Source organism: Tursiops truncatus, chromosome 18 (genome assembly GCF_011762595.2).
Source record: "Tursiops truncatus isolate mTurTru1 chromosome 18, mTurTru1.mat.Y, whole genome shotgun sequence".
In the NCBI taxonomy this organism is placed as follows: domain Eukaryota; kingdom Metazoa; phylum Chordata; class Mammalia; order Artiodactyla; family Delphinidae; genus Tursiops; species Tursiops truncatus.
Window position 1 is genome coordinate 44226758 of NC_047051.1, and position 72089 is coordinate 44298846.

General features: G+C 35.3%; 1 protein-coding gene and 1 pseudogene across 1 annotated transcript; both read left to right on the forward strand.

Moving 5' to 3' along the window:
* Positions 1-36211: 36211 nt before the first annotated feature.
* Positions 36212-36791, forward strand: LOC101324346 (heterogeneous nuclear ribonucleoprotein H3 pseudogene; annotated as a pseudogene).
* A 537-nt stretch (positions 36792-37328) lies between these two features.
* LOC101324040 (transcription factor TFIIIB component B'' homolog) lies at positions 37329-44712 on the forward strand. Its single transcript, XM_073795045.1, is given in 4 exon segments — positions 37329-37485; positions 37488-38260; positions 38262-38366; positions 44620-44712. Coding segments are annotated over 4 exon segments (1128 nt in total).
* The last annotated feature ends 27377 nt before the right edge of the window (positions 44713-72089 follow it).

The following is a 72089-nucleotide window of genomic DNA, read 5'->3' on the forward strand; positions in this document are numbered from 1 at the left end:
ATTCTTTTGTCTCTGTTTTTTCTTTTTTCTTTTGCCCTACCCAGGTACGTGGGGATTTTCTTGCCTTTTGGGAGGTCTGAGGTCTTCTGTCAGTGTTCAGTAGGTGTTCTGTAGGAGTTGTTCCACATGTAGATGTATTTCTGGTGTATCTGTGGGGAGGAATGTGATGTCCACGTCTTACTCTTCCACCATCTTGAAGCTCCTCCCCTATCATTACATTTAAATAATCAAATAAATAGTAATGATGAAAATAACATTTTAGACATGTTAGTTTGTTAGATTCTTGAATATTTTTGGAAATGTTGCTTATGATGACTAGGCTCAAATTTTAGCTACTCTCTTTTCTCAAGAATGAGCCATTTCTTTACCCATCTCTTGCCTGGGCCCCTACCAGTCTTTCCCTAAAAGAATCCCAGTTTTGACTTGCTCCCGGCGTGACTTAATTTCTTATGTCTCATTCCCCCAAATTAAGAGCAACAGAATTGCTTCAAGGAAGCATAAGTTAATCTCCTGTATATAATATTAATATTGGGGGCTCTATTTAAACATTAAAAATAGTAACAAATTGAAATACAAGCTTAAAAATGAAACCTTAATGTAAGTTGTAATCTTTGGTGAAGAAAGACAAAGAACAATGCAAAAATTATGTCTAGATTTCAAGTCAACTGAGTATACAGTTTTCTTGGTTCCAAGCCCCCTATGGATATCAAAATCCAAGAATCCTCAACCCCTTATGTAAAATGGTATAGTATTTGCATATAAACTACACACATTCTCCTGTATTCTTTGTCATCTCTAGATTACTTATAATAACTAATACAATGTAAGTGACATGTAAATAGTTACTGGCTGGTGCATGCCAAATTCAAGTTTTGCTTTTTGGAACTTTCAGGAATTTTTTTTCCAAATATTTTCCATCAGTGGTCAATCAGTGAATTCAGAACCCACAGATACGGAGGGCCAACTCTACATGTTTTCTTTGAGGCGCTAGAGTTTTCATGGCCAGTTTAGTAATCATGCAAAGTACTTAATTTGAAGAAATGATTATTAAATCATCATAAGGATGTTAATAGTACAAACAGCAAATTATAGCTCTCTGTAATTATATGTACAGTCCCTATTAAAAATTTACATGCCTTAGTCTGATTATGCTCAGGATAAAATCTCTTTTCCTACTACCAAAGGAAAATGCAATCAAAGCTAAAATTAGTCTTACTAAATTAAACAGAAATACTTTGACTATACCATGCTATATTTCATATTTCAGGCTATATTATATATTCAACATGCTTCACCATCTAGGTATGCAATAAGAGAAACAATTCAGCAGCTATGAGAGAAACAGATGGTGAAAGGTACCTGCTGACCAAACAGGAGCAGCAGGGTGGAATCAGGGTGGGTCAGTTCATCTGGAAAGGATGTTCACAATTGTCATTACACACATCAATTATTTCTGATACTACTGTATGTCATGCAGTGCCCAGGGGCCGTATGGCTTTCCTTGAAACATTTAACATAAAACTGCTGAAATATAATTTTGGCCTCACATCATGAAATGAGTTGCTAAATCCCCACAATAAGAAATTAATATTGCCAGCATTATATTATTTTAATTAAATATCCCTCCCATCTGTAAAGATACAGGAGCATTATTTGATATATTTCCAATTTGTCAGCTAATTTATAAAAGTAAAATTATACTACATTATTGTTATGAAGTTAATCAAGACTTTAATGGGACAGTTATGTTACTATCAAGGATTTTTTATTATTTTTTCTTACTATAATGTATGTGTTCAATGAGCTGATTATGCAGTGTGACAATGATTCCACTAATTACAAAGTTATTATTTTATCTCTGATGGGAAGAAATTCCAGCTTCCTAAGTTGCAGATTTAAACATGGACATCTAATTCCTAGGGAAAATTAGCAAACCAAAATATATTTTAAAAACCCAATAAAATATTAATTTAGATTGTATATCTATATCTATATACCATTTTGTTCTCAGTCTTTTTGTCACGCAATGCAAATTTTATTTTGCAATTATAAAATTTCAAATGATCTATACAATTATAACTATAAATAAGCAGTTTCCTATAAAATGTAACAATTAGCATTGGGCTGCTATACCTAAAAATACATAAAACATCTAAGAGACAATATAGAACATATGTTATGTCTACTATGTGTTTTATATATATATGTATATATATATATAAATTTCCATTAAAATAGAATAAGTTCACAAGTTTATATTTTAGTGTTTAAATTTTACTTGTCACATATTTCATTAAATCATTACAAAATGCATTTTCTAAGAAATCTTATTAAAGAAAAAGCATTTGACAAGAGATTGTGTTGTGTGAGATTTTTGTTATTTGAATATTCTAGAGTGTTCACAAAATCACAGCAGTCATAGTTCAATGTTATGACAAGGGTTTGCTGTGTACTTACAACTGCTACCACAGCAAAGATAAACTGCTTTGTCCATCCTGGTGGTCCATAATATAGCAGGGTGTTGATGTGCATTTTGAAAAGCATCAAAATGCTTAAAATATATCTGCTTCACCTGTCCTGATACTTAAAATACTGACCTTTGAAGTCACTCTTTTGCTTTCAGTCACAGAAAAGTATCCTGTGGAAAACAAAGTGGAAATCCAAATCCAAATAATTAAAGCATCAGGAAAAATCTTGGAATTTGGAATATCCCTCTAAAATCCATTCAAAATGTCTCCTAAAGTTATCTGAAATAATTATAATTTATACCAATTGTCAGGGTTCAATTGAAATAAAATATATAAAAAGTAAGAGTGAGAAAGAAGGAAAGAAAGAGGAGGTGATCTAAAAACTACAAATATATGGTTAATATAAAAACTTTGAGGCAAACCAATTTCAGGAAATTTATTTCCCAGTAGTAACAAAGATTTCATAAGTTGGGTAAAATTTATTAATGAAGATTCAATAGGTAAAAATAAATAAAATATAATTAAAATAGTATAGGAAATAATTCATGTTAATTTAAAGAAAAATACATACTTATTCAATATGTGTTTCAAATTTGATATTTATTACTTTTCATCCCCTCATCCTCACCAAATTTTGAGTATAATTCCCAGAAATGCAGGGCTTTGGTCTGTTTTATATACCATCTGGTATTTGGAAAACACTCAATATTTTTTGAATGATAATTCTTATTTTAAGCATCACACCCTAAATGTAATACTGACAAATAAAATACATAATTTACTGAATGTTTTTCCCTGTTAACATATTACTAAACCTTCTATTAATAAATTGTCACTTGGTGATATGTTCAAGAGACGCTATAGACATTTCTGTGGAAAGTTCTTAGTATATATTACACAACCATTTTCTAAGTCTATATTATAGACACAGTATTAAAAAAGTCAAAGACACAGTTTCTTACTTTAAAAAAAATTAAGCATCATTTATTATACACCTGCATGGCACTAGTTTTATGGTGTTTTACATGTCTCAAATTATTAAGTAACACAAACAACTAAGAAATTATTCTACAAAAAGTGGAGGTTTTTGGTGAGTCATCATTTCTAGTTGCATGGCTATATCATTTAGATCCTCCTCACCATTATTTATTTTTTATCCACTTATTGTCTCGTGGGCTTACATTGTGAAGTAAGATTATTAATGCCTATTAATAATACCCTATTTCTGTCCATACATTTTGCATGTTTTATGTTTGATATTTGTGCATTTATGTTGTTTGTTTAAACATAATTAAGCCAGTTTTACTTCTTTCTTTGTTTTCGAGTTCACTTTTGGTTTTAGTTTTATTATGGTCCTGATGTTAGTGTTAAGAGTATAAAGCACTCATTGAACACCTAAAAAGTTGATCAGATAACAATTTAGATAGTAAATCAATGCAACAAAATTAGAAATCATAGTAAATATTAGAAGCAAATAAAAACCTTTCTACTTAGAAATGAATAAAAAAGTAAGACTACTTCTAGATTAAAAAAATCAAAGCTTAAAGAAAGGGATATTTATCAAATAACCAATCATATCATTATATATTATCATTTATCAAATATAAGCAAAATACTGCTCAGAAGAAAAATTATTATAATTTATCAGAAGCTAAAAAACATTTAACAAAACTGTTTAGGATCATAAAAGCTTGGAGTTCATCTAACTTCAAATGCCTATTTTAAATTATAGATAAGATAATGTTTAAATATAAAAATAAAACCTTTTGGGTATTATGATCTTTTGGTAATATTTTTGATAATGTTTTAAATGCATTTTATTGTCATATATCTATAAAAAATTTTTGTAGTTGAAGTCAGCGAGATGGAGAAGTAGGCAATTCCAGCCTTTCTCCCCTTAAGAAAACCATCCACAAACAGCCATCCACAAACAAAAAAATACCCTTGGGAGAGCTCAAGAGTCCATTTAGACTCTGCAGCAACACGGGAGTAAAAAACAAAGAACAACTTCATGCAAATTATTGTTGGGAGACTGGTGTAGCTGAGATGTCTGGAGACAGCTAAAAATAAAGAAAAAGGGCAGGGGCTATCAGTATCAGCCATGCAGAAGATGCCACCATGGTTTCCTGTAGCCTGCTGTGTAGAGGACCCTCACAGCCTTTACCTCTGAGGACCTCAACAGCCCTCATGACAGATGGCAGCCGTGGACTACCCACAGCTTTCATAGCAGAGGACCCTATAGTGTTCATCAGTGTGAACACTATCAGCTCATTTGTAGAGGGCACCAACAGCTTTTACCACTGAAATAATCAATATTCATCATCACTACCCACCCCCAAAGAGGGAGACATTGCCACACCACACTTCTCCCAAAGGAGAAGCTGCTGTTGTGACATCCAAGGACCAGGGTCACTACCTCCACAACCCTGAACATGGCTCAGACCTCCATGACTGCTCTGTGAACACCCATGCCTAGTACACTCACCAGAGCCACTGTTGCAGTGAGAATGCTCATGGACCCTGGTGTGTAGCTCTGTGTGTGCCCACATTCTAAACCCCAGCTCCATGGCTGCACCAAGGGCATTCACACTCCAGATATCAGCTCCATGGCCACTCCACAGGTGCCTGAGCATCAAACACTGATACCACTGCCACTGAAAGTGCACTTGCAAGCTCGACCCAGCTCCAAGAGGAAGCTTCTCAGCCATGACAGCTTCCATGGAAGAAAAAGGCATCAGGAGGACTCCAGCAATCTTTGCCACTGAAGACCTAATAGCATTTGCCACTGCTGCAGACACTTGCAGTCTTAACTGTCAAGGACCCCTGCAATCTTCACTGATGCTGAGCTCACATCAAATGCACCGAGCTATAGCTGCACAAAGACTACACTGCTGCACTATCCCTGGAGCCAGAATTGCCACACCCCACCCAGCTGTTGCTTCACACCCACCTGTAGATAAAGATCTTTTCCCACTGAAACCAGTCTGTAAAGTTGGATTTGGCATCAAAAATACAGATAACAGAAGCAAAAGAGGTGACTTCTGCATCAAATGTGCAGACATTAAAGCAAATCTACGGATATATGAAAATCAAGGAAGCATGGCACCATCAAAGGAATACAATAATTTTCCAGTCCAACCAAAAAAAGTTGGAGATCTATGAATTGCTGGAGAAAGCTCAGAGAGCTACTAGAGAACATAGATAGACAACTCAACAATGTTAGGAAAACAATACAGGAACAAAATGAGAATTTCAACAGCTAGATAAAAATTATAAAAAAGAACCAAAAAGAAATTCTGGAGCTAAAGAATACAATGAAAGTAAAGAAAAATGCAATAGAGATTGTCAGCGTCAGAGTATTGATCAACCTGTAGAAAAATTCTGCATACTCAAAGATAGGTCATTTGAAATTATCCAGTTAGAGGAACAAATAGAAAAAAGAGAATGAAAAAGAGTTGGATACCATCAAGTGAGAAATACATGCATTATGGGAGTTCTAGAAGGAGAAAGAGAGATTCAGGAAAATTATTAAAAGAAATAATGACTGAAAACTTCCCAAAACTGGGCAGAGATACAGACATTAAGTTATATGAAACTCGTAAATCTTCAAACAGATTCAACCCAAAGAGAACTTCACCAAGACACATTATAACACAATTGTTAAAATCAGAGACAGAGAAAGAAATTTGAAAGCAGCAAGAGAAAAGAAGCTCATCACATACAAGAGAACCCCCATAAGGATATCCGCAGATTTCTCAGCACTATAAGATAAGAAAATTACAGGCTAATATTTTTCATGAAGATAGATGCAAAAATCTTCAACATAACATTAGCAAACTGATTTCAGCAGCACACTAAAATCATCTTACATCACAATCAAGTTGTACTTATTCCTGGGATGCAAGGCTGGTTTAACATATGCAAATCAATAAACATGATACACCATTTTAACAAAATGAAGAATAAAAATCATATGATCATCACAATAGACACAGAAAAAATAATTGACAAATTCAACTTTTTTCATGATAAATATTCTCAACAAATTAAGTATAGAAGGAATGTACCTCCATGTTAAAAAGGCCATTTGTGATAAGCCTACAGCTAACATCATACTCAACGGTGAAAAGTGAAAAGTGTAAAGCTTTTCCTCTAAGATTAGGAAGAAGAGAGGATGTTTACTCTCACCACTTTTATTTAATATAGTACTGGAAGCCCTAGCCAGAGCAGTTAGGCAAAGAAAAGGCATAAAGTCCATCTTAAATGGAGAATTAAATTGTCTGCTTGAAGAAAATTTGATCTTATAACAGAAAACCCTAAAGACTCTACCAAAATACTGTTAATACTAATAAACAGATTCAGTAAAATGTCGGGATACAAAATCAACATACAAAAATAGTTGCATTTCTATACATTAACAACAATTAATAAAAATAAAGTATTTAGTTACTTAGTAATAAATTTAACCAAGGATGTGAAAGATCTGTACACTAAAAACTATATAACATTGATTAAAGAAATTAAAGAGTGCACAAATAAATGGAAGACATCTTGTGGACTAGAAAAATAAATATTGCTAAAAGGTCTGCACTATGCAAAGTGATCTACAGATTCAATGTAATCCCCATTTAAATTCCAACGGCATTTTTCACAGAAATAGAAAAAAAACTTGAAACTCTAACACCATAAGACTCTTGGAGGAAAACTCCTTGACACTGTCCTGACAAAAATTTTTTGGATTTGGCATCAGAAACACAGATAACAGAAGCAAAAATGAGCAAGTGGGACTACACCAAATTAAACGCCTTCTGCACAGCAAAAGATAAAATAAAAAAAACTAAAAAGGCAACCTCTAAAATGGGAGAAAATATTTGCAAATTGTATCTCTTATAAAGGGTTGATATCCATAATATATAAAGAATACATATAATATAATTGCAAAAATCAAATACCTAATTAATAATTGAGTAAAGTACCTGAATAGACATTTTTCCAAAGAAGACATACCAATGGCCAAAAGGTTCTTGAAGAGATGATCAACACCACTGATTTTCAGGGAAATGCAAATAAAACCACATGAGATATCACCTCACAACTCTCAAAATTGCTGTTATCAAAAAGTCAAAAGATCATAAGTGTAGGCAAGGATGTGGAGAAAAGGGAACCCTTGTGCACTGTTGGTGGGAATGTAAATTAGTACAGTCATTATGAAAAACAATTTGGAGGTTCCTCAAAAACTTAAAAATAGAACTACCATATGATTCAGCAACCCCTTCTGGGTATATATCCAAAAGAAATAACATGTTTATCTGGAAGAGATATTTGCACTCCCATGTTCATCACAGCATTATTCATGATATCTAAGTGTCCACCAACAGATAAATCAACTAAGAAGGTGTGGTGTATATATAATGAAGTAAGCCAGACATAGAAAGACAAATACTGTATAATCTCACTTATACGTAGAATCAAAAAATAAAGAAGTTGAACTCATTAACAGAAGGTAGAATGGTAGTTGCCAGGGTCTAGGCCATAGGGGTAGAGGGATAATGTTGGTCATTAGGTACAAATTTCAGTTATATGATTAATAAATTCTGGAGACCTAATGTACAGCATGATGACTATAGTTAAAAATAATGTGTTATATATTTGAAATTTGCTAACAGTAGATCTTAAGTGTTCTCATCACAAAAAGAAAGGGGGAGTAACTATTTGAGGTAATAAATGTGTTATTAAGTTGATTTTAGTAATCATTTCACAATATATACTATATCAACCATATATTGTACAACCTAAATATATACAATTCTTGTTTATAAAAAAGAAAATCAATGAAATGAGTGGGTGAGAACCCACAAAAAGTATAGAATGACAGAAAATATCAATAAGTAAAACTGTGAATTTGTTTTACATCCTACTTGTGACAAAATTCAACATTCCCTAATATAATAAAAACAAAATTTTAAATTAATAAGAATTTTCTAGGTGACAATATATTATATACACTAGTGTTGTATGTAACATAAATATTTATATCCTGTTGATAGCTTTATATATACAGATGTTCCTCAACTTACTATGGGATTACATCTGATAAACCCATCATAAGTTGAAAATATCATAATCAAAATGCATTTAATACACCTAACCCACTGGACATCATAGCTTAGCCTAGCCCACCTTAAAGGTGCTCAGGACACTTACGTTAGCCTACACTTGGTCAAAATCACCTAACACAAAGCCTATTGTATAATAAAGTGTTGAATATCTCAGGTAATTTATTGAATGCTGTACGGAAAGTGAAAAACAGAATGGTTGTATGAATACAGAATGGTTGTAAGTGTATTGGTTGTTTACCCTCATGATCACCTGGCTGACTTGGAGAGCTAAGTCTTGCTGCAGCTGCCAGACATCACAAGAGAGTATATATAGTACTGCACATCACTACCCCAGGAAAATATCAAAATTCAGAATGGGAAATATGGTTTCCACTGGAGGCCTATTGCCTTCACACAGTTGTAAAGAGAAAATCTTATGTTAAACCATTATCAGTTGGGACCATCTCTAATTACACAATCATAAAATATAACAGTTTTTAGAAGGTAATTATTCATGCTTAAAACTTTTCACCTATTAATTCCATTTATTGGATTATATATGTATACATGCTTATTGTCAATTTTTTAACTTAAAATTTTTAATTAACATTTTTCAAAATTATGTTATTTTTACTATTTATAATAAACTATAATTGTGATAAAACTATCTAATGTGAGTTATTATGATATAATGTTGAGTGGAATACTTATAAGTCATCTGTAATAACATAACAATGTAAATTGCCAAGAAATCTGACAATTTCATAAAAATATGTCAGTATGGACCAAGATTAAAAAGCCAGAGGGGAGTGAACATGAAAATAAAAGGGTGTGTACAGTTTTAATTTTTAAGGCTTTCCATATGATTATAGTATTGTTCTTTAATGATGATAGTATTGTTCTTTATGAATAGATGGTTAAACAAATGGTACTGTATCAGTCAAAGTTCTCCAGAGAAACAGAAAAATTTGGATATGCATGGATGTGGAAAAAAGATTTATTAAGTAAATGGCTTACATGACTGTGGAGACTGGAAAGTCCAAAACCTCAAGCAGGTTGGAGACCCAGGAGAGCTGATGTTCCAGTTTGAGTCTGAAGGCCGTAAATGAAGAACTGATGTTGCAGATGAAGGAAGTTCAAAGGCAGTCAGCTGAAGAATTCTCTTTCTTAGGGGAGGTCTTAGTTTTGTTCTATTGAGGCCTTCAACCAATTGGATGAGGCCCACCCACATTGTAAGTACAGTCTGCTTTACTAAAAGTCCACTAATTTAAATGATAATCTCATCCAAAACACCCTTATAGAAATACCCAGAATAATTTTTGACCAAATATCTAGGCATCTTGTGGCCCAGTCAAGTTGACACAGAAAATTAACCATCACATGTACTATTTTACCTGGCAAGGAAAATACATCCATTCATCACCTGGATAATAGGGGATCAGAAATAAGGCTTATCTAGAGGGGTCACCCTGTGGAAGATCAGGACTGGGAAGAAAACCAAATCTCTGGGAATATGTCAATATCAGGTCACAGGAGGTCAGTTATAGGTGTAAAAATTAGGGGATAATTTGAATGTAGTTTGAAAAATGGAATTTGGGTAGAAACAGTTTTCAAAAACCTAAACTGTGTCCAAATGCAAGATATGTTATTGTGGAGAAGGAGGATAGATGGTCAGAGGCACACATCAGCGATCTCACAGCAGGGCTAATTTGAAGGGTAAAAATTCAGGAAAATATCAGTCACTGGGGAACAAGAGAGGATGGTGGCTCTGAGGAAAGAGAGGGCAGATCCAAGAGCAAACTGTCACCAGTGATGTTATGAGTTACTAACCTAAATCTCCTTATCTTGCTTTTCCAGGAAATAATTGGCTAAAGGTAAGACAGGACTCCACCAACATATGAAAATTATGTGACCAATGTTGAAAAATCAGAGGATGCTGAATTGAGAGCCTATCAAGTCATTAGTGAGAATTCTCATCACACATTAATTCACAATAGTTTCTACCTTATTGCTTTGAAGAATGAAGAAAATAACTGAATCATAAATCAATGAAATGATGATCCATTTCACTCTTGGTCTTTGAATGTGATTAAATTCAATGATTAAACTTATTTTGATCTGAGATAGTCTTCTTCCTTTTACCCATCTTCTAATAATGAATTATTTTTTCTCTTAGAAGTTTTGATTCCCCATAGTTGCTCAGTTAGAGATTGTCACAAGAGTCATTTTCTTCCTTCTGTTTTTCTCGCTCTCGTATACAACAATGACACTGTGCTATTTTCCCAAAGATGTTATTTTAATGGACATTACACTGGTGAATTTGGCAACAACAAGGCAAACAGCAGAGTTGGGAGAGATGTAGCTGTTTCTATTGCATCTTTTGGCAGAGTTCCAGACTTTAGATTTACTGTCCTCAGATGCCTCATCTGACTCGTTTTTATTATTTTTACAACCCAGGAAGATGCTTTGGTGTCCATAGGCCAAACTTCAACTTGCCATAAGCCCTATCCCAAAGGCCTCTATGCTTGGGTTTGTCCTGATCTGTGAAGCTACTGAAAACACTGATAAAATTATAATAAAAAAGGCCTTAAAATACAAGTGGTACACTGAAAACGCATCCTTTTCCTTGCTCCTGATCCAATCTGTGCTTTAGGGATGCTCCCAGTGCCAAATCCGGTGCCTTTGGAGTGGGTCCCCAAAGATTTCTGAGCTTTCTATTCTATGTCTTTGAATAAATGGGACAGTTAGAACTGGCAGGACTTAGTCTTCATCCTCGAAGCCTCAGGGAATGAGAGTACCAGTCTCTTCCTGGTGTTAGCTTTCGAAGTTCTTTGTTTGTTTTATTTTGTTTAAATATTGACGCCTTGGAATCAGAGGATGTGAGTTTGATTCCTTATACTACAATTTACTCTATAATTTAAAAAAATCATTTAGAGTCCTTAAATATATGTTTCCTCAGCCACAAGGAGAAAATATTTCTTGCCTGGCTGCTGAGATGACTAAATAGCATAATAAAGGGTAAAATATGTTGAAAAATGCAAAGAAGAACATAAACGTTAAGAACTATCAACATCAATTCCATTGTGATTTATGTGTAACAGAAAAATAAGCTTAGTTTTTCTGAGGAAAGATTATTCATTAAATAATTGATTTTTGATTAATTGATTTAACAATCACCTGGTTTCCCTTTACACGTTTAATGTCATATTTAAAAACAAATCTAAAGGAAATATAGTCATTGAGGACCTCTGGTTCAAATGGGTTATTTCAAAGGATTTTATTGGGAACACTGTATATATTTGAAAAGAATAAACCATAGTTATTCACAGGTGATTGTATTCTTAATACAGAAATGTTATTCAATAGCTGAATTTGTGTCTATAGCATGCCCTCAGAAAGAAATGAGAAAAAAAAAAGAAACTTTGTTGTGATTTATTTGTATATTATCGTCATGCATATTGACACAGAAAAAACTGCAAGTCAAAGAACACTTATTGATGAGCAATTTCTCATTCAGAGGGAGAACTAGAAATACGTGAACAAGAATTTTGTTATTTAATATTCATTCATTCATCCATTTAGCATCTAATTCATGTTAATTCCAAGAAGGAATTGCAGTGACTGTCAACTTTCAAAAATCTCTAACGTTGTTGGGATATATGCATAGCACTTTTATATAGTTTCTCATTTATTGAAATTCAGTCACTGTTCATTGAATCTTCAAGATATACATTGATATAATAGAGGTTCAGAGATTCATTCCCTCAGACACTACATAGTTGGCTAAGGAAAGTCAGGCCCCTCGAATTCAGAGTGTACCTTTCTTCTATCATCTACCATCAGACACTGGGCACTTCAGAGACAAGGACCACAGTGTTGACCACAGATCCTTTCAGTGTTTGTCTTGATTTTACTGGCACTAATTTGAGGATAAAAACCAAGAAGCTCAATCACAGAATGATGGTTTTAAAGGAAAATCTTTGCTACACGGCATCCAAGTAATTAATGAAAATCCAGGTAATTAACATTCTAGAGGTAGAAAATTGAAAGCATGAGTCACAGAAAGTCATCTCTGGAAATACCAAAGACAAAGGCCACTCATGTTCCATAAGCCTCTAATCTAACACTGTCTCTACTATAGCTGCGTGAAGGCAGGAGACGATATGCCTGGGCGATTTCATCCCTCTAAAAGTCTAACATAGCTTTTATACATAGGAGAAGCCAGGTCAATGTATTTCTAAAATCAAATGAAATTCAAATACAACCAAATCTCAGTGACCCAGCCCTATTCTGAACTTGAATTTACTTGTCTGAAGCAAGCAGAAAGGAAAAGTGCTTCAAAATCATGTTAAAATATACCACATATACAAATATCTATTATAACATCAACAGGTTTAAATTTTACAATTTATCAGAAAAATGAAAGAAAATTGCAACAAGAAAACAAAGAAGCCTCTTTATTCAGAAAAATAAACCAAGAAAGGGGCATTGAATTCTAAAAAAAATTACCATGGGGTCAGATAAAATACAAATGGTCTTTTATTTCTATTTATAAACCTAAGTATTCTGAATCATAGTCATTTTAATTCATAGGTCTTAAAAATATTAAAACTTTTATGGCTTCCCTGGTGGCGCAGTGGTTGAGAGTCTGCCTGCCGATGCAGGGGACACGGGTTCATGCCGCGGTCTGGGAGGATCCCACATGCCGCGGAGCCGCTGAGCCTGCGCGTTCGGAGCCTACGCGTCTGGAGCCCGTACTCCGCAATAAGAGAGGCCACAACAGTGAGAGGCCTGCGTACCACCAAAAAAAAAAAAAAAAACAAACAAACAAGAAAAACCTTTTAGTGCAGAATGAGCCACTGTTCCTATAATGTGTCTCAGAAAGTGCTAAGCATGTAATATATTTCAATAATTATCTTTCTGGCCTCTTTCACTATACTCACTATGCTAGGTATTGAGGTAAACATAAGAATAAAAACATATTATAAAAAGGTATAGAGAAGAGCTAACACCTATCCTTCTCAAACTCTTCCAAAATATAGCAAAGGGAGGAACACTCCCAAACTCATTCTACGAGGCCACGATCACTTTGATACCAAAACCAGACAAGGATGTCTCAAAGAAAAGAAACTACAGGCCAATATCACTGGTGAACATAGATGCAAAAATCCTCAACAAAATGCTAGCAAACAGAATCCAACAGCACATCAAACGGATCATACGCCATGACCAAGTGGAGTTTATTCCAGGAATTCAAGGATTCTTCAATATACACAAATCAATCAATGTGATATACCATATTAACAAATTGAAAAACCATATGATCATCTCAATAGATGCAGAGAAAGCTTTCGACAATATTCAACACCAATTTATGATAAAAACCCTGCAGAAAGTAGGCATAGAGGGAACTTTCCTCAACATAATAAAGGCCATATGTGACAAACTCACAGCCAACATCGTCCTCAATGGTGAAAAACTGAAAAAATTTCCACTAAGATCAGAACAAGACAAGGTTGCCCACTCTCACCACTCTTATTCAACACAGTTTTGGACGTTTTAGCCACAGCAATCAGAGAAGAAAAGGAAATAAAAGGAATCCAAATCAGAAAAGAAGAAGTAAAGCTGTCACTGTTTGCAGATGACATGATACTATACATAAAGAATCCTAAAGATGCTACCAGAAAGCTACTAGAGCTAATCAATGAATTTGGTAAAGTAGCAGGATACAAAATTAATGCACAGAAATCTCTGGCATTCTTATACACTAATGATGAAACATCTGAAAGTGAAATCAAGAAAACACTCCCATTTACCATTGCAACAAAAAGAATAAAATATCTAGGAATAAACCTACCTAAGGAGACAAAAGACCTGTATGCAGAAAATTATAAGAAACTGATGAAAGAAATTAAAGATGATACAAATAGATGGAGAGATATATCATGTTCTTGGATTGGAAGAATCAATATTGTGAAAATGACTCTACTACCCCAAGCAATCTACAAATACAATGCAATCCCTATCAAACTACCACTGTCATTTTTCACAGAAGTAGAACAAAAATTTCACAATTTGTATGGAAACACAAAAGACCCCAAATAGCCAAAGCAATCTTGAGAATGAAAAACGGAGCTGGAGGAATCAGGCTCCCTGACTTCAGACTATACTACAAAGCTACAGTAAACAAGACAGTATGGTACTGGCACAAAAACAGAAATATAGATCAATGGAACAGGATAGAAAGCCCAGAGATAAACCCACCCACATATGATCACCTTATCTTTGATAAAGGAGGCAGGAATGTACAGTGGAGAAAGGACAGCCTCTTTTATAAGTGGTGCTGGGAAAACTGGACAGGTACATGTAAAATTATGAGATTAGATCACTCTCTAACACCATACACAAAAATAAGCTCAAAATGGATTAAAGACCTAAATGTAAGGCCAGAAGCTATCAAACTCTTAGAGGAAAACATAGGCAGAACACTCTATGACATAAATCACAGCAAGATCCTTTTTGACCTACCTCCTAGAAAAATGGAAATAAAACCAAAAATAAACAAATGGAACCTAATGAAACTTCAAAGCTTTTGCTTTGAAGGAAACCGTAAACAAGACCAAAAGACTACCCTCAGAATGAGAGAATATTTGCAAATGAAGCAACTGACAAAGGATTAATCTCCAACATTTATAAGCAGCTCATGCAGCTCAATAACAAAAAAACAAACAACCCAATCCAAAAATGGGCAGAAGACCTAAATAGACATTTCTCCAAAGAAGATATGCAGACTGCCAACAAACACATGAAAGAATGCTCAACATCATTAATCATTAGAGAAATGTAAATCAAAACTACAATGAGATATCATCTCGCACCAGTCAGAATGGCCATCGTCATAAAATCTAGAAACAATAAATGCTGGAGAGAGTGTGGAGAAAAGGGAACCCTCTTGCACTGTTGGTGGGAATGTAAATTGATACAACCACTTTGGAGAACAGTATGGAGGTTCCTTAAAAAACTACAAATAGAACTACCATATGACCCAGCAATCCCACTCCCGGGCATATACCCTGAGAAAACCATAATTCAAAAAGTATCATGTACCAAAATGTTCATTGCAGCTCCATTTACAATAGCCCGGAGATTTAAACAACTTAAGTGTCCATCATCGGATGAATGGATAAAGAAGATGTGGCACATATATACAATGGAATATTACTCAGCCATAAAAAGAAACGAAATTGAGCTATTTGTAATGAGGTGGATAGACCTAGAGTCTGTCATACAGAGTGAAGTAAGTCAGAAAGAGAAAGACAAATACCATATGCTAACACATATATATGGAATTTAAGGGAAAAAAAAGTCATGAAGAACCTAAGGGTAATACAGGAATAAAGACACAGACCTACTAGAGAATGGACTTGAGAATGTGGGGAGGGGAAAGGGTAAGCTGTGACAAAGCGAGAGAGAATCATGGACATATATACACTACTAAATGTAAGGTAGATAGCTAGTGGGAAGCAGCCACATAGCACAGGGAGATCAGCTCGGTGCTTTGTGACCGCCTGGAGGGGTGGAATAGGGAGGGTGGGAGGGAGGGATACGCATGAGGGAAGAGATATGGGAACATATGTATATGTACAACTGATTCACTTTGTTATAAAGCAGAAACCAACACACCATTGTAAAGCAATTATACTCCAATAAAGATGTAAAAAAAAAAACAAAAAAACCTTAAACGTATAGAATGGTTCATTTTAAATGTAAACTCAAAACCAATTTCAATACGTTGCACAAAGAAGAATTGATTAGAACCTGTTTATGTGGATTTTGAAGATGTAATCAAGAGGAGATGACATGTGAGTTGAATTCTGTACGATGAATATGATGGTGCCTGGTAGTAATGGAGGAGAAGAGCATCCCCAAAGAGGAAATATTATATGATAAGGAAAAAAGATTGAAAATGCAGGTTCATTTAGGCAGCTCAGTACTCCTGGGTATTAATATACTCCATATATTTTGTGTGATAGGTAGAAGAATTCAAAAGAATGAAATCTTTGTATGTCATGTGAAGGAGCTTGGATTTTATTCTCAGTGTAATAAGGGATTCATAGTAAGGATTTCAACCGGGAAAATGATATGATTAGATTTGCATTTCAGAAAGAAAACTGGCAGGGACAGTTTAATTGTTTGCCAAATATGATGAAGCTGTCAGATTCTGCCAGTCTCTGTCCCTATAAATGAATGGAGTTTTCTCCACTGCATACTATGGACTTATTGTGAGCATATGTGAAACTTTTATTATATTAAGCCACTGAAATTTAGGAATTCATCTATTTCAGTAGCTAGTACTACCTTCATTAAATAATAAACATTGGTACCTTAAAGTTGGGTCATACTGAAATAAGAATTTGAACACATGACATTGGTTTGGTTAGCCAGTAGTTATTAGAAGGAAAAGAAAAACTTGTATGAGAATTGTTTAATTTGGAAACAAAGTAGTAAAGGAATGATGGAGATCAGATTCTTGCAGTTTTTCAGGATTTGGAAAAAAGAATGCTTCTAGATCCCAAACTGTAAAAGATGATGTATCTTAGTCCTTTCAGGGTATTATAACAGAATACCACAAACTGGGTGTCTTATAAAGAACAGAAATATATCTCTCACAGTTCTGGAGACTGGGAAGTCCAAGACCAAGGTGCCAGCAGATTCAGTGTCTGGTGAGGCCCTACTTCCTGGTTTACAGATGGTTGTGTTCTCACTGTGGCCTTACATGGCAGGAGTGAGGGAGCTCTCTGAGATCTCTCTTATAGAGGCAATAATCCCATCCATGGGGGCTCCATCCTCATGATCTAATCACCTCCTGAAGGCCTTGCCTCTTAATATTATTACATTGAGATTAGGATTTCAACACATGAATTTTGGGGAGACACAAAGATTTCATCCACCTCACAAATTTATGTTATTCTCACATGCAAAACACATTAAATACATCTCAATAGCCCCCCAAATCTTAACTCATTCCAGCATCAACTTTAAAGCCTAAAATCCAAAGTCTCATCTAAATATCATCCAAATTAGATATGGGTGAGACTCAAGGTAGGGTTCATCCTGAAGCAATTTGCTCTCCAGATGTGAACCTATGAAATAAAATGTTATGTGCTTTGAAAATACAATTGTTGGACAGGCATAGGATAGACATTCTTATTCCAAAAGAGAGATATAGGAAAGAAATAAGGGATAACATGTCCCAAGTAAGTCCAACTACAAGGCAAATGCCATATGAGATCTTAGGGCTCCAGAATAATCCTCTTTGGCATTATGCTCCGCCTTTCCATCCAGGTCAAGGTCCTGCCTTCTGGACACACTAGAGGAGATGCTGTCACCATCTGGACCCACTGAGTTAAGTGTCCTACTCCTTCAGCTTTCTGGGCAGCGATTGGGCACCAAGACTCTGAACAGCCTCACCCCTATGGCTTAGGGCAGAAGTCACCTAGCCTGTTGAAAACAAGGCAATCAATTGTCCTCCCTTTTTAAACTGAAAGTGGTAGACCCAGTGACCTCTGAATCACCTTCTGGGTCATTATTCCCTTATCTGGAAGAATGGAACCTGGCTTCTGTTGAGATGGCTGTTTAGGACCATGATTCACACCCACACTAATCTCCTTAACAAATGGTTGCCTGGCCACACCCTTAGCTCTTCAGGCTGTTATAATAGAATACCATAGACTGGGTGACTTATAAACAACAGAAATTTATTTCTTATACTTCTGAAGGCTGGGTAGTTCAAGACCAAGTTACCAGCAGATTTGGTGTCTTGTGAGAGTCCACTTCCAGGTTCATAGATAGCTGTCGTCTTGTTGTGTCCTCAAATGGTGGAAGGAGAGAGAAAACTCTCTGTGGCCTCTTTTATAAATGGACTAATCCCATCATGTAAGATTTTTAACTACTAATTTAATTTCTTTACTTGTTACAGATGTATTCAGATTTTCTATTTCTTCTTGAGTCAGTTTTGGTAATTTGATTCTTTCTAGTAATTTTAAACTTGTTTATATTATTTCCTTATAATTATTTTCATTTCTTTAGAGTTTCTTCTTTCTTTCTTGATTTTCAAATTTTGTGTCTTCAGTTTAGATATTTCTGGTGCATTTTTCATTTCAATATTTGCACTTTTAACACTAGAATTCCCACTGGCTTCTTTTCTATAATTTCTATCTCTTTATTGGTATTCACTCTTTGATGAGTGATTGCCATACTTCCCTTTAATTCTTTAAACATGATTTTCTTTAGTTCCCTGAACATATTATAACAGCTTCTTTAACATCTTTGTGAAGTTCAACATCTGGACTTGTATAAATAATAGTTTATATTGATTTTTTTCTTATATATGTGTCACATATTCCTGTTTCTTTACATGTTTTACAATATGTTGTTGAAAACTCAACATTTTAAGTAATATGTTGTAGCAACTCTGGATTCTGGTGCTCATCCCTACTGAATCTGCAAGTTCTTGTTGTTTATTAGTTAATATTTGTATCCACTTACCTGAACTAATTCTGCAGAGTTCACCTGTTCTGCAGTATGTAACCAGTGATCTCTTTTTAATTTATCTATTTATTTGTTTATTTTTCTTATTAAGCTTGAGATCCTAGTGGTCACATGTGGGCTAGTATAACTTAATAGTCAAGAAATGTCTAGCCAGAGATAGTACTTTAAACACCTTGATTCAGTAAAGTTTCCACTCTTTGTGACACATGTGGGTAAAGATTGAGCTGTAATTCATATTTCAGACAGTTTACAAATCTGTCCCAGTTTTTACCTTTTTTGGGTCTTGTCATGTCTTCTATGCACATGCACATGGCCTCATGTTCATCCAGGAACATGGAGATAACTAGAGCCCTCTCCAGTTTCTCCTAAGTTTTTGTACATCCTTGTGAATACATACGCACAGCCTTTGAAACCACCTAGGATATGTGGTAGCTTATCAAGCCCACTATGGCTGTCTCATTCTCCAGATCTTCTTGATAAATTCCTAGCATGTCTGCTCATCTGTTGCTTAACCCCACCAGTATCCCATCTTCAAGTAGCTGCAAGGTTGGTTGCCATCAAGATCAATAAAGTTTTCAGTAATGATCTTGGTCATGGAGATTTTGTGTGCTCTGCTATTAATCAGGTTGATGTTGTCTAGCAATAAAATTGATAGTTTTTATGGCTTTCTCAGCTCCTAGAACACTATTTCTGATAGTTTGGGAGCAGGGTTAGGGAATTTGGGGAGAGAGGAGTGGGATCTGTCTTATGGCAAAACCCCATAGATCGCCACTGTTTTTACATAAGTTTTGGTAATTTTTCTTAATTTAAATACATGTTTCACAATTTTTTTGTATTTTTTTAAATTTCAGAGAACCAAAATGGTTATTTTTGAGAAATTTGTTCTGTTTATTGTTTTTGTGGGGAGATATTTTGCAGATCTCCTCATTCTACCATTCTGCAAGTGTTATTTCTCATTGACATGGTATATCACATCATGTCACCTTGCACCAAGGGACTTATTTTACAGTGAAGTTAATATGGCAGTACACTCACAAGCATGGGATCCGCTACACACCACCTTATCCTGAAGATCCTTGCCTGAAAGAACAGTAGACTAAACTCCTAAAAAATGAAGAAATAATACCCTGCAAAGAAAGGGTGCTAATCTTTAGAATGAGGTATAGTCCTTAAAATATAAGCATTATGTGTCATTGTAACCCCAAGAGATAGAATGTGTGTCTGGAACAAAAGTTGTGAAAGCAAAATTGGGCCCACGATAGGGCTGTGGTAAAGAATATTACAGACTGGGTGACTTAAAAAATAGACATTTATTTTTCACTGTTCTGGATGGTAGAAGTCTAAGATCAAGTTATGAGCAGGTCTGGTTTCTTCTAAGGACTCTGTCCTTGGCTTGTAGGTGGCCACATTCTTGCTATGTCCTCACATAGTTTTTTCATAGGGCACACACATCCTTGTTATCCCTTTTTGTGTCCAAATCTCCTCTTTTTTATAAAACTGCTAGTCAGATTAGATTAGGGCCCCCCCTTACCAGCCTCAAAATTGCCTTATTAAAGTCCTTATGCCCCAAACAGCAACATTCTGAAGTACTGGGGCTTAGGGCTTCTGGGGGACCACAATTCAGCCCATAACACCACATTTACCTATCCCTCTAGGTATCCACTTGATAATTCATGAGTCTTTTCCCTAAAACTCTAGGATCTGTGAGTCCAGACATTTTCATTCTCAGAGGAATGATCCTTCTAACAAGGGATATAGTAAGACTAAATCTAGGACTAATATAGGGTAACTTTGGGCTTCTTATGTCAGCATACAGTCTGGCAGAGATAATTGACCCTGATTATTAGGTAGGATTGTTGTTTTATAATTAGGAGAGGAAGAAATGTATTTGATATTCAGTTGCCATTGAGGCAACTGGTGGTATTCACATGGCCAATTTTAACTGTAAGTGAGTAATTACAGCATCTACATCTGATAAGTGCATGGTAACCTGAGGCCCAGGTACCAAAAATCTGCAAGACTGGGGTCTGAGTCATCCTATTTTGCCAGTCTCTAGTCCAGCAAAAGTTTTATCCAAGAGTGAGGGGAATCTGGAAGGAGGAGTAAAAAAGGGAAGCGATAGTGCTAGTTACAGCCCTGGTACTAACTGCAGGATCCATGTCAGTGGACTGTAGTTTTCCCAGTAACTCTACTATTGTAAGTTGTCGCAGGAATTTTGACCAGAGAATTCTAGGTAAGCTATGCCTGAATGATGCCCCATCCAGATTTCCTTTCTGAGTTTTGTGTTCATTGTTCATTTCTAGCTGCTGTATTAACTGCTACAAAATAGTAGATACCATTCCTTCTATGGAAAATTGTTCTTGTCTGATTGGAGCTACCTTACACCAGAAGTTATACACACCTGCCCAAACCTGAGGGAAGCTCACAGTGAGTGACTTCCTAATATGGGAACTTAAATGCTGAACCTCTTGCTTCAAATGTAGATAGTGTAGCAGAACAGTTTGTTCTCCTAGCTTCCCTCCTTCCACCAAGTAGTTCAGGCAAAGACTAGGCTTGACCCAAACCCACATTTTTACGTGGCACCTTCCCCTTCCTTATCTTAGTCCACTACAGTTTTCTTGAAAAGTTCTCCCTCAATAAATTATGTGCACTCAGACCCCTGATTCAGGCTTTGCTTCTCAGGAACTTGATCTAAGACATTACATCTGGGATGGAGGCAACAGATCTGGGGAAATAAAGGATTTGTGTTTTTAATGATAAGAGGAACATCAAGTTGCATATGAGCTCAGGTGAAGGAAACAGGCACACATTGAAACTCAGTCAGGAGATGAGACACTTTTCACCTTGATTTGAGATAAGACATTTACCTGCAATTTGAGGAAAAATAAAGTTGGAAGAGTTATTCTTTATCTTCATGATAAAAGATTATGTTAATAGTATAATGAAATGTTTTTATATAGAAAAATGATTTGTAAGTTGAGCAGCATTATGCAATCTAACCAATGATTAGACATTAGAGATACTGTCACTTTTGAGATACATACATAAGTGTGTAGATTTCCTATGCTTAAATGTCACAGGTAGACAATCTCTCTAATTTGCTTTTCAATCTGTAATTTTGAGGAAATTTTCTAAGACTTTTCATTACCTACTTTTCCATTAAACCCTGTTTAAACAACATTGTAGCCTGTCTATAAATACTTTCTACTTATTATATCAAATTTAGTGCTTATCAGAAAGTATTAAAGCCACTGTTTGGCTGAAAATACAACTGCTATTAAGGCAAAATTCCTAATACTTCTTGCTAGTTCTTATGACTGCATATCTTATCACATCGTCTACATGGGCATTGATGGAAACTGTCTAATACATACATCAAAGCAGCTAAGAGTGAGTCATAGATCTTTATTAGGCAATGTAAAAAGACCAGAGTAGTAGAATGCAGAGCAACAAAATGCGGAGTTGTTAAAGTCCATGAACAATCAGGAAATTAGTAGATGAGCAAATGTTGACACTTCAGTTCTTAATTATCCTAATTAGAGACCATCAGAACAGCAAAATAATGTTTATTGAGCCTGGCAAAGTGAAACATTTTCATTGTGTTTATTGCTTGTTTTGGCAGCCATGTTATTTTGTTGACTCACATGCTGTGTAGTTAACAAAATCTCATAAGCTATTTTATATGAACTGTGGTTAAGTCAGGCCTCTCTCTTCCTGCCCTTGTAATATTGCTATTTTGAGCCCAAACATAAGAATTTACATTTTCCATCTACCCTTTATCTTATTAATTTTGGCTAGCTGCACATGGTCAAGTCCATCTCTTAGTCGATATAATTATAAATAGTATTTCTTCATTAAATAACAGCACAGGACACATTTCTTGTATTCAACATTTTCACAGCCTAGAGGGAGAAGGTAATATTTAGATAGATTATCATAAAATCATGTGCTATATAAGTTATAATGAAGTCTGGACAGAATTTTGTGGAAGGTGATATTTGAATTGAGTCTTGTAGCATGAGAAAAATATACATAGAACAAAAAGAAAAAGAAGGAAAAGTCATTTCAAGCTGACAGATTGAGGGAACAGTCTATACAAAGTATCCTAGGGCAACCCCGCCCCCCAGCATTCTGAAAATTATTGATTTTTTTGGCTATTTTCTCTTTTTTTAATAACCAATTCAGCTAAATTATTTGACTCAACATCCCATACTGAATTATGGCTTTTTCAGTTTCTTCTACAATCAATATTATGATTGGGAAAAAAAAAGAACTAAAAAATAACTCATCGTTACAACATTAGAGAGGTATATTAAGAAGTGAAAGTTACTCTTTCTTCCCTTGAAATACTTGATTAGGTAAACGTTATAGGAAAGGTAAATGGGTAATGCATTGTTTTGGAGGAAGGGTATACTTTACAATGGGAAAGATTCTCAAAATATAGTGGCCAAAATACTAAAAGTTTTATTGTTTTATTACTTTCTCCTTAGATTTCAGAAATATACCTAGATATGCACCCATATGTGTTTCTCTTCCTTGATCTTGCCTGGAACTAGATCTGCCCATTTAAGCTAAGAAGCAAGAACCCCTCCTTTGGGGGCAGGTTTATTCTTTACTGCATTGATGTGAACTTTCTGGGTTTGTAAGGCATCTCTGCTCTGCAAATTTGATCAGTGACCCAATTTCTTTTTAAATACGCCTGGGCATTGAGTTTTCTAGGTGGTAGAAACTGAGAAAGGAAGAGAGTGTGGTGAATAAAGCACATCCAAGCATCTTAAGCCGCGTACCTAGTACATTTCACATCTGTTCCTATCTCACTGTCAAGAACCTAGTCACAGGCTTCAGCTAACCCGAGTGGTAGGGAAGTGTCCTGGGCCCAGATATAAATGCAGTGACATGGAAGAAGTCAGCAGTCTCCACCACAAGTGGGGGACTCCCTCAGATGCTTTTTGTTTCCCTCACAAAAACATGCACAGTCTTCTAGAAATACAACCATTTCTATTATAAGTCCATAAACATTGGTCCATGTAATTTAAATTTCAGTTTAAAAGCAATGGCTGTCTGGTTCTCATTCTTGGTAGGTAACCTATTTTGTCTGACAACAAACTTCTAGAATTTTCTCTTTATTGTTAGTTTATACATTCATTTATAGTGCAGTATTTATATATCTATTGATTACTTTTTCTATAGTCTTTTCATTTCCATTGAACTTTTATTATTCAGTTGTAAGACTCTCTGGATTTTTCTTTCATACATATTTTTTATTCTCACTGATAATGCCCAATCCTTTGGATTTTTGTTTTGAACTGTCAAGTACTCCCACAGGTTTTAGGCCTACAGCAGCAATGAACAAAAAAGTTCCATCCCACCAAAAAAGTTCTTTCTTACAGCTTATATTACATTATGATACTGTAGGTAAGAAATAAGAAAAATATATTTCATGTCAGATAATATTAAGTGCTATGAAGAAATATAAATTAAGGGAGGGAAACAAGTACGGAGAGAGAGGTAGTTACTACTATAGGGCAGTCAATAAAGGTCTGATTGTAAAAGTGATATTGGATCAGAGGCCTGAATTAGGTGAGGGAGCAACCCTTGTGGATTTTTTGGAGAAGCAAGTAAAGGAAACACCAAAGACCTAAGGCCAGGAGCATGGCTAACTGCTTTGAGGACCAGAATGAGCACGAGGGAAGGGTAGAAGGGTGGTGGTTAGATAAGTAACAGGGTGCCAGGTGGTAGGGAGTCTTGTGGGACTTAATAAGAAGTCAGTTTACTGAGTGTGGTAAAGAGCCACTGACATTTTTTGAACAGAGCAGTGATGTGATCTGTCTGATGTTTTAAATGGATCACTCTGAGGTGATATTGAGAATAGACTGTGGAGAGACATAGGGGAAAGCAAAGAGGCATGTTAGCAGGTATGGTAACATCAGATTAAAGAATGTGTTGTCTAGTTCAAGGTATTAGCAGTGGAGATGGTAGGAAGTGGTTAAACTCTGTATATATTTGGAATGCAGTGCCAAGTGGATTTGTGAATAATTGTGTATAAAATGTGAAAGACAGAGAGAAGTATTCAGGAGCCAATTGGCAGTTGCAGAAGAATATAGCCATTTTCCGCCAAGATGGAATCTACTTTATTTTCTTTTTCCTCTTGATTTGTTTACATTTCATAAATCACACTTTGGACCACCTGGACAACAGATGAGTCAATAAGTGGTGAGGTGTAGGGAGAAGATTTTGTTTTGTTTTTTTCTCCAACCTGCCAAATAGGCTAGAACTCTGGTACTTTTCCATTTTGGAGTGGTTGTGTTAGAATTCTGGGTCAGTGTTTTTCAAATTGTGGTTCCCAGATCATCAGCCCTAACATAACCGGGGAATTTGTCAGAAATTCAAATTCAAAGGACCCTTCTCAGACCTAATGAATCAGTCTGGGGATGAAGCCCAAGACTCTTTATATTAACAAGTCATTTTGTATATGCTCAAGTTTGAGAAAAATTTCTCTAGCTCTCTGCTACTCAAAGTGTGGTTCATAGAATAGCAGTAGCATTACTTGAGAACTTGTTAGAGATGCAAAAGCATGGTCCACTCCAGACATATTGAATTAGAATACTCTTTTCAACAATATCTTTTGGTGATTTGTATGTACCTTAATATTGAAATGCACTGCCTAGGTTTTCAAGCTTCTCCAGGTGTAAGCAAGTAGCACTCAACAGCTACAGAAAAAGACAATACTTCAGTGAACAATGCAGCCTCTGTCAGCAGAAGCAGGACTCTTCACTAAAAAGGCTTGCACCATGGTACTTTCTATTTTTTTCTTATCTAAGACATCAACTGTGGGAGAGGGAAGCCACTCCTTCCTTATTCCTAGAAGGCAGAAGTTTCCATGTCCTATAGCTGAGTCACTCAGACAAGGAATTACATATTAGCCACAGAGAGAGAGCAAGGTCAAGAACTTGTCCTTTTAGTTCTTATTGCTGAAATTTTCAACAAATCCTATCATGTACTTGGGAAAATTTACCTGATTCTACAATTCATCCCGGAAAACAAAATACTTAGACTAGCCAATATAATACTGAAAAACAAAAATGTTGGAGGACTTACACAAGCTGATTTCAAGACTTACTTTAAAGGTATCACAATCAAGAGACCATGGCATCGGCGAAAGAATAGACACAAAGATCAATGGAACAGAGTAGAGGGTCCAGAGAAACACCCACAACATCCACACAAATATATTCAACTAAATTTTGACAAAGGAGACAAGGTAATTCAATGAAGAATGTGTAATCTTTTCAACAAGTGGTGCTGTAATAATTGGAAGCCCACATGCAAAAATAAATAAATGTTACAATTTTCAAAAAAGTTATTAAAAATGTATCATGGACCTAAATGTTAAATGAAATACTACCAAACTTCTGGAGGAAAACATAGGAGAAGTTCTAGGTGACCATGAGACTGGCGATGAGTTTCAGAGACTGTTATGGGTTATATTGAGTCCCCCCGAATTCATGTTAAAGTCCTATTCCCCAGCACCTCAGAATATGGTCTTATTTAAAAATAGGGGTGTGGGGCTTCCCTGGTGCGTAGTGGTTGAGAGTCCGGCTGCCGATGCAGGGGACGAGGGTTCGTGCCCCGGTCAGGAAGATCCCACGTGCCGTGGAGCGGCTGGGCCCGTGAGCCATGGCCGCTGAGCCTGCGCATCCGGAGCCTGTGCTCCGCAACGGGAGAGGCCACAACAGTGAGAGGCCCGCGTACTGGAAAAAAAAAAAAATAGGGGTGTGGAAAATACAATTGTTTAAGTAAAGATGCGGTCATTCTGGAGTAAGGTGAGCCCCTAATTCAGTAGGATTGGTGTCCTTATATAAAGAGAAAATTTGGACACAGGGAGAATGCCAAGTGAAGATGGGAGTTAAGCCACCACAAGCCGAAGAACTACCAGAAACCAGGAGAGAGGACTGGAGCACATCCTTCCGCAGCACTTTCTGAGGAACTGTGGCCCTTCTGACCCCTTGATCTTGGATTTCTAGACTCTAGAACTGTGAGACAATACATTTTGTTGTTAAAGCCACTCAGGTTGTGGTACATTGTTAGAACACGCCTAGCAAAATAATACAGATGCAACACCAAAGTCACCATCTGTGAAAGAAAAAGTTGATCACTTACATTTATTTAAGTTAAAAACTCCTTTGCAGCAAAAGCCTGTTAAGAAAAACAAAATGCAACCACAGATTGTGAGAAAATATTTCAAAATCACACGTTAGATAAAAGAATGTATAAAAATTATATAAGCAACTCTTAAAACACAACAAGAAGATAAACAACTTAATTTAAAAATGCACAACTGATCTAACACATATGTTACCAAAGAAGGCATATAGATGGGAAGTAAGAATATGAAAAGATGTGCAATATAATTTGTTATTAATAATTGCAAATTAAAACAACAATGAAATACCACTGTATATTGATTACAATGACAAAATCCAAGAAAATACAATTCCAATGGCTGACAGCAATGTGGTGCAAGAGGAACCCACATTCATTACTGGTGCCAATATAAAATATACAGCCACTTTGGAAGACAGCTTGTCAGTTTCTTAAAAAACTAATTATAGGGCTTCCCTGGTGGCTCAGTGGTTGAGAGTCCACCTGCCGATGGAGGGGACACGGGTTCATGCCCCGGTCCGGGAAGATCCCACATGCCACGGAGCAGCTGGGCCCGTGAGCCATGGCCGCTGAGCCTGCGCGTCCAGAGCCTGTGCTCCACAATGGGAGAGGCCACAACAGTTAGAAGCCCGCGTACCGCAAAAGAAAGAAAGAAAAAAAGAACTAATTATAGTTAGTCCAGCAATCACTGTTCTAGATATTTACCCAACAGATCTGATAACTAATGTCCACATAAAAATCTGCATACAAATGCATATAGCAACTTTATACATAATTGCTTGTAACTTTCACAATATCCAGTATGTCAAAGGAACCCAGGAGCTAATTGTGAGAGCTTCCAAGGGCCAAAGTTGGAAGAATTTGAGCAATAAAATAATGCATTGTTAGATTATAACCCAAAGTATAAAAGAAATATGCATGAGTCCATACTGATGTAAATAAATGATTGAATAAATAACTAAGTGGAGGAGAATGGATATATCTACCATGCAGAAGAATTTCAGATAATTTGTGTAGATATTCTGCCTTTAAAGAAGTAGAGCATAGCTTCCCTATGCTTAATCGTGAGTTGTGCATAGTGAATTTCTTCCAACAGTAGAAATTCATGGAAAGGAGAAAAGTTGATAAAGTTTTGGTTGATAAAGGGCTGTCTCTTCATAGCTGAGAACTCTGACATATACAGCCTCAACCAGGCGATCAAGGTTAACACAAACAATGATAAATCACGCTTGTATTATGTACTCTTTTTGCGGTATGCGGGCCTCTCACTGTTGTGGCCTCTCCCGTTGCGGAGCACAGGCTCTGGACGCGCAGGCTCAGCGGCCATGGCTCATGGGCCCAGCCACTCTGAGGCCTGTGAAATCTTCCCGGACCGGGGCACGAACCCACGTCCCCTGCATTGGCAGGCGGACTCTCAACCACTGCGCCACCAGGGAAGCCCTGTATTATGTACTTTTGATATGATGTGATGGTATTAGCACTTTGCCCTGTGGTCTTCCTTCCAAACACACATAGTTACTGTCTAATCATGAGAAAAACATTAAACAAATCCCAATTGTGGGATATTCTACAAATACCTAATGAACACTCCTCCAAACTGTCAATGTCATCAAAAACAAGGAAAATCTGAGAAACTTGTTTAGCCAAGAGAAGCCTAAAAGTCATGACTACTGAATGTAATGTGGTGTCATGAATGAGATCCTAGAACAGAAAAAGAACATTTGGTACAAACTAAGGAAATCAGAATAAATTATGAACTTTAGCTCATAATAGTGTATCACTATTAGTTCATTTATTGTAAAAAATGCACCAAAATAACACAAAATGTTAATAATAGTGGAAACTGGGTATGTAGGGCATGTAGAAACTCTGTACTATTTCCTCAACTTTCCTGTAACACTAATACTGCTTTAATATAAAATACTTATGTTTTATAATGTTATAAAATGTATGTCATGAATTTTTTAAAGTCATAATATGTTTTATTATGATATGTATGGGTGTTTTTAGGTATTATATTCACTTTTACATCTTGAGCTTCTCCTCATATTGGCCAATTAAGATTTTCTTGAAATATTTAAAAAATCAACCAGAAAGTCAAAGCTTCAATTAAAAATGCACAATCACAATAGTTAAACAGAATGGTGTACACAATAATCAGCTGTTTTAGAGATATCAGACTGTGCACTGTATTCATGTTTAACTCCTCAAGTGCAACACCAGTTTTTAATTGATAAACTTCATTTTTTAGAACGTTTTTAGGTTCACTGCAATAACTTTTAGATGTAATTTTGCAACTGAAAAGAGTCAATAACAGTTGCTTGCTTGGTTGATTATATGATAAATATTTTGTTCCCTACTATGTAACACTTACCAATAAATGCCAATAGTAATTGCAACAAAAACTTTTGCTTTTAAAGCTGGGTAAAAGGCAGAAGTAATCATGTAATCATCTTGTAATTATATGGTACTTACTATGCAATTACATAGTAAATACATTGTAAATTCAAAATAATTACATGGTTATTTGCATTATGCATAGTATCTAATCCAATTTTGACACATAAAACAGTGGTAGCATCCAAAGGGTTACCCAAATTTCTCCCACCTACACCACAGGATCAGGAATAATGGAAGTAATTAAAGGAAGTCCTTTAACAAATGCATGATAGTATATGATTGGAAACTATCCATTCATATTTATGACATAGGTAGAATTATAAATTAGTGCAGAATGGGATTAGCAATTAGACTATAAATTATCAATTAAAGTTTATGCTAACAGTGATTTTGGTGTTGGTGATAGCAAATGATATTTTATCAAAAACAATTAAATGAAGATTCTTTAGAAAAAAAATTGCTATAATGACATCATGTGTCTTATAATGGCTGATAAAGGGCCGTCATTTTGCAATTTTAATCATCATGATAGTAATTTTAACAGAAACATTTGAATGTATTTAGGAATATTTACAGAAGCTTGTAATATGAGTCCCTAAAGTGTTTATGCCCCTAAATGAATATTTTGGCTTTTGAAAATAGAAACAATGTAGTTATCTTTAGAAGTAAGTTGCTTGAGAGACTGACTTCTTCTGGAATTGCGGAATAAGAAGCACAATAGACTCTCTACCCAACAAAACAACCATTTATATACAGAAAATTTTATTTAAAAAAAAAAAACTAATTTAAGTCTCTGTAAATTATCCTAAGGGCATACAGCAAGTGGAAAAATATTCATTCAATAAAATCTACTAAATTTTAAGTAATAACAATGAGGGTCTGTGGCATTTGAGCCACAACCCATTGCCTCCCCACACTCCAAAACCTTCATCGTACAGGCTGCCTCTCCTTCTGGTTTCCAGTCTAAGAAATTATATTGTCACGAGATGGCTAGACTCCTGGTATTTCTCATTTTCCTCAACTCTACATTGCTGAAGCTGTATCTTGGGCCCACATGGCCAAGAGGGCCAAGGCTCCCTTCTATCCCCAAGTTCCCACTCTCTCAGCAAAAGCACAGGCACCAGAAAACCAGAATACTGGGCCCCATTCACCCCCACTTCACCTTGCTTCTAGGGTGGAGGTTCCAGGGAAGGGAAAAGCCAAGAAGACTAGGGAACACTCTCCACCCTCTGCCCAGCACCTGGTCTTAGAGCAAGGGTGTAACTCCAGGAGAAATGGGTCATTGTCCCTGGTCCCAGATCTTGTGCAATTATGCAAAGGTTATACCCTATAGGGTATAAGACACACTATAGGACAAAAAAACTTCCCAGTCCTGCCTGAGGAATTGATTTTATTTGGAAGAATGTGAAGAATCCTGTGCCTGTGAGAGAAAGGGGAGATGTCACAAACAACAGTGATCTTGGCTCAGAGCAGCTAGAAGGGTGCACATAGCTTTACCAGTAGCAAAAAGTTGAGATCATGGAGCAGTCACAAGTTTAACAGAGAGAACCAGGGATCACATCTAACCCCAGAGTACAGCAACACTCTGCACACACTTCAGGTTGAACCAACCAAGGAGCAATCAGAGCAGAAGACAGAAATTAAAACATTCCCCAAGTCACACACATAGCTAAGGGCAGAAGCCTCACTGAAACTAAGGGCTTAAGCATGACTTCTAACCAAACATTGGCTGGACAGTAAACTACTATGACAAAAAGTAATTATTAATAAGCCAGGTTTAAAAATAAAATCACACCCATCCTAGGCAGACTGGAAAACTGTGAATTCCCAAGTGGTCTAAAAAGTGATCATACAGGGAAAATCCATGCTACTCCTTCTGGAATGAATGAGGTCAGGTCGGGGTGCAAACATGTAATACACTCTTTGAACTGTGGAAGCAGCCTCTAACCATACATGCATTGAATTGCAAAAGGCAAATGTCTAACAGGCCAAGGGGACTTAAGCACATCTTTTGACCAATAAGTGACTTATGCTGACCCGGGACAATTTCTGGGTAATCAGGTAAAAAAGATAAAGACCACCTGAGCTGGGTTGTCAGAGACAGCACATTGCAATGGAAATAGACTTCATAGAGTTAGTTCCGCCAACTTACTAAGCAAATAAATAGTAATTAAACAAACAATAGCAACCCTCAGGATCAGGGAGAGTTAAGATCCTGAAGTGTTACAATATATTATCTAAAATGTCCAATTTTCAAGAGAAGTTATGAGGCATGCCCCAAAAGAGGAAAATGTGACATGTACACGTGGAAAAAAAGGCAATTCAATGAGGAAACAATAGTGTTTTCAACAAATGGTGCTGAGACAATATCTACATGCAAAAGAATGAATTTGGACTCCTACCTCCTACACACCATAAAAGAAAAAAATTCACTCAAAATGGATTGTAGATCTAAAGGTAAAAGATAACAGTATAAAACCTTTAGAGGAATACATAAGTTCTTGTGACCTTGGATTAGATAATGATTTCTTAGTTAGACAATGATTTCTTAGATATAATACCAAGCACACAAAAAGACAGATAGTGCAATTTAAACCCAGGCAGATGATTTGAATAGTCATTTCTCAACAAGGACGTGCAATGGTTAATAAGCTCATGAAAAGATGCACAACGATGTTAGCTATTAGGGAAATGCAAATCAAAACCACAGTGATTTAACATTTCACATCTACTAGGATAGCTACAGTCAAAACGACAGATAAAACATATTGTCGGGCTTCCCTGGTGGCGCAGTGGTTGAGAGTCCGCCTGCCGATGCAGGGGACACGGGTTTGTGCCCCAGTCCGCGAGGATCCCACATGCCGCGGAGCGGCTGGGCCCGTGAGCCATGGCCGCTGAGCCTGTGCGTCCGGAGCCTGTGCTCCGCAACGGGAGAGGCCACAGCAGTGAGAGGCCCACGTACCACAAAAAAACAACAACAACATATTGTTGTAACAAAATTAGAACTTTCATACATTGTCAGTAAGAATGTAAAATGGTGCAGCCACTTGGAAAATAGTTTGGCAGTTTCATAAAAGTTTAGCATAAATTTACCATATGATCCAGTAATTCCACACCTAGACTACATAAGAGAAATGAAAAAGTATGTCCATATAAAGATTTTTACATGAATGATCATAGTAACAATATTTGTAATAGCCCAAAAGTGGAAACAATGCAAACATGCCTCAGCTGATGAATGTATAAAAAGTTGTGGTTATCCCTACAATGGAATAGTATTTGGCAATAAAGAATGAATAAAATGTTGATACATGTTGCAGCATGGATGAACCTTTAAAATAAAGTACTAAATGAAAGAAGCCCGATGCAAAAGACCCCGTTTTGTATGATTTTATTTATGTGAAATGTCCAGAAAAAGTAAATCTTTAGAGACAGTAAGTATATTAGTAATACCAACTCTGGGACTGGAGTTGGAAACAGGAAGTGACTGCAGTGGGCACCAGGTATCTTTTGGAGGTAATGGAAGTCTTCTAAAGTTAGAACATGGTAATATTTGCACAACTCTATAAGTAAAAAAAAATATTTATGGTACATATATGATACTTCAATAATTTTTTTAAAGTAGTTTCCTTGGTAAATAACTATAGTTATTATATATCATATCTCAAGTCAGAGATAGATACTCATGCTAAATATAGGATGACATATATATATAGACCCCCTCTTTGCTTCCCACTTCATCACACCTTCTTTCAATTATTTGGGAAATATTGGGTATCAGTCACCATAGCAAACTGAAACTAAGAATTGTAATCCTATATTCTGATCTATTCTAAGCAATAGGAACAAATCCATTTTAAGTATAGTAAAAGGATAGGCAAATTTTATATTTTTGTTTGATTTTTCTCATAGAAGTTAGATAAATTTCCATGTGTCATGAGAATTGTTACCTCAAATTAAAATTTTTTTTTTATTCTTAGAGAGAATTCTGCACTTAATTCTAGTAAGCAATGTGATCTAATATCAACTTTTAGTGAATTTTTGCTGCTATCTTAAAAATACATCTTGCATAATGTATTATAATATGGATTAAATCAAAAGGCGTAATGTTAACATCCAACCCTGTTGTTTATTCAAGTCAATCTACTTATATATACAAATCTGATATTTACTTCTTAAAATATTTAACAGGCATAAGTGCCCATAAATCAGCTATGACAATCACTGTTAAAGCAATCAATAGTAAGGAATATGCATTAATTCAAATAATATTGACAGGCTCATGAACCTGCATCAGTCTTCCGTGAAGTAAGAGAAATGAGACATCTTCCAAAAAATCAATATTTTCCTTTTTATGTCATTTACTCGAAGATTATCAATAATACATTACTTTTTTACCTTATGTGTCAGGGTTCTAATTTTTAAATACAGGCATCTTTACATTTCAATGTAAAATGATAATCTACAAGAAACTGAGAGACTAAAAATCATTTGATGGAAATATTTCTGGAAGTTTAATCATTGCTTAAAAACAAGTATATGTATATATACTTACACTTACATATATATATATATATATATATATATATACAGTTAAACATACATATACATGTACTGTTGATGTATTTTTGTGTACAGTAGCATAAGAAAGCTTTGTGTTTTTTTTAAATGCTCCTTCGTTTCATTCTAAAGGTAAATTGTGTGAAAGAAATAGCAGAAATATCAACACACATCTTTTTTAACCCTTGTGAACTGAGATGTTACACAGGTACATACTTAGGTAAAATACAAAATGTGAAATTACCACAGTCATTCATCAAAAAAGAAACATTTTAATTGGTTATAGGTGGAAAATATCTACTTGACAGTCAGTTTCTCACTTTTCATGTAAGTGCTTTGCTGCTTGGATGCCTAATCTTGTTTAGTGTAAGAAAAGTAATTTGACATGAAAGTACCTAGATGGCTGCCGAAAATTAATTGCCAATTAAAAAAGAAAAATGTTTGTGCTACTCTATAAACAAGCCAACATATAAACCTTTCAGTCTTGTTGCTTTATTTATGTCTTTATAGATCTGGTTTCAAGCTATTTGCATACAATTTACAAATTCATATTATAATTCCCCAGTATATTTATGATTTTATAGTTGTATATATTTTACCTCCATGAGAAATATTTATTTCTGTCTGCTTCTGTTGCTTATTATTTTAACAAAAACATCACATTGCATTTGATAGTTTATTTATCTTCTTTAGAATAAGACATTTTTATTTGTAAAGGAGAAAGAAAATATTTTACCACCCCAAAGAGGCACAAATGAGTACATGCGTGTATGCACACACAACACAACACACACACCACACACACACACACACACACACACACACACACACAGAAACCCAATTTTAGAAAATGCTCTGTACCCTTCAGCTCTATGTTGGTCTCCAAAGTATTGAGGACACCAATTTTTAGAGATAAGAGGAAGAGCTTTCTCATATGAAGGAAACTTTCTTTGAGAAATTAATGGATTCTGCTTAAGTTCCAGTACCTGAGTTCTTGTAAACTATTGTTCATTTGGAAATCTAAATTGGCAAAAAGGAAAGATATTTGAATTCTTTGTTCTCTCCTCTAATAGGATAATTTGAGATTAAAGATAAAATCTGGAGCCACATAGTAAGAGAAAATCAAATGAAGAGAAAAAAATACCAATGTTCTAAAAATGTTAGAAGGGAAACCAATAAATATATATATATATGTGTGGGCTTCCCTGGTGGTGCAGTGGTTGAGAGTCCGCCTGCCGATTCAGGGGACACGGCTTCATGCCCCGGTCCGGGAGGATCCCACAGGCCGTGGAGCGGCTGGGCCCGTAAGCCATGGCCGCTGAGCCTGCGCATCCGGAGCCTGTGCTCCGCAACGAGAGAGGCCACAACAGTGAGAGGCCCGCGTACCGTAAAATATATGTGTGTGTGTGTGTGTATACTATATATATTTTTATATGAAGGATGGAGAAATATTGAAGAAATAATGCTGCTTGAGCCTAGATATGAGTAAGTTAGATGATCCCAGTAGTATAAAATATAAAATATTATAAAAAATAAAAGACAAGACTCAATCCAGGTTTCTACAACATTGAGTTATGTGACGCACAGGAGTTCAAATCCTGTGCAACCTGATTGCTGCACTTTCAAAAGTCCAACTATATTCTCTCTTAGTTAAGAATTGCAATTTTATTTTTTAAAATAACTGTCAAAGACCATTTTATATTTGTATCAAAATTTTGTAGGGTTGTATATCTCATTAACACTATCCTGCTTACTATCTGTCATATTTTCATACTTCATATTTTAACATTTCGGCAGCTTTTTCTGGCTATGTAAAATTACCAGTGAGATGAAAGGGGTGATTTGTTCCAGATCAAATATTCATCAATGCTATCATACTGCGCCGGGGGTGGGAGATGGATGACAAAAATAATATATTTGTTTTATCTCTGGCATCTGTCCTGGCTTTTTCTTCCCTAATACCCTGGTTATGGAGGTTGTGATGACTATGGTGGCTATAATAATTCTGGTTATGGGCATGATGGCTTTGATGATAGAATGAGAGATGGAAGAGGTATGGGAGTTCCAGGCTATGGTGGAGCTGCTAATGTAAGTTCAGATTTTCATGGTGGTCATATTGTATATATGAGAAGATTACATTTTCATTCAATTGAAGATGACATTGCTAATTTCTTCCCAGCACTAAATCCAATACTAGTTTATACTGATATTGGAGCTGATGGCAGAGCAACCAGAGAAGCAGATGTACAGTTTATGACACATGAAGTTGCAGTCGCTCGCCATGTCTAAAGATATGAGTAACATACAACATCAATACATTGAATTCTTCTTGAATTCTAGTCCTGAGGTGGCTTTGGAATGGGAGATTCTGGAATGGGATGCTATGGCAGAGATGGAATGTATAAAAAGGGAGATTATGTATCTATTGGGAGAATGGGAATGATGAACAACTTACAATGGAAGATACAGTATTCCTGTTGGCTTAGGTGGTGGTGGATGCAGTGGAGGTTACCATGGGCAAGATGGCAAGAATGAGGTGAATGGTGTGTGATGTACCGAAGCATAGCCACCAAATGTACAGAGTTCTGACCACAGCATCTGGTCTACTAAGCTTTCTTACAGATTTAACTTCTTTTGTATTTTAGGAACTTTATACTGACTGAAGGAATATGTTTTCAAAGTATTATTTGAAAAAGCAACAGATTGTGATGAAAAAAATTTTTCTGTAGGTTTTAATTATTGCATACGTTGACTTAAAAGTAAAATTTCATATAAAAAAAAAGAAAAGAAGTATGTTATATGGCCCTCATCACTTCTAAACTGAACTACTGTAAAAGCAGTCAAGAATATATATCTTAAACAAGGTACCGGGAGAAACTTAGCTATTAGTGTAGCAGGGTCATGAAGGAGAGGCGGCGGCGGGAGATCGGAGGCGGCGGCGGAGGCGTGAAACTGCGGTAACTGCCCGCTGGGCTGTTGGTGTGTCTTTGTGGGAAGGGCGTAGTTCCTAAAGCCCTCTCCCGGCAGCGGCCGGGGCTCGGGGTTGAGAGCGGCCGTGGAGTCGCCTCCCCCGGCCCCTGGCTCCGCCATGTTCCGCAGGGAACGCCTTAGCGTGAAGCCCAATGTCAGGCCTGGAGCAGGCCCCAGGGGCTCCACCGCCCTCAATCCACAGCGTGAACGAGAGGCTCCCAGGCCGCCGAAGCCTGCAGCGGCCTCTGTCGCGAAGCCAGCGGAATCCACAGATGTGCCCCGGTGGATTGCGGGGAAGCGGAGCCCCGAGAAAAGGCTCCCAAGAGCAGTGATGAAAAGACAGATGGTGGGAAGGATGTTGAAGAATCCAGTAAATCTTCCTCTACCGTTTCACAGAGAAGAAAGCGAGTATCAACTACTTTTAGTCTGGTTAAACCTAGTGTCAGTGGTCCTTCAGAACCTCATCCTTTGTCTACAGTTAATCAAGAAGCTCCACGGACACATCCTGTTCTAACAAAAGAGAAACAGCCATGCTCAGACAGATATCGAATATATAAAGCCCAGAAACTGAGAGAAATGTTAAAAGAAGAATTGAGGAAAGAGAAGAAGCAATGGAAAAACAAATATGCTGTAAATGAAAGTCAGAGGCCACCAGATCGTTCCAAAATGACTATGAGAGACTTCATATATTACCTGCCAGATAACAATCCAATGAGTTCTTTACTGGAGCAAGAAAAGAAAACTGAAAAATCATTGACACCAGTCCAGACAAGAGAGCAAGAAGGTAAGAGTACTCCTGATGGTGAAGATAATGAAGAAATAGAAGAGGAGATGGATGATGGGCCATTGCTGGTTCCTCAAGTAAAAGTGGCAGAAGATGGTTCTATTATTTTGGATGAAGAAAGTTTAACTGTAGAAGTTTTAAGGACGAAAGGCCCCTGTGTTGTTGAGGAAAATGACCCCATATTTGAGCGTGGTTCTACAACTACATACTCCAGCTTTAGGAAAAACTATTACTCTAAACCATGGTCAAATAAAGAAATAGATATGTGTTTTTTTAGCCATCAGCATGGTAGGAACTGACTTTTCTATGATTGGACAGCTTTTTACTCACAGAGCCAGGATAGAAATTAAGAGCTTCCCTGGTAGTGCAGTGGTTAAGAATCTGCCTGCCAATGCAGGGGACACGGGTTCAAGCCCTGGTCCGGGAAGATTCCACATGCCGCAGAGCAAGTAATCCTGTGTGCCACAACTACTGTGCCTGCGCTCTAGAGCCTGCAAGTGACAACTACTGAGCCCACGTGCCACAACTACTGAAGCCTGCATGCCTAGAGCCTGTGCTCTGCAACAAGAGAAGCCACTGCAATGAGAAGCCCGTGCACCACAACGAAGAGTAGCCCCTGCTCACCACAACTAGAGAAAGCCTGTGTGCAGCAACGAAGACCCAACACAACCAAAAATAAAAGAAACAAATAAATAAATAAATTTTAAAAAATAATAAAATAAAATTTTAAAAAGAATATATATCTTAATATTTGTTGATTTCCTATTATATGTTCTATACTCTGAAAGGTACATTTATCTAGATGATCTCATTACTGTTCTGCAAGGTAGATATTAATAGCTCTAATAATGTGAACAAGAACGTAATAAGTCCTCTCTAAATACAATATTACTTTGCTGTTGCATTCATGGGTCTTCAGAACAGTTTCTTATCTATATCTCCAGTTTTAGTTTTATTTTTAAAATATTTTAAAATAATGCTGCAGTTGAAATAATTGCTTACTATTCCCCAAATAAGTCTCAGTAGAACATCTGCTCCAATAATCAATTTTACTTAAAACACTGGTGCCGGGCTTCCCTGGTGGCTCAGTGGTTGAGAGTCCGCCTGCCGATGTAGGGGACAAGGGTTCGTGCCCCGGTCTGGGAAGATCCCACATGCCGCATAGCGGCTGGGCCCGTGAGCCATGGCCGCTGAGCCTGCGCGTCCAGAGCCTGTGCTCCACAATGGGAGAGGCCACAACACTGAGAGGCCCGCGTACCGAAAAAAAAACAAAAAAAACAAAAAAGAACACTGGGGCCAAGTGAAAACTAATGTCTTCATCGTATTACAGTATATTAGTAATAAGTTGTTGCTATATGGTATAAATACATATTTATATATTATTAAATAATGCAAAATTGCATATATTTTTGAACTAAATAAGAAACTTCAAATAAATTTCTAGCTTCAGTTGGCATTTTCTAGGTAGATGAAGAAGGCTCGGGACATGGTTAATTGTTCACAAGACCTCTGCTTTCAGGCAGATGGAGTTGTGTGTTCCATTTGCAGGATGTATGGTGTCCCAGTTCTATCACTTCATATCTGTGCAATGGCACCTATATTTACACAGCCTTATCTGCAGCACTGAGAATAACTTCTCATTCATAAGGGTTCTTTAAATAGTACCTGAATGAACGAATACTTGAATGGAAAATGCTTATTTGATTAATATTGGTGTCCATTACTAGATTCTAAGCTTCTTGAATGGAGGAGTAGTAATGAATAGTAATGTTCACTGTTTTATTGCATTTTGGGGATTCAGTTGGAACTTGGCATATCAGGCACCATGTAAGTGAGAAAAAATATATACACACTTACAGAGAAACACCTAGGTCTTTATCTTTTACCATGTTCATTTTTTGCTTTTAGAACTATTTCCAATATTTGTTTGTTAAAAGGCTGCAAGTTATCCTACTCCCTATATGGTTTATCATACCACTAACATAATTACCATCAAAGTAGGAAGCCCATTGTATACTCATTTGACCCCATCATGCCCTGTGGAATAGATATTTCAGGATGTTGATTGATCTAAACACAAAATAAGTTCATAGCCAGTATGAATTCATCTAGAAGAATTTTCACATATTTGACATTTAACAAAATTGTGATATACATTATATCTTGATGAAATATATGTTTTCAACCTTCTCACAAGAGTACATGTAACAGAAAGAAGTCTGTAATTAATATTTGAAAACTTTTGTCTACATCCTGAATCTGCTACCATAAACTGTGTGTCCATGTGAGAATCACTTAAATTCTCTCATTCTGCTTCTACCTTTGAACTTGCAGAATATAATATTTGACCTACCAATGTATCTGGGTTGGTGTGAGGAAGAAATGATATCATGTGTGGTAAAATGCTTTGTGAATTATAAAGCACAGTGTCCATATGCTGCTCTGTTACTTGGTGGTTCCTGGCTAGGCATGTCCCTGTCAGTTTGACCAGTTGTTCTAACAGATTTGAAAAGCTGAGTTTCAAACAAAAGATATAAAGCTAAAATGGGTTGCTTTAGACATCATTGCATTTAGTCTTTCTAACGATTGACATATTATCTAATGTAGCAATGGGAACAAAGTCTCCCTTGGTCATCAACTCCAAAAGTTTTCATTCCATATAGAAAAGAGAAACTTTCTCCAAATGTGCTCTACAATTCCTACTCACTGCTATGCTAGATTAGTTAGCATAGATTCATGCTAACGATCAATTGATCACATGCTTATATGAAGTCTCTTTTTGTATATTTCCTGCTGTTCTATAAAGGTTTCTACTATGAATGAAGATGTAATAACAAATTGTTATAACAAAATGTTAAAAACATTTTAAAGACATGTTTCAAAACCAAAAAATTACTATTGTTGTGGTGATGACAGATTTTTTTTTAGATTTATTTTATTTATTTATTTATTATTTATTTATTTATTTTTTGGCGGCGTTGGGTCTTTGTTGCTGCACGCGGGCTTTCTCTAGTTGCGGCAAGCGGGGGCTACTCTTCATTGCGGTGTGAGGGTTTCTCATTGCTGTGGCTTCTCTCGTTGCCGAGCACAGGCTCTAGGCACGCAGGCTTCAGTAGTTGTGGCATGTGGGCTTCAGTAGTCATGGCTTGCCAGCTCTAGAGCACAGGCTCAGTAGTTGTGGCGCACGGACTTTGTTGCTCCGTGGCATGTGGGATCTTCCCAGACCAGGGCACGAACTCGTGTCCCCTGTGTTGGCAGGCGGATTCTTAACCACTGCACCACCAGAGAAGCCCCAGATATTTTTAAGGTGCTTATTTCTTTGTTCATTAGAGTAATGTATATACTGGAGACTCTTAACTGCCTTTGAAAAATTAGGAACTTAAAAATATACAGATGGCAAGGCTCCATTTTTAAAAATAGCTTTGAGGTTGTACTCAGTTTTCTGTATTTTTTTACTGTTCCATAATTGATTCTGATGGCTCAGTGTCAAACACAGATTTTGAGTGTGCGTGCGTATTATCTGAAAATGATAATTATACATAAAACACATTATTTTGATGCTTATTATTACAAATTTACTTCTGTAAAGCTTTTTCCCTTAGACAAATGAATTTGGAGAATGCAACATGCTAGTAAAAGGAGTGAATGTTTTAAATCCACAGAAGTATAAATGATTTGTAACTTTAAAAAAAAGACACATTTAAATTTTACTTCATGAAAATATAGTAACTTTATTTAGATGTATCAATAATATATTTACACCATCACATACCCTTTGACAAGCAGTTGGGCTGAGGTAGCAGTACACATTAAAATATTTCAAGCACTTTTGTATTTCTCAGATATCAACCATTAATGGGTGGTTGAATATTTTACATATGCTATTTTAACTATCTCAAAATAGACAGTAAAATTCAATTTAGAACATTAAAACTATCTTTCCCTACTAAATAAACCATAGGTGTCCCTACAGTTCTGACACTAATGTAATTATTATTAGCTTGCAATTCTTATCTGAGACAGTTATATAGATAAAGTAAGCCCTGAGTAGCATTAAATCGGCCAATTTGACATTCTTATCAGTAATGACCCTTACATGGCTGTTTTGTTGTAGAATACGGTATGATCAAGTAATAGCAGGTGGGTCCTTACTGACATTAGTTATTTACAAGTCAATTATCCTTATTTTATCTGAGCTCTTTAGGTCATACATAATGAATATTTATTAACCTTTTGCAAATTCTCAAGATATATATATATGTATACATATATATATATCTTAATATATATAAATATTTGTAAACTCCAGGCTATCACAAAAAATACGTTACAATGAGTTTATTTCAGAAAGTTGAAGTCTTTTATGTAACCATAAATAAGTTTCATTCAGAGACATTTTTCTCAAAACGTTATTTGAAAATTAGAGTTTTCTCTATTGACAGAGTGGTTTTCTAAAAAAAGAAAATTTCCCGATATCTAAGGAACATTTCCCATGCTCACGTTGGAACAAACTTTAGCATGTTACTTTTCTTATCAGTTTATAATTTGATTCCTCATTGTTCTTTATATGTAAAATGGAGCTACTAATATTCTCTTCTTGATTATTTTATAGTATTCTTGTAGTAATACTTTTAAATATAAAGGGGCATATGAAAACAGTTTGGAAATAAAATGTTTCTACTTTGAATTGGAAGATTAGAAGATTTTCATTTTAGAACTTGAAGCAATCACCCAGGAACTGGCTTAGCAATTTTAAAAGCTTCATTTTAACAGATATTGTTAGTGAATTCTCCCTTTTAATTAGGAGATCTTAAGGTTGCAATTTAGTTTCCCTGCTTAGGGAGCTACAATTCACAGGCACAGGTTTTAGTTCTCATATGCGTATGACTGAGGTGAAGAGAAATGTCACACAGATTCCAAGTAAGGAACTAGATTTGAGCACTGAAAGTCACACCCAGTTTGGGAGCAAAAATTCTGAAAAATTCTTTATTTGGAGCAACATAGGAGCTAATTCCCATGAAAACTCAGGAATCTGTACCTAAATAAATATTTTGGATGTCCAGTGGTCTGGGGCATAACAACATATTCTGCGTAAAAAGAGTTCTAAAATCTCAGTGGTCTTCTACACACACATTTCTTTCTTGCACCCTGTGGGGTGGGTGTAATATCTCTGTTTCAGGCTGTAGATCAGGCTCAGGTCAACTCTTCATAGCTTTCATTTCAGGACTAAAGCTGAAGAAGCAATCACTATTTATGATGTTTTAATTTTTCAAGGTGCAGAGCAGGATAGCTAGAGGGCGAGGCAAAACCAGGCAAGTCCATACAAGCATATTTAAAGTGAGCTTACCTTCCACTGGACAAAACAAGTTACGTGGCCAAGCCCAAAGTCAACGAGCCTGGGAATTTTGGCAAGAGTGAAGGTAAAGAGAGAATTCTAAACACTACCGCAATATCGTTATCCCCTCAAAGGTGAAAGACAAGTTGGTGCACTTGTATGCTCCTAAGGAGAAAGAAAAAGTCAAAATACTTGTGGTAAATCTTTTAGGATCTCAGAGGCAACATATACATTACATTTGATGCTATGACTTTAAAACAATCTGAAACTGCCATCTTTCAGCGGGGTCATTGTTGAGAGAAAATTCTCTAGGAGTCTTGAATTTCTTTACTTCCTGTAAGCAAGGCACTAACTGCCCTTTATTCCAGGATAATCTTTCAAAGAATTTTTGTATAGCAAACAATGTTGGAAGTTAGAGATACTGTCTCTCTCTTACATATATCTTATATTAATTTAAACTATCCTTCTTATTTATTACTTTTCAGAATTATATATGTCCAATCAAGCTTGTTAATTACATTGTTCTTACAGATTTTTTTGTCTGCTTGACCTATCAACTGCTGAAGAGAGGTACATTAAAATTATCTATTATGATGGTACATTTGTCTGTTTTTCCTTGTGATTATATCTCTTTTTGAGCTATGTGTTTTAAGGATACATCACTAGGTCATAAAAGTTTAGAATTGTAATAAATGTTCTTGCTATGTACAGACTTGCTTTATAATAATGTTCTTTTTATTAGCCTTTTGCGGCAAAATTTCTGCAGCCTCTGCTCACAGATTGACTCGTCTGGTTCTAAGTTTCTTGTTGGAAAGTGGTATAAACAAACACTGCAGGTGGCTCACAAAACCTCAGGCAGATATTTCTTTTATAGCTGAGGTCCCAACAGTGACAATGTAATCCAGAAGTCTGAAGTTGTGATGATAGCTTCTTGATTCCCCAGATTTCAGAAGTGATAGAGCTTGGAGCTCCTTTGGGAAGTCAATTCGGAGACATTGTTCTGGCAGTCGTTCCCAGATTCTATACTATATCACCCAACAATTTTAAACACCTAATTAATTCCCTCTGTTAAATTTCTTTCTTTTTAAACTATCTAGAGTAGATTCTGTCACTGAAACTCACATAATATAGTAACTGGTAACACCACTCTAGTGATTGGAATCTGGGCTTGGTGCCTAGTTGGTCTTGAAAACAGCATATTCATTTACTTCCAGGTAGAGTACCAGTAGTTTGTACATGAAAGCTGTGAATAAGTTGCCTAAATTTTCCCTCTTGATTCCCCTTTGGCAGACCAAATGCATGCTGCCACACCACCGTGCTGAGAATGAAGACTGTAGTAAGACCATGAGAGTGAATGACTGTTTCATCCACTGGAAAGTTTAAAGTTGCTATAACAGGATAGACTTTAAATCTTAAGTTCTTGACTAAAGGCATAGTAGAAAGAAGGAAGTTTCTATGACTGCCCTAAAAGACAATCAGAGCCAGATGCTCTGGGTTGAGAAATTACAGCATATTCAGAGAGCCTTCTGTTATCTTAAATACTAATTGGAGCACACACTGGAAAAGAATTAAAGGCTGATATTGAGAATATTGATAGTTTAAAGGATTTATCTGATTCAGCTTGCCTTCAACCCCCCACCCCACCTGTCAGCGCCTCTGTAGGGCCTTCACCAGAGTCAGATGTCAGCGTGCCATGTCCCAGGGGACCCGACATTTACACATAATGAGAAATGCAAGATTATGCTAATATACATTGGCAAAAAATTTCACAATATTGTGTGAGTCATTGATAGAATACAAGACCATAAAAGAAAACACATAGATTTGGATTGGTTGAATTTATTGATGTGAAAATATATGTCAGACCTCTATGCTGTCCAATAGAAATGTAATGTGAACTCTATATATGTAATTTGACTTTTCTAGTAGCCACATAAAAAGTAAAAAACAATAGGGAAATGAACTTTAGTATTATGTTTTATCTATCCAATGTGTACAAAATACTCTCATTTCCAAATAGAATCAATATAAAATATTAAACATATATTTTACATTGTTTTTACTACCTCTTCAAAATCCAGCATGATTTTCCACTTACAGCATATCTCAATTCCAATGGTAAGTTTTCAGCAGAAATATTCGATTTGTTTAAATATAATAAAACTTATAGTTGAGAAAGTAGAATCATATCCCCCAAGACTTTCCAAATATACTTAAAAGTTTCATAAAAGAATCAAATACCAAAATATTATTTTCCATTAGTATTTACAACAATTTTAATGAAACTAATTTATCATTATTGCAAGAATTGTTTTGATTTTGAAGCAAAAAATTTTAAAAATTACTTCTATCCAAGTTAAATAAATTCAATAATTCTTGTACCAAAATAACATTATTATTGATTTGTATAATGAAAAATTTTAATTTTAATATAAATCTGTGTACCAGCCTAGCTAAGACACAAATAAACTCTTCCTTTTCTTGGAACTTTATTTTTTTTTTTTTTTTTTTTTTTTAACATCTTTATTGGAGTATAATTGCTTTACAATGGTATGTTAGTTTCAGCTTCACAACAAAATGAATCAGTTATATATATACATATATTCCCATATCTCTTCCCGCTTGCGTCTCCCTCCCTCCCACCCTCCCTATCCCACCCCTCCAGGCGGTCACAAAGCACCGAGCTGATCTCCCTGTGCTATGCGGCTGCTTCCCACTAGCTATCTACCTTACGTTTGGTAGTGTATATATGTCCATGCCTCTTTATCGCTTTGTCACCGTTTACACTTCCCCCTCCCCATAGCCTCAAGTCCATTCTCTAGTAAGTCTGAGTCTTTATTCCTATTTCACCCCTAGGTTTTTCATGACATTTTTTTTTTTTTTAAATTCCATATATATGTGTTAGCATACGGTATTTGTCTCTCTCTTTCTGACTTACTTCACTCTGTATGACAGACTCTAGGTCTATCCACCTCATTACAAATAGCTCAATTTCGTCTCTTTTTATGGCTGAGTAATATTCCATTGTGTATATGTGCCACATCTTCTTTATCCATTCATCCGATGATGGACACTTAGGTTGTTTCCATCTCTGGGCTATTGTAAATAGAGCTGCAATGAACATTTTGGTACATGACTCTTTTTGAATTATGGTTTTCTCAGGGTATATGCCCAGTAGTGGGCTTGCTGGGTCATATGGTAGTTCTATTTGTAGCTTTTTAAGGAACCTCCATACTGTTCTCCACAGTGGCTGTATGAATTTACATTCCCACCAACAGTGTAAGAGGGTTCCCTTTTCTCCACACCCTCTCCAGCATTTATTGTTTCTAGATTTTTTGATGATGGCCATTCTGACTGGTGTGAGATGATATCTCATTGTAGTTTTGATTTGCATTTCTCTCATGATTAGTGATGTTGAGCATTCTTTCATGTGTTTGTTGGCACTCTGTATATCTTCTTTGGAGAAATGTCTATTTAGGTCTTCTGCCCATTTTTGGATTGGGTTGTTTGTTTTTTTGTTATTAAGCTGCATGAGCTGCTTATAAATTTTGGAGATCAATCCTTTGTCAGTTGCTTCATTTGCAAATATTTTCTCCCATTCTGAGGGTTGTCTTTTGGTCTTCTTTATGGTTTCCTTTGCTGCGCAAAAGCTTTTAAGTTTCATTAGGTCCCATTTGTTTACTCTTGTTTTTATTTCCATTACTCTAGGAGGTGGGTCAGAAAGAATCTTGCTGTGATTTATGTCATAGAGTGTTCTGCCTATGTTTTCCTCTAAGAGTTTGATAGTTTCTGGCCTTACATTTAGGTCTTTAATCCATTTTGAGCTTATTTTTGTGTATGGTGTTAGGGAGTGATCTAACTTCATACTTTTACATGTAGCTGTCCAGTTTTCCCAGCACCACTTATTGAATAGGCTGTCCTTTCTCCACGGTACATTTCTGCCTCCTTTGTCAAAGATAAGGTGACCATATGTGCGTGGGTTTATCTCTGGGCTTTCTATCCTGTTCCATTGATCTATCTTTCTGTTTTTGTGCCAGTACCATACCGTTTTGATAACTGTAGCTTTGTAGTATAGTCTGAAGTCTGGGAGCCTGATTCCTCCAGTTCCTTCTTTCGTTCTCAAGATTGCTTTGGCTATTCGGGGTCTTTTGTGTTTCCATACAAATTGCAAAATTTTTTGTTCTAGTTCTGTGAAAAATGCCAGTGGTAGTTTGATAGGGATTGCATTGAATCTATAGATTGCTTTCGGTAGTAGAGTCATTTTCACAATGTTGATTCTTCCAATCCAAGAACATGGTATATCTCTCCATCTATTTGTATCATCTTTAATTTCTTTCATCAGTGTCTTATAATTTTCTGCATACAGATCTTTTGTCTCCTTAGGTAGGTTTATTCCTAGATATTTTATTCTTTTTGTTGCAATGGTAAATGGGAGTGTTTTCTTTAAATTTAGCTTGTTCATGAGCAGTATGATGTTGGTGAAATATGGAAATCACATTGCCCTTTTTTCTTTGATGATTCAGTATATAGAAAGCATTTCTTTTGTTCCAAGAACATCTTGACTTGTAGTGAATAGTACAATAAATCACAGTGCATTTTTAATAGGTTTTAAAAGCTCTATTTTTTCTTCCCCTTTGCTTTCTTTTTCCAAGAGGAAAGAGAAGGGAAAAACAGGTGCAATTTGTAGTGATTGGCAAAAACCTCCATATATTCACACAATTTTATTTTTATTTTTAAATAAATTATTTAATTTAATAAAATAAATTCCTATTTTTAAATTTGCAACAATAATTTTAAAAGCTCTCATGTGAGAGTCTTCTCTTCAAGTGAAAGATTGGGGAAAAAACTGAGATAGGGGATAACCAAGCTGTCTCAAAATGAAGAGATATCTCAGTCAAAAACTAATATTACCCAGCAGAACTTCTATAAGTGTTCAAAAGTCTAGAATTTTTTACTTAAGGAGTTGGGATCGAGTCAACAAGTCCCAAATCAGTCCTTCTATATTAAAAAGAGACAAAGGGAGAGTCTAATGAGATTAAACTCATAGCCACAGAGATGATGAGAGCCAGAGACCTAGGTCTGTAAGCAGCAACTTCCTTTGTTTCATGTTGAATACCTTCATCTAGTTATTAGTTCTTCCTCCAGAAATCTGTCAAACAATGAGGGACTGGAGTTTTAAAAGGTGTATGGCCACAGAAAGAGATCTAGTGCTGAGCCAGTGAAAAGGTGAGATAATGAGATTGACATTGCTGACATCAAAAACCTGGTGAGAGAAAGATTAGTTTACAATCAAATTACTCTCATATTCACTTACAGCCAAATAAGTAAAGAGGCCACCTGTATTTTCCTCATGAGTAATGGCATGGAGATGATTATAATAAACACATGTTTTAGGCAGAAAGGCATCCAGTGGAAGTTGCTAGACATACGGGTTGTTTGAGGCTAGGCAAGATTCTCCTAAATGAATGATTCACCCATAGTAATGACGCTAAGTCATTACTGAGTTTCAGTTTATATCTATTTTCATTTTTTCCAATCTGTTGCAGTGCAATTGAAGTGGCGATATATTGTGTTGTTGTTCTAAAATATTGTTTTAAGTACATAATTCTACTCCATTTGTGCCAGGAAAATGCCCAGACACCTTCATTAGAAATAAAGCAAATCTGTTCAACAGTACTCTGAACAGCAGGCACTATATGCTTTATGGAACAGAAAAGCTTTAACAAACCTTATCTTGTACAATATTCATTCTGCCTATGTCTGTTTATGTTCTCAAACTTTCTGAAAATGTGGGCGCAACAACAAAGTAGTGTTTAGCTACCCTCCTCTCTTGGCCAGGTGGTTGATTGCATGGTTGGGCATCCTTTTTTGCAGGTGGTATACAAAATCATATACACCAGCTGCTCAGCCTACTGAGTGATACTTTGCTAAATGACACAGCCCCAGCCATACATAACAACATATAATGATGCTACACTGATATCTTCACTAGATTCATTTAGCTCTGAAAAGAATTCTCTAAGAAAGACATTTCTGTGCCTTCATTTCTGTTTCATGCTGGGTAATGTTGGCAAGAATTATTCATGGCACATGTGAACAATTCAAAAAAAAATATTGTAAGAAAACAACAAGGCAGCTTTGCAGAGGTGCGCTATCCACTTGATGACTTGGCATGCTGCCCCTGGTGCTTGGCATGGCACCCTGGCGGCTGGCACAAGGGATGCTATATATCCCTGCCATTGGGCCTCTGCTACGCTACTTGCTGTGCACGATCAATATCGACCAACTGCATAAACAACCGGATGAACCTTGTATCTGAGGGATAGCAAATAGCATTTGAATCATTTTACATAAATCTGAAAATGTAATCGTGGTTGACATTCCTATTAGTATTATATCTGAGCACGATGATCATAATTGAATAACATTAAATTTAATTTATTGAACAGCAGTCCACTGCCCGCTTTACTGTGACTATGATCTGTGTAATGAAACCAGCAGTACGAAAAATTCTCTCAGTTTGTACATTTCCTGGACAGCAGCCAAAGTATTTATTGCTATTTATGCAATTAATGGTTATATTGATTCTTTTTTTTCCCCTACTAAATAGTAAAGTTGTGCTATGTTTTCTTAGCTCATCAAGGTTTGTTTCAGCTGTAATTAATATGACTAGAAGAATAATACTCAATTGTTCTTAGTAACTGGTTTTCGTGTCTGCAACATTTGCAACTTACACATTGGTTTCTTGTTTGAGATGATTAAATTGGTAGTGGCTCTATTGCCAAAATAGTCCCATATGCTGAAGTATGTTTTATTAATGTGCAAAAATCAGAAGGTAAAACTCCACTAGCCAAAAGTCTGTGGTGGTTAATCATCTGTTCTTCCAGCTAATTTCATAATCCTCAATGTGACAATCAATTCATCATGCTGAAATGGCAAATTCATATAAATCATATTTCCAGTCTACATGCAGTCAATAAAATACATTGCATATTTCCCATAAATTATGTGATATAATGTTAGTTTATTTTTCAAATTAAAAACTTTAACTACCCTATGTCTTTATCTATTGTGCCTATAAAGTAATGAGCCTCATATTGATGTATCTAGAAAATCACAGCATGCACAGGAAAGAAGGTTTGAAGTCTTCTGACTTGAGAAGAATTCATAGGAATAATAGAGACTCCATCTCCTCTAAGACAACCAAATGTTTGAATATCATTTCCTACTTTGTTCTCATTACTTACTGGCTAGAATTCAAATATCTTTCTTAGTATATTTTCCAACTTGGAACAGGGAGGTATAAGGAGGAAGATCAGAATTAGCATCCTTTTGTATATGCTTGCTACTGAAGCAATTAGAATAATCTGCATCCCAGTGTGTATGCTCTTGTATTTTTCTTTTCTTTCAGTCCCACCCATCGCCCTATTATCAGGGGGTTAGAGTGAACACTTTACAACTCCTTTCTTTCTTTTTAAACTTCTTCTCTAAAATCTATTTAGTGTCCATAATAAGAACTTAAATATGGTAATATAGAGTTCCAAGCCATCTCAGTTGGTCACATGATTCATAACCATGGTTTCCTTCTCTACGTAACAGAATTGTGGAGAGAAGAGACTTTCTACATTTAGTAGATACAATCCTTAAGTTCTTAAATATGAAGTTTGGATGAGTCAGTCTAAATTTATTTTATAAATTAAAATAAATGTATTAAATTATGCAGCATTTCAGAACACTGTGTTCTCCCTACAGGAGGATCTGTCCAAACATACTTAGCACTAGGAAATTCAGCAGGAAGAACATGATATTTAATGAAAATAGTCTGAATCGTGAGTTTATTCCCCTCCTCTTTCTGTTTTCTGTCTGCTATTTCTGATAAACCCGTTGTAGTATCGTACTTTGCTTTTGAATTTTAGATCAACTATCATCCTTCTAAACACAGCACATCACTTAAGTGATCTGGCCCTAATTCATCGTCTACTTCAATGTCATGGTGGTCCTTGGGTCTGACACATAATTCTTCTTGTTGGGAGGAGAGCCCATGACTCAGTTTCTGCCAAGTTCCTTTATGAAAAAAGCAATGCAGCACCTGCCATACATAGTCTGATTTTGTTGAAAATAAAAAGAAGGAAGACATTTCAGGGTCATATGTGGAATCGTGAGTGTAAGTAACATATTTTGTGGTAACACATTGCCATTCAACAAGTTGTGCCTTTCTCGAAACGTAATTACTAATACTTATATAAGAGAAATAAGTAAGTTGAAAGTCAAAAGGATGGCTACATATAGAGATAGAGATAGAGATAGATATGTGATATATAGCCAAGAACGTCCATAGTAGAGCTGGAGTCGCTATATTAATATGGGATAAAATAGACTTTAGGACAAGAAATATTACTATAGAAAAAGAGTGACATTCATAATGACATAAGGATAAACCCATGAAGAACATATAGATGTTTATACACCTAACGACTGAGCCCAAAATATTTGAAGCAAAAGCTGATAGAATTGAAAGTAGAAATAGGAAATTCATCAATATTCCTCACTCTAAATAGTTTATAAAACACCTAGACAAAACTAGGCAAAAATCAGCAAGGATATAGAAGACTGAACAACATTATTAACCAAATTGATAAACTGTAAAAACTGATATTTTAAATCAATTCACCCAAAGACTGCAGGATATAATTTTTTAAAATTGTGTATGACATATTCAACTGGATGGCCTACATGTTGGACAACACAAGTGTGGATATATTTTAAAAGACTGAAATTGTATAAAATATGTTTTACCAACCAGAATTAAATTAAACAGCTTCTACAAAAGGAGAAAGTAAGTACGATCCAGTATTCTACTTTAATTTTTCCCCAAAACCTATATTTGTGAGTAAACTACAAGCCAATTTGCTGAAAGTGGATGTTTATTTCACCTTAAGGAGGTATTACAGGGAGAAGCTAAAATGGTAGGCTGGTTAGAAAAGAGAAGCAATTTTTATGTAGAGTAATGTGGGAAGACTCAGTGGCATAATTTTGAAATTTGAGGCTCCAAGGACTATTGTGCCAACACTACTCACCTAAACTTCTGCACCCAGAATTGTTCTTTATGTGCACGTTGCCTCTTTGCAAGTCTCTAAATTCCACAGGGAACATTGACCTATACAAAAAGATTTTTGATTGGAATAACTATAAATTAAGGAGAAAAGTTTGTCTCTAATTAGTGGTTGAGGTTCCATTGATTTACATGTACCTTATATATAATGTTAGAAATGCAAAAGAGTTTTCTAAAGATCTAATATATATAAAAAACTATTTCAAAGATTTTTGATTCATTATTATTTACTATAGATGACTATACTGAAATTGGAAATCAGGAAGCTGTTAGATGTTGAGTATTTGCAAATATTAAAAAATAAAATATGTATATGTGAGGAAAAATGTATTGCAGCAGGTCTGTTTTATTCTGTTCTTGCTTATCCCTGTAGCCATGGTGATCACACTTAGTCAAACTCTGAGAAGTAGTCAACTGGAATTTTCCTGTAGTTGCCGGCAGATGATGCTATTCTATTTACCCAAAGCGGTACATCAAGATGGACCAGGTTGTTAGCTGTTCAGAGTGAACACAAAGATTCAGGGCTGTGCCTGTGATGCCTGGATTGGGGTTTGCACCATGGCTGGTCACATGGTAGGTAGGTGACCAGCTCCTTTTAAGAAATTTGAACCCAAAGTCTAAGCAGGCTTTCCTGGGCAAGGACAGCTCACACAATTCCCTGCATTTTGATTGTAGAGAAAAAAAGATACATCTTTGGAGGAAGGACAAGAAAGCCCATGTTTGACTACTTCAGTCTTTGCCTATGTATCTTTTCCTGGATGTTCCTTTATTGTATCTTTTCTATAATAAATATAAGTTATGAGTATTATTATTTTATTATTGTTATTTTGAGTAACATAAGTTTTACAAGCTAGTGGGACCATGGGACCACTGAGACAGTAAATTTCATAATTTCATAAATTGTTTATTATAATTAGAGTGATATAGTAGAATATATATACTTCATAGAATTATTCCTAGTTAATTTTTCTTTCAAAACCGTTAAAATACTCATATGACATACTTAGGGTAGCTGAATTCACAGATACAGAAAGTAGGATGGGGGTTGCCAGGGACTGGGGAGAGGGGGGTCATAGGGAGTTGTTGTAAAATGGATACAGAGTTTCAGTTTTGCAAGACAAAAGATGTCCTATGGATATATGGTGGCAACGGTTGCACAGCAATGTGAATATACTTAATGCCACTGATATGTATGCTGAAAAATGGTTATAATGGTAAATTTCATGTAATCTATTTTATTGCAATTTTAAAATATACTTTATAATTTAAAAATTAACAATATTTTAATATCATAATGCTTAACATTGGTTGGAGTCACTGAATAAATATCTTTTCTTTCCTGTATTTAATCACTTTTACTTCAATTCCAATGACTGATTAGCTAAGGTCCCATATGATAACTAATGTGTTTGAATAATTAAAACTTTCCAAGAATGAATAATTCACCCTTTCTCAGTCCTACTCTGTCTCCCCTATTTCAGACCTACATCTACTTCCTGAGGATACTTTCTAACTGCCCCCTACATCACATGTCCCTATGAGACCAGAGGGTCTGGTTAAGTCCATGTCCCTTTCTTGTTTAAATATCTCCTTTGACTCCTCAAAGCCAATTGTAATCTATTCTAATCCCTATAGTCTAGTCTTCAAAAATGTTTATTACCTGGCCTCATGTTACTATTTTTTCCTTCTGCGAAATATTCTATTTCCAGTCCTGAACTTCTCACTGTTACCCAAGCATGCTATTCTCAATTTATGCCTCCAAGACTTCCTCTGAATCTCTGTAAAGAATTAATTTTTCCCTATTTAATGATGTGAGAGAAGGTAATATTTGACAGGGTACATTAATGTACCAGACCTGCTTCAACTATCACCTCCTCTGTGAAGCCCTCCCTACACAAGTTTCTTCCAGAATTAGCACTGATTAGCACACTATCTTCCAAAAGCTTGTGGTCTATTCTTCCTTTAAAGTAATATAACAGCTGCATGATTATTCTCAATTTTTTTTTTCTTTAACCTTACGAAAGGAGAATTATTCTTTTCCACCAGGTTGTTGTTAGTCTTGGTCATGTTATTTGGTCTGGCCAGTAAAATATAAGTGGAATTGACATGTATCCCTTCCAGGCAGGAAGTTTAAAGTCAGAAATATTCCACAGAGAGGCTGTTCCTTTAGCTCAAGTTCCATAGTGAAAATGACCTAGAGGAAAACCACAGCCTTAGTTGTGGAGATGACAGCCTTAGTTTTTATAAACCACTACGATTTGGGGGTCATTTGTTATGACTTAGATACAAGTCTTATCAATGTTCTGTTTTATTTATTTGTTTATATGGCCGGCTTTTCACACTAAACCATAAGCTTCAGAGTATCAGAAATTGTTTTTTATGTTTGTTATTTCAGTGCCTAGCACTGTGTTCATAGATATTAAATACACTTTTTTTTGTATGAGTGGACAAATAGATGAAAGAAGTGATAAAGCTTTGGAGCGACTTCAGCCATTAGTGTTCTGTTCAATTATGTGGAGTTATTTTTCACTGCATCAGAAACATTGCTTACTCAGTATTCATATATATGAGTGTTTTCATCAACTGGTTTGTTGGGTTAATGATTTGGTCATTCCTTGAAGAGACAGTGATTTAACCTAATAGAGATCAAAGCTACTGATGTTGCCTGAATTTAGATTAGATAAGTATTGTACCTTTCTAGTGTGTGTTTCACCATTTTGTTTATGGAGTGTGAAATATATAGCCTTGTGCTGTTTCTGCACCCTTCAGCCATGCATAGCCAACAATATACTGTACGCCCCATTTCTGCTAACCTTGGCAAATTAGCAGAGGTATTTGGGTAATCAGGCAGTTGAATGTTTGTGTATTTTATCACTTTTTATGAAAAGGGAAATGTGTTAAGGAGGATTAAACAGAAGGATAACTATAAGTGGCTTGTATCTAGAAAACTGCTGTGGTAAAAAGAAAATAAATAAAAGTGATGTCAACTACTTTATTAAAATATTGAATTTCATTCATAAGATGATAGGACAAAATCAAAATTATACAGGTTTTTTTTTGTCATTAAGAGAGAAGAGAAATATTTGTTTCCCTTTTGTCTTTTATATTTGAGAGCACTGGACCACATTTAATTCCCTGTGACTAGCTATCTGTATTTTTCTTAGCTAAGATTGCAGTCCTTTGAGAACAAAGTTGACAGCTTTGAGCTGACAAAGAATCATTATAATCAGTGCTGAAGATATGAAATCACAATGAGAAAGAATTCATGTTTACAGTAGAAGGGACCACACACTGTGATAGTTTGCATTAGAAACACAGCAGGTGTAGTATGAAAAACTGAATCACAGTAGAGGATTTGAAGACCTCATGATATGAAAAGGTCATTTTTGTTCAAGCAACTGTCTACTGTGTTAACATGAAAATAAAATATTTCTGTCAAACTCTGCAGAAGATAACAAATTGTATATCCATGAACTCAAAGTTTCCATAGTGTTTGTGCAAAATTATATTAATTATTTACCTTAATGTTAACATCATTCAAGGGCTAGATACAAAAGAAATTGATGAAAAACATTATAGATGACATTACATATGTGCAAGAAAGAAAATAATAAATTATAAATGGTAGATCTTAAAAATATATAAGAAAACAAAATCACTCAGGCGTTCTTCAATTGTAAAGGGGTGGACCAGGCTACAGATATGAAGGTGTGACAAAGTTTAAAAGAAAGAGTGAAGCCCTATGTTCAAGTGATAACAACTCACCGTAACCATTAGGGTTAGGGTGTGTCGAATGTAATGGCATCATTTAAATTCTACTCTTCTTACCTGGCAAAGGGAAAGTGGTTATGTAAGGAAACTTAGATTACTTGTCCCTAAAAAAAATCATCAAGTAAATGAATTGTCATTCTGTTTGAAATTTGAGTAATATTTCTTTTTTCAATTTTTATTTTATATTGGAGTGTAGTTGAGTAACAATGCCATATTAATTTCAGGTGTACAGCAAAGTGATTCAGTTATTCATATACATGTATCTATTCTTTTTTAAATTCTTTTCCCATTTAGGTTATTACAGAATATTGAGCAGAGTTCCCTGTGCTATACAGTAGGTCCTTGTTGGTCATCTACTTTAAATATAGCAGTAATATTTTTCTTCTTGTCTTTCACTCATTCATTGTTCATCAATGATTTATAAAAGGCTTGCTATATCCAGGCACTAGAGAATCATGGAGGTATAGAACATGATCTCTCCTTCTGAGGAACTGACAGACTAATGAAAGGGATGAACATATAAACATTACTACAGCAATGTCATTAGAGACATAGGAGCCACGAGGAAGAGATCACCTAACTCTTCCAGAGCCGCCAAAGATTCACAAAGGTGTTGACATTAGAGTGGAGGATTTTTCTGTGGGTCCTTGCTCACCAGGTAAAGAAATGGGTCATTTACAGTTGAGAGAACATTACATAAAATGCATAGAGAGAGCAGTAAGCAGTTTATCGAAACTGGCTTTCAGAGTGTGTGTGGAAATGGCTACATGGAAACAGAAGAGCAGATGGAAGCCAGATGACAATTTTTATTCTGTTCAATGAAAAGTCATGGTAGGGTATAAAGCAGGGAAGCGATATTAACAGGTTTCCATTTTTAAGAATTTGAAAGGTTTTTCAGAGGAAACTAAATATTTCAGGTAAAAAACGTCGGAAACCTCATACTCTCATTTTCTCCACTGCTAACATTTTCAGTACTTCAGAAATATTCCTTTTAAAGTTCAATTGCCTAACAACAGCTTGAAAGTATTATTATTCTTTCACTAACATATCCTGTGCAATAATGATTCAAGCCAAGGTAAAACTAATAGTGAAATATCTGGTACTAACCTTTTGGGAAGGTTGGTAATTTCCAGGTAACTAACGTCCAAAAAACACCACCAGAGCATAGCTTAGATTATCTGTAAGATACTTAACACGCCAGTCTTAGTAGAAAGATGAAGAGGTATAGTGAGAAATGGCCTTGAATTTTTCCTGGGCCATTCTAATTCTTTAGCCCACTGTCCCTAAAATACTACATGCCATTCTGTAGTGTTGGACACTCAGGGATCTTTTGTCATCTTTCCTCTTGTGCCTGTTGCTTTGGATCAGTTTTTAAATCAAATTCCAAGCTTTGTTAACTATTATTATTTTAGATGGACTACAAAGTCCATTTAAAAAGGCTCCACTGGCCAAATGATGTCTTTAAATATTTGTAAGATTATTCTAGTGCTGCTTTTACCTCTTTTACCCATTAGTGAGTCTAAGTTCTCAGTCTAGCTGCATTTCTAAAAATTACAATATCCACTTAGATACCAAAAACACTGTACTCTCCTCAACCCTACCTCTTGAGTATCAGATTATTTACTCTCCTGGGCCAATGCTATATGTCCCTATTCAATAATTTGGCATATAATCCTTTTTCCAGATTAAAAATCTAATAAAAAATTGGAAGATTTTCACAACTTGGTGGGGGAAAATTTACGAGCAAGAGAAAATATAAACATTTCTTATAGTAATAACACAATTATTAAGATTTGACAGTTTTAACCATATGGGAGACATTAATGAAAATTATCAATGAAAATCACAAATTCACTTTTCAAACTTCTCCTTTCTTGTAGTTTTCAGTTTGACACAGTTCCTTAATCCAGTCCTAAACATTCAGTTAAAACATTAACACATTACGGTAAAGTGAAGAACAACATTAATTTCAACTTTCTGTTTTTCTCTCTCTTAATGAAAGTGAATTCAGTTTTATTTAATGAGAAATTAATAATTTTACCATATTCAAAAGTAGTTTGAAGTTCTTATAAAGCGCACTTTCTACTATTCAAGCAGATTTTTTAAAAGACAATTAATCTATGGCTTCATTAGGTAATTCTAAGATCAGTATATTTGAACTGGAAATATGGTTGAAAAGGAGACACAGTATGGCTGCCTGCTTTTATTAACATATGTGAATTTCATACTTTTTTTCATTCCTTCATTCAACATCCATTTGACACTCAGGAGTCAAACATTATGCCAGGTACTTCTTGAGAGAGTTTACTCTAGTAAAGGAAGATACAGATGAACACAAATACTTCTAATAAAATCTTATAGGTGAATACTAGGATATTGTAGGAGCACAGTTAGTTCTTTTTTCCATATAGTCTAATAGGAAATAAAAGCTTAAAAATAACTAGAGATATGGGAACATATGTATATGTATAACTGATTCACTTTGTTATAAAGCAGAAACTAACACACCATTGTAAAGCAATTATACTCCAATAAAGATGTTAAAAAAAAAACCTAGAAAATAAATTATTACACTTGTGGTAATAACAAAAGGAGAAATACAAAGTATTAGTAAATCATTTTAAAGAGAACCAATTAAATAATGTATAAGTTGCATTGTATAATTCACAACAAAATTTTGTATATAACATCTCTCTTTTTTTCCTAATTGTTGACACTGTGTCAGATGCTCTATGACCTAACAATCACTGGTGTAGGTGTTAATAATCATTATCCCATTTCATTCCTACTTCAGATCTCTGAGGTAGCCATTATTATAGCCATGTTACTGATGACTGAATGCAAGATTAGAAAAATTAAACAATTTGTGAAAATTCACTTAACTATTGGTATTAAAACAGAGATCCAAATCCAAAATTATCTGACTCCAAATCTTATTCTCTTCCCACTGATTGTAAAGTGAACAAGGTAGAGATTATTCTTCTTCTATTTACAAATGAGGAAACAGATTTAGACTAATTAATTTGCCCAAAGTAAATTAGAAGGTATGTATGAAACCTGGCTTTCTGGCTTAACATTTAAAGACTTTTCATTTCAACTCATCAGCTCTACTGATTTTTCTGTGTTGTATGTTAGCATTTTAAGTAAACTAATGAGGTGAATAAAACTTGACATACATTTTCTTACTTAGTTTACCTGAATGCAAAGTAATGAAATTTCCTAGCATTTAATGTATTTATCACATATGCACATTTGAAAGTTTCCGCTCTACTTCTATAGAACAAATGAACAAAACTAAAAACAACTCCCCTACTCACAAAAATGAATAATTAATAATCAGTTTTTATTCATAACACTTCACAATTGATACCAAGCTATCATGAAACCATGTTCCAATAACTTATTTATTTTCAAACCCAAGTTATTGGGTTTCATGAAGAGCAAATGAAGTCTTAACCTAGATTTAAAATTTTTGAAAATCAGAAGTCAGAGCACAGTAGAGTTAGGTGGGTATCCATATGAAGGGTCAGCCTGGTGAAGAATATCAGAGCCCAAGAAGAGTAAAAGGCATGCCCACAGGGGGACATGGTCTGGAGTGCTGGTGCCCAAGTGGTGTAAGAAGAGTGTCCTCACAGCCGGAAGACCCAGAACAGTAATGAGAACATCTACTGAAGGGCTATGGTGGCATTTAAATAAATAATGATTGTAACCTTTGAATTAAAAAAAGAAACCTAAAGTCCACTCTTAACAATAAATAAATAAATGAATAAATTGAAAGTTTGTTGACAGATGTGATAATTACATATTTCTAAGTACTCCTTACAAAACTCTTATGAATTACCAAAGGAACAACAGTAAATTCCCAGTTCGAGAAGCCTGGAAGACAGTACAATACTCAGTCAGAGTGAATATCATCAGTAGTGGCGAAAATCAAAATCATTCTCCATCTGATAAATGCAATGGGAAGAACTATTGTATCACTTCTGTGGTATTCTGCCAAATGCACTGTACCTAAATCTAATCATGTGGACGTTTAAGACAAACCCACATTGAAAGGCATTCTAATCTGCCTGCAATCTTCAAAAGTGTTTAAGTTCATGAAAGTCAGTAAAAGACTGAGCAACTTACAAAATAAAGTCAACTAAAAATATATGGCAGTTAAATGGAGCACGTGATTTTGAATTTTATTAGGTTTCATTTGCTGCCATATAAACTACCACAAACTTAGTGGCTTAGAGTGCCTTAAATTTATTATCTTCTATAGGTCAGAATTCCAACACAGGTTCATCCCAGCCAAAGTCAATGTATTGGCAATGCTTTTTCCTTTTTGAAGGCTCTAGGGGAGGATCCAGTTCCTTGTTCATTCAGCTGTTGGCAGAATGTAGTTCCTTACACACAGCCGCCTACATCTCAGAATCAGCAACTGGATGTGGTCAAAGTTAAATCCTTCTCCTGCTGCCATCTCTTACTCTCTGACCACAGCTGGAAAAGGTTCTCCACTGTTAAGGATTCGTGAGATTAGGTTGAGTTTACCTGGGTCGTTCAGGTTAATATTCTTTTTGTAGCGAAAATTGAGGAGAGAGAAGATGATCATGTCCCAGGTCTTGGGTGAGTCCCTAGGATGGGCCATGTCGAGTGAGGGTCCTTGGCTTTGCACAGGGAAGAATTCAAGAGCAAGTCATAGTAAAGTGAAAACAGGTTTATTTAGAGAGATACACATTCTATAGACAGTGTGGGCTATCTCGGAAGGCAAGAGGCAGCCCCAGGGCATGAGGTCTTCTCAGAAAGTGAGAGCGTCCCAAGGTGTGGAAGTGGTTAGTTTTTATGGGCTGGGTAATTTCAGAGGAATATTCTAACTCACTTGGAGAAGGGGTGGGGATTTTCAGGAACTGAGGCATCATCCACTTTTTGGCCTTTTATGGTCGGGCTCAGAACTGTCCTGGTGCCTATGGGGGTGTCATTTAGTATGCTAAGGCATTACAATGAGCATATAATGAGGCTCAATGTCTACTGGAAGTAGAATTTTCCTCCATCTTCAGCCTAGGAGGTTCTAATTGGTTTTTGTGGTATCCTTTTCTTTTTAATGGTTGTGTCATTCTTTTAATGGTTGTGCCCTGTCCCCTTCCTTCCTGTCTCACTCTCACTTCAAGTTCCCTAACCTTAATCACATTTTGCTATGTAAGGAAATATATTCATAGGTTCCAGTCATTACCCAGAACATCTTTAAAGGCAGGTGTGTGTGGGGTGGGAGGCAGAGGGGAATTCTGTTCACTACAGGCATCTTTTTGCTCTAAAGAACATTATTGGGTAAATTGGCAAGAGTATAGGCAGTTTTAAAATTTTAAGCAAGTCCCACTGATATTGAGTGACTGTGGTCAAATAGATAGCCTTCTGAGGGATACACCAAGATGACTTGATCTTTGTAAGGGACAGGAGAGTACCAGAGATCAGTTTTGCCTCATGTCCATATTTTTGTAGTATGAGCTTAAGCAGCATGAGTTAGCTAAGCTGTTTATTGACACTAACTGCTAGCTTATATTTTTAGAACTTTTTACATTCATTTTATCCAACTGTTACACAATAAGTTTTGTTGTGGAAAGGTAAGATAAGAATAACTATATTGGCATTGACATGTATACATTGATGTGTATAAAATTGATGACTAATAAGAACCTGCAGTATAAACAAACAAACAAACAAACAAAACAACTAATACTAAACTTTCATTGGGTTATTTGTATGGAAATATGTTAATATAAATGTTTCAGACATTACATGTAATTTCTAAAAATCTTATATGATCTGGTATAATGTTATAAGTCATAATTCTAGTTATTACTTTAAAATGTATATCTCAGAAATAACTAAAAAAAAAAGAATAACTATAGCCACTCATTCTTATCTCTTATGCTGAGATTTCAGTTAAAATTCTATATCTCAATTAGGGCATTTATAAAGCAGACTTGGCTTACAAAATTCCTGTAAGAAGGTATATTAAATCTGGGAAAAACTTTTGGTTGGTTTCTTTTATTTAATGTCATACCTATATTAAAGAAAAATAAACTCTTAGAGTAGACAGCCTTTGTTTTTGTTTTTTACAATTTGCTTTAGCTATTTACATTGGAAATTCATTTACAGGCAAGAACGGTTTCACTAATCCCAATTTTCACTGTATTTTGCCAACTGAAATAGAAATCAGGTCCAAAACCCCAGAAGACTAAAGTAATTAACCTGAATATCACATTGAATCAGCTTTGCTAATACAGGTTCCCTGTAAATAATGCATGATTTTTTAAAAGAGATCAAAACAACAATGAGTAAAGTAGACGATTACCCATTTATAGATGTGTAAGTTGGTGGGTCTGTCTGTAAATGTTTGCATGTGGGGTGTGTGTGCGTGTATGTGTCTGTACAGCAAAAGTCATAAAAATTTATATGCTGATAAATACTATAAATGTCTAATTTTTGGACCTGAAGAAGCTTCCTCATAATTGCTTCAAATCATTAACAAAGAGAAATTAAATAAAACATATAATGTTATAAAAATAACTTGCTATTCACCAGGGAAAGAGAAATGATTAGGACAATTTGCTTTCTACATTCTACTTTGTACCTTAATTTCTGCTTAAGTGTAATAATATACAAACCATTCATTAATTTTTTAATGTGTTGATTACACACTTTTGCCTGTTTTATTTATTTTTAAAATATTTATTTATTTTTGGCTGCGTTGAGTCTTTGTTGCTGCGAGCAGGCTTTCTCTAGTTGAGGCGAGCAGGGGATACTCTTCGTTGCGGTGCACGGGCTTCTCATTGTGGTGGCTTCTCTTGTTGCAGAGCATGGGCTCTAGGCACGCGGGCTTCAGTAGTTGTGGCGCGCAGGCTGAGTTGCTCCACAGCTTGTGGGATCTTCCCGGACCAGGGCTCGAAGCCGTGTCCCCTGCATTGGCGGGTGGATTCTTAACCACTGCACCAGCAGGGAGGTTCATTTTGCCTGTTTTAGCTTTTAAATATTTTACAAGAGATATTGTTCCAAAAATAATCATTTCAGAAGCCATATTAGAATCACTGAAAAATAGAGTAAAAAGTAAATTTCAAAGAGATAAAGTGATTTACTTGATGTTATGTTTAATAAACACCTGAATTGATAAGAGCAGTTTTAGAATTCCAACCCTATATTTTTTTCCACTAAATCATAAAATTGTGAAGCAAAAACTGAGTACAGAAACTATAACCAAGCTTTTTGTATGACTAGTAATTAAGCTAATTTAGAAAATGCATTTTCTTTCTAAATGGTCAACTTTTTTGACAATTTTTTGCTAGCATGATTTCATTGAACTTTTGACTATAGTGTATTTTAAGTTTTTAAAAGTTTTGCTCTCTTATTCACTTTCTCTGATGGAAATCATAAAGAATGCTAAAATCACACATTTTGTAAAGAAGAGTGGAAAATCTAGTTATATTTTGTTCATATTTCATGGTCTTGTTATCAGTTGGTGTCACTAAGGTAATCATATTAGTGCTATTAAGAGAAAAAAGTCCTTTGATAGCCTTTTGGTCCTAGGTATCATTTGAATAATCCTTATCAAAGAAAGCATTCTCTAGTAGCAAATAACAGCGTTACCTTAACTCATTCTGTTGGGACTTAAAGGATTAATGTGTAATCTTAGCTCACAATTGACTGATCAGGCAAATAACAAATTTAACAAATATTTGCAAGACATAAAGTCAATTTATCATCAAGGAAATAAATTTAAACTGCACCACTTCCTTTTTGCCATTTCCCCCCAGATATTTTACAATTCAGAAGTAGGAAAATTAGAGGTAAAATTTAGGAAGAAAAGGGGAGGATTTAGAATGACTAGGTTGATACATACAAACAAAAAAACTAGGAATGGTGAAAGAGTGATAGAGAAGAAAATATGACAATGTGGGAAGGAAAGATCAGCCAAATGTACAAAAGAATTTGGAAGTATAAGAAGAGATTATGAGAAATATTTCTGGAGGTTATAAGTTAAATTCCTTAATTTTTTTTAAGTGTTGCAGGTTCGTGTTGGACTTGCTTTAAGATTAGACACTTTCTTAACCATCCTCCATTTCCCTGATTTGTTATCATTCTCAATATCCTCTGTGAATCAAACTCATGGATAGTAATGGCACAATGGACCCTTTTGTCTAGTTGGTCACTCCCTAGTTTACATACATGGTTTTGTCACCAATGTTGAGTAATGAGCTCAATATTTTGGTTATATTTGTCCTTGAAGGTATAACTTAATTAATCATTATGTAAACAGCAATAACAACATGTAAGAGAAAGAGCATTTTTTGTTTTTATGAAAATTATATTGACTGCTCTGGATTAATACAAATAAAGTTAAGTTTCCTAAAATAATTGCACTTGAGTTAGGTGTAGACAAGCTAATTGTAAAAAGTTGGAAGTTACTGTAAATCTTCTAATTATAGTGCTTTGTAGGTTTACTTAATTTATTGATCCTCATGAAAGAAATGGAAACTGAAAATCTAAGGTAATGAATTATGAGTACCTTTTATGCATGAAAGATGACAAGGAAATACAATCAACAGACTTATAAAAAATAAAATAGCTTGGCCTTAGATCAAAGAGGGGCAAAATGATTAACATTTTTGTTTTGTAATTAAAAGAAAATGCATAAGTTGTTATGCACATCTTTTATGATATTCTGATATAACCAAAGGTGTTGATGAAAGACCCAATGCTGTTTCAATACTGGTACTAATGATATCCAATATGCCATTAAAGGGTTTCTTCTTCTACTACTACTATTGTTGTTGTTATTATTATTATTATTTGGTGGCTGGGTGAGTGGGAAACTCTGCAAAGACTAAGCCAAGTAGACACCAACATTTGGGGGGTATATATATTTTTAGCATTTTATGAATGACCCCTCCACCATTCTTAATGGCAAAAAATTCATGAACATACATTTCTATCCTTGTCATCAGAGTGGACCAACACCATTGCCGTCACCTGGCAATCACGTTCAAGCTCTGACTTACTGAATCAAAATCTGTATTTTAAAAAGACCGCCCACAAGTGATTTGTCTTAAAGTTTGAAAAGTCATGGGCCTAGAGTTTTCTGAGTGAGCATAAATAACTGATAGCATTTCAGTTATAAATGGCCAGTTTTGAAAAGATTTGAAGGCAAGATTAGGATAATGAATCTATGAGAACATAATTAATTCATACTGTATAAATTGTATGAAACTGGAGTGGATATGATTCTAAGGAAAAAAGTTAACTCTAAGGGAAAAGATGATTTACAGAGCTTGTCTTTGGGCTTAATATATATCATATCCCCAAAGATACTAATTGAGAGTAAATATTGTTAAGGATATTAAATTCTTAGTAATTTTCTTGCTTTTTGGAGAATTGATTTGAATATACAGTTGGTCACAACATGATATAAACATATTTATTTGTTGAAATAATAGAAGCACAATTGCAATATTTATTTGCAACAACAGAAACATTAATATTTAAAGCCATTGTTTGCCTTTGTCTGCTGCTGATAACTGTTTTCCTTAAAAGCACTACAAAAGACATTTTGAACAGATGGTGGCTGGTTTTCTCTATCCTGCATCCCCACAACTGCCACCAAGCCCCACCATTCATTAATCTTCCATAGACTTCCAGTAGCAAAGCAACTAAATTACACACATACACACACTGAGGCCAGCATTTCTGTCAGGCTTAAAATTAAACTGAAGAACACTGTGCCAAGTCCTTTAACCAAACTTCACTATAAAACAGTTAGAAAAATAAACATTTAACTTGGAAGCTGATCCAGGAGCGTCCAATCTTAAATGGGAAATTCTGGCTGGTCATTACATCTTAGACAGTCTCTATGCACTGTGTGTCTCGAAAATTTTGGAGTGGAATTAAAACATCTGGTTTGAATTCACCTTGACTCAGAACTGTTCTAAAAGAGAGCTATTTCCTTAATCTTTGAAATAAGTAAAAGAACCAAAAAATCATAAACAATAATGCTTTCACCAAAATGATCACTTGCTGTGATATCACCTACATATAAAATAATACTACATATTCTTAAATTAGTCTTGGAACATATTATCCACACTACATGTTTTCTAATGAAAGAAGTGGGTTTATCAACTATTTAAAATACTCTATATTTTAAATATATAGTTTTACCTTACAAGGGTAAATAATGTACATTTTCCAGGCACCTATGTTTATGGTAATTTTAACATTTTGATATAATTTCAAATTTAAACAAAAGTTGCAAGAATAGTACAGAGTTTCTGCCCTTTTTACCCAGATTCACCTAATTGTTTACATTTTACCCAAATTGCTTTATTCCTATTTGTCTGTATATTTTTGATATATGCATTTTATTTTTTAATACTGTTTGATTAAGTTGGAAACATGGTGACCTATATCTCTAAATTCTCCCATGTATATTTCCTAAGACCAAAGATTATTTTTTACATGAAAATAGTACAGTTTTCAAAATTAAGAGATATAATATTGATGCAATGCTATACCTAAAGTTTACTCCATACTCAAATTTAATGTCATCAGCTTATCCAAATAATGTCTTTAGAGCTATTTTTCTCTTCTGATTTAAGATCAGATTCAGCATCTCACAGCACATTTAGCTGACATGTCTCTGGGTTCATTCACTCTGGAAAAGTTCCTCAGTTGTACCTCAACAGTCCTGACCTTCACATTTTTGAAGATTGCGGGAAGTTGTTTCATAGAATGACCCTCAGTTTGGATTTATATAGCTTTTTCTCATGAATTTTGGGTATTTCTCAGTGTATCATATCCAGAGGCACATGATGTTGATTTTTCCTGTTAGTAATGATACTAACTTTGATTACTTAGTTAAGGTGGTGTTCACCATATCTTCAATGAAAAGTTACTATTTTTTCTTTGTGATTAATTTCAGGCAACTTTTGAAACACATTTAAATGGCATTGAAAATATTAGGAAAATTACAATCATATTTACAAAACACCAAATTTCGATGATTATAATATTCTGGTTATCAGTTTTTCATTTTTACAAAAAGTATACTTAATCACACTAGAATATAAAAAATCAAATGCTGTATGTGGCAACATCTTTTTGACTGTGAGGGTTTTTTCTTTTTTTAAAGTCAAATGACAAACTACAAAAGAGAAGAAACAGTTTGAAATTAAATAAAATTTCTTTTATATATTTTTTATATTTGGGGATCACTTCTTCAAAACCATAATATTCTTGACTTAAGGTAAAAAGAAAAAAAATGAATCCAAATTAGAAAGAAAGAAGTAAAACTGTCACTGCAGATGACATGATGCTATACATAGAAAATCCTACAGATGCCACCAAAAAGACAACTAGAACTCGTCAATGAATTCAGTAAAGTTTCAGGATACAAAATTAATGTACAGAAATTTGTTGCATTTCTATACACTAACAACAAACCATAAGAAAGAGAAATTAAAAACCAATCCTATTTACAATGGCATCAAAAAGAATAAAATACTTAGGAATAAATCTAACTAACAAGGTAAAGACCTGTATTTGAAAACCTTAAGGTACTGATGAAAGAAGTTGAAGACAACACAAAGAGATGGAAGATATATTGTGCTCTTGGATTGGAAGAATCAATATTGTTAAAATGACCATATACCCAAGGCAAACTACAGATTCAGTGTAATACCTATCAAATTACCAAAGGCATTTTTCACAGAACTAGAATAAAAAATTTTTTAATTTGTATGGAAACACAAAAGACCTTGAATAGCCAAAACAATCTTGAGAAAGAAGAGCGCAGCTGGAGTAATCAAGCTCTCTGACTTCAGACTATACTACAAATCCACAGTAATCAAAACAGTATGTTACTGGCACAAAAACAGACAAATAGATCAATGGAACAGGATAGAAAGCCCAGAAAAAACCCCACGGACTTATGATCAATTAATCTATGACAAAGGAGGCAAGACTATACAATGGAAAAAAGACTGCCTCTTCAGTAAGTGGTGCTGGGAAAACTGGACAGCTAAAAGAATGAAGTTAGAACATTCTCTAACACCACACACAAAAGTAAACTCAAAATGGATTAAAGACCTAAATGTAAGGCCAGATACTGTAAAACTCCTAGAGGGAAACATAGGAAGAACACTCTATGACATAAATTGCAGCAAAATTTTTTTGGATCTGCCTCCTAGAGTAATGGAAATAAAAACAAAAATAAACAAATGTGACTTAATTAAACTTAAAAGCTTTTGCATAGCAAAGGAAAACATAAACAAAGTGAAAAGACAACCTAGGGACTGGGAGAAAATATTTCCAAATGATGTTACCAACAAGGGATTTATTTCCAAAATACACAAACAGCTCATACAACTTAATATCAAAAAAAACTCAAACAACCCAATCAAAAAATAGGCAGAAGACCTAAATAGACATTTCTCCAAAGAAGACATAAAGATGATGGCCAAAAGGCACGTGAAAAGATGCTCAATATCACTAATTACTAGAGAAATGCAAATCAAAACTAAAATGAGGTATCACCTCACACCAGTCAGAATGGTAATAATTTAAATGTCTACAAGTAATAAATGCTGGAGAGGGTATGGAGAAAAAGGAACCCTCTTACACTGTTGGTGGGAATGTAAATTGGTGTAGCCACTGTGGAGAATAGTAAGGAGGTTCCTTAAAAAACTAAAAATAGAATTACCATATGAACCTTCAATCCCATTCCTGGGCATATATCTGGAGAAAACTCAAATTTGGAAAGATACATGCACTTTGATGTTCATAGAAGCACTATTTACAATAGCCAAAACATGGAAGCAACCTAAATGTCCATCAACTGATGAATGGTTAAAGAATATGTGGTATATATAGTGGAATATTACCCAGCCATGAAAAAGAATGAAATAATGCCACTTGCAGCATGATAGATGGACCTAAAGATTATCATATTAAGTGAAGTAAGTCATACAAAGACAAATATTGTATGATATCACTTATATGTGAAATCTAAAAAATGATACAAATGAACTTATTTACAAAACAGAAATAGACTCACAGACATAGAAAACGAACCTATGATTACCAAAGGGGATAGCAAGGTTGAGGGCGGGAGAGATAAATTAGGAGTTTGGGATTAGCATATACACACTACTATGTATAAAACAGATAAACAACAAGGACCTGCTGTATAACACAGAGAACTATATTCAATATCTTGTAATAACTTTTTTTTTTTACGGTTCGCGGGCCTCTCACTGTTGTGGCCTGTCCCATTGCGGAACACAGGCTCCGGACGCGCAGGCTCAGCGGCCATGGCTCACGGGCCCAGCCACTCCACGGCATGTGGGATCTTCCCGGACCAGGGTACGAACCTGTGTCCCCTTCATCGGCAGGTGGACTCTCAACAACTATGCAACCAGGGAAACCCTATCTTGTAATAACTTTAATGGAAAAGTATCTGAAAAAGAATATAGATAGATGGATGGATAGAGAGAGAGAGACAGAGAGACAGAGAGACAGACATATCTGAATCACTTTGCTGTACACCTGAAACTAACAGAACATTGTAAATTAACTATACTTCAATAAAAAAAGGTTAAAAAAATCAAGTCCTTAAACAAACTTGTATTGTCTTTTTCTTAGAAAAATCGTTTAAATATTGATTAGAGAAATTTTGACTAATTTAATTGTTAGCATCAATTTCAAATTTTTCATTGTAATTTAGAGCTAAAACTATCTTTTAGATGCACCAACTTTAGTAGAGAATTAGCATTAATGATAATCTCCCCAATCTCCGTAATTATAATAATTATAATAATTATGGAGATTTCTACCATTGGACTAAAAAGTCTAGGATATTACGTGCTGATATGCTTCCACTGCTCTTCATATACATTTTTATTACATATTAACTACATATCTTTTATAAAATCATGTTAAATAGCTGTCTTATGGGGCTTATGGCTTTAAATATTCAAAATATTATATTTTCACATTAATCTAAGCAGTTTTTTCCTGTAGGAAAGTATTTCATGGTTCTTCATAGAAAGGAGCAGATAAACTAACATTTATTAAGTATCTACTTTGTATCAGTCTCTGTGTTAAAGACTTTTTACAACATAAATATTTTTAAAGGTTATCTGTGGAAATAATGAGTACATTTGAAGCTAAAGAAATGGGAGCTTGCACCTAAGTTGTGTTTATAATTTGGTTTTACTCTGCACGGCTTTATTTTAGAGAAGGAGTGGTGTAAGCCCAAAAGAAATCTACTAAGGTGAGGAAATGAATAGTTTGTTTTTAAGAAAAAATCTTACATTAGAGAGGAAGTGGTTGTGAGTATAGCACAGGATCAGCCCAGATATTGAACAGACTGGTGGATATGTTTTAGATGAGGATGCTCAGAAAAGGATGGGTGAAAAGTGAAAGAGTTTTTCACAAAAACCTTTGAGACACTGAGAACTTAAGTACCTGAGTAGTACTTATATCAGCAAAATGTGAAAATGAAAAACTTTGCACAGGCTTGTGTGCTTCTGAAATGGGCTGTGGACAACCAAGGAAAAGATAGTCATTAGCACTGTGGTGATGCCTTTACAAACAATGCCTCAACAGTACTTCAGTGCTCTGGTCACTGGTTATCTCCACTTACTTAGTTCATAAAGATTTTAGAGACAAAATCACACAGTAGGCAGTATACTAGGCACCAAAGTTCTAGCATTGAATAAAACTTGTAAGAAGAGACATTAGGTTTTGATTATGTATTGCCAAGTTCAAAGTGGTCCATGCTAAAAGCTGAGTGTATATTCATTGTTTAAATGGTATACAAACACAGCTTAATGACCCATGTCTTTGGCTGAAGTTGATGGAGTAGGAAGTTGGCCACATCGAATGTAAATTGTGAAAATCTATAATGTTATCTGAGATTTCCTAAAAGCATATATATACATATAGAGATAGCTATTGATGTAAGAATAGGTAATGCTTCATGCCTATCCAGTGGCAAAAAGGCCATCTCTGAAATTTAGATATTAGAAATAAAAAGGCAAAAAGTGTAAATTGATATTTCTATAAGATTTCCAACTTCACCCTACATTGCTCTATCTTTAGCCAAAGAATACATGTTCAGCAGTAATATTATGCAATAAACATCACTTAGTGTACAACTTCCTGTTGCGGTTGTAACAAGTTGCCACAAACATAGTGACTCAGATCGATGCAAATGTATGGTCTTACTGTCCTAAGAAACATAAATCTGAAATGGGTCTCACTGGGCTAAAATCAAGTTGTTCATAGGGTTGTGTTCTGTTCTGGAGGCTCTCAAGGAGAATCTGCTCTCTTTTCCAGGTTCTAGAAGCCACCCATATTCTTTGGCTTGTGGTCCCCTTTTATCTTCAAAGTTAGCAATAGCATCTTAAGTCTTTCTCACACTGCCTCACTGTAACATGCTTCTGCCTCCTCTTCCACTTTTAACGGCCCTGTGATTACACTGGGCCCAAGATGGTAGACCAGGATGACCTCCCTACTTTAAAGTCTGGTGATCGGCAATCTTAATTTTACCAGCTACTTTAATTTTTTTTTTTTTTTTTTTTTTTTGCCATGAATCTTAATATACTCACAGGTTCTGGGGATTGGGACGTGACCATCTTTGGGTTGGGGGGGGAGTCACTGGTCTGCCTTATCACACATATGTTGCTTAGTTGGCATAGAGAGTACTAACTTGCTAAGAGATTCAGATTGCAAGTTTCATTCTGCACTTAAAAAAATGAAATTTTCTCTTGTTATTTTTCAGATCGTTTATAGACTTAAATTACAATATTATGAAATTTTATATTGTCTATAGAGCTCCTTTCGG